The sequence below is a fragment of the Lonchura striata genome, chromosome 3 (assembly GCF_046129695.1).
Source record: "Lonchura striata isolate bLonStr1 chromosome 3, bLonStr1.mat, whole genome shotgun sequence".
NCBI lineage: Eukaryota > Metazoa > Chordata > Aves > Passeriformes > Estrildidae > Lonchura > Lonchura striata.
In genome coordinates this window covers 30,475,613-30,546,465 of record NC_134605.1, presented here as the reverse complement: position 1 = coordinate 30,546,465, position 70,853 = coordinate 30,475,613, and the positions used below count along the sequence as shown (strand labels likewise).

Below are 70,853 nucleotides of genomic sequence, written 5' to 3'. Positions count from 1 at the left end.
TCTGGTGAGCAGAGCACTGGGAAAGAGCTTAAAGCCTGTGTCAGCCCTGCCTTGATCTCCATGTGCGCTCCACATCTCTTGTGACTTTGTCGACACAGCCGGCCAGACACAGTCTCTGGCGACAGGACTGGCTCCTGGGCAGTTGAGCAGAACAGAGTGGAGGTGAGAAATTCCCTCCGGGAGAGATAAGCAGAACTCTCCTTCGTGTCCCTTTCTCTGCTTGACCCCTCCTGCAGCTGCTGATGCACGACAGGGAAGACCTCTAGGGAAAAGTTTGGGGATGCTGAGGCAGGCAGGCAGGAAGTTAGAGAGCAGATGAACATGCTTCTCTCACTGTGATGGAGGTTGCTTTTGACCTGAGGCAGTAGCTTGTGGCTAATGAGGGAATTTAGCACCTAACTATCCAGGGAGCTTTGACCCTAAGCACCAAAGCATGAAAGCACTTCAGCACCTCGTTTTAGGCATTCACCATGTGAGCTCCCTTTGTCCTGGTCCTATGGTGCCTGGTTTCTTTCTGCTGCAAAGCTTCTCATGTGGTCAAATCTGGATAGGGAATAAGATGGGGTCTCTGGAAACGCATTTCCACAGTAGATACATGCTTTTGTAATGGTGAGGCTGCATTTGAGGCCGTTCCTTGAGTCTTGCTCCTTTCCTGAAACAACTACTGCATACACTCCACTGTTCCTGTAAGTGATCCAAGTCCTCTTTGTGACAACACAATGCAAGGGCCAGTAGGGAAGTGTGGACATGAGCTCCAGCACTTTCAACATTTGCAGTACTGGTTTCAGTGCTTGGACATGATGGTCAAGAGAGCATGCAAGGACTTTTGACAGTATGGCTTTTTAACAGCCTGAGGTAAGGAAAATACTGGCAGCTGGGAGCAGGGGAGAAGCATTTCAAATAACTTCAAAAGGCAGCTCTCTGGGTAGGTCTAAATCTGCACTGTTCCACTTTGTCACCTGGCTTGGTGCGAGGTGTGTGACCCAGCAGCATCCCATGAGCACCAGCAATGAGATGAGTATGAGGTCTCCCTGGTTGGGGCAGGCAGGGTCCTGGAGCCCAGCGTGGGGAGAACATTCCTCCTTACACTGCTGATGTTACCTGCGTCACAAAGGACGTCAGCTCCAAAACTGCTGATAGGAGCAGGGATATTTCTGCATGCATGGAGGAGTGTGCAGGGGGCAGATCTGGAAGAATATACAGACTCAGCAGCCCTCCTACCCCCAGCTCTCCACCTGGACTCCTGGGCCTGTCCACAGAGATCAGGGAGCTGGTTTTACAGCACTCATTAAGTGGAGATGGTAGAAACACAGTGGAAAAAGACAAGAAGTGTTGGTGTGGGACTGTGGCCTTCCAGAACGGTGGAAGAGTGGGTGAGCTGCTTGGAGACAAGTCCACACAGAGGCAAAGCCCTTCTATGTAGCTGGGACTGCTGGTTTGACCCTTGAGGATCTCACCTATCTCTAAGATTTATTTGCAACTTCTGAAATGGTTGCACCTTTCCTAGAAGAGTGCAGGAGGAGGACAGTGTTGGTCAGTCTCAATGTGAGCGGTGCTAGTGACAATAATAAAACCATACTTAAGCATGGTCTCAATCCCATTTTATCTGCCTCCAAGGCTGCAGTTTATGTGAACTAGCCATGCAGTTAAAGACTTCTCTCCTGCCAGCTAATTGATCTTCACTGGACCCTTGGGCAATCTCTCACAGATGTTATAATAAATATACAAGCACAAGTGATCCCTATTGCATACTACCTGAGGTCACTGAAATCACAGCAAGGATGCCTTTGTGTGCTGTGTCCCCTCTGGGAAACTGGCCACACTGAGATTGCCTGCAATGAAAAGTGCCATCTTTTTAACTCCATCAAAGGGCAATGAGCCTCATGTTCAACGCTTTGGTTTAGATGTAGATGCCTCTATTTTGCAGGCAACCATGAAGGCTTCTGAGTGCTTTCTAATGAGGTCAGTTCCTTCAGGGGTGAAAGGAGACTGGGTGCCTTCCAAGCCAAGGTGCTAATGGGAGTAAGCATATGGCGTATGCGTGTAAATTATAACTCAGCTACGTGCTAACATGCCAGCACCTTCCTGGCCCTGTTTTCTGGAGTCTCCCTGCTGCCCCAGGGGTGAAGAGCTCCATTCATCCTGTAGGCCACCCAGCTCTCCAACTGAGAAATGCTGGATTTTTAAGTGATGGATTTAAAGCTATTGAAAGGAAGCAGGATTAACAGGGTGAGAGACCTTTAAACCACTTATCTGTGTCTGCCCTGGATGCTGTGAATCACTGGTGCTTCCCAGGCACTTCCCTCTGTGCACCACACAGGGAGCCCTGTTCTGATCCACAGGGACTATCACTGGTCTTACCTCCCCTCACCAGCCCTGGCTTCTGCTTCCCAGCCACCAACTATCTGGAACAGGATAGGAGTGAGCCACACCACACACAGTTATCCTCTCCACTCCATGCTGGTGCTGAAGAATGCCCTCCCTCAGACTGGATTTCCCCTTTCCCCTGCCTGAGAGCCCTACAGCTGGAGACTGTCATTTCTGCCCTGGAGGTCATTGTGCTGGGGGAGTAGAGGGTGCAGGAGCCCAGCACACAGAGGGCACGTTTCCCTCCCAAAGCCTCCTTCCTCTGGTCCCTTGGCCCCACCCCCAAGTTGCTCAGTCCTGCAAAGGACCTCTGTGTTTCCTGACCCTTCCCTGACTGAACTCTGCCCCTACACCACTTTGTCCTGCACCCCATGTTGATCCAAATACTTCGGCTTCTTACAAAGCCCAGCAAGGTGTCAGCTCTGCCGCATGATGGCACGTTTTTTGGAGCCTGAGCCAAGAATGAGGCCTGCAGCAAGAGAGATACTCAGCTGCACCTCCTCTCCCATCACAGCATTCCTGGAGGGTGCAGATTATGCTCATTTGGAATATGATGGCACTGCTTGGCACTGCTGAGGGACAAGGGTTTTGAAGACAGAATGGCCCCTAGCAAGACAGGTCCTCTGGGACTCAGTATGACTCCATGGCCAAGGCTGGGAATGGGTACCTTGGTACGGGTGCACAGTGTCAGCCTGTGGTTGTTTTGCTCCCCAAGTGTAAAGCTCCCAGCTTGTTTATTTTTCATTAAGTCTCTTCATTAAGGCTGTTTCTCATGTGACAAAGGGAAGAGGGGATGAAGGTGCAAGGAGGGGGCAGTGACAGCCCGCCCAGGTTAAGGCAGCAGCTCTGCTGAGGCACAGGCTGAGCTGGACACTCAGGCTGCAGCCCCCAGGGCTGTCAGGAGTGGGAAGGAGACCCCTGTGCCAGGCCTGCTACCCCAGAGGAGAGGGCTGGGCAATGCCAGCCAGCCCATGTGCCTGCAGGGTCTGGAGACTCCCAGTGGAGTAGGGTCTGCCCCAAAGGGGCCCTTATCTCTGCTCACAACCCTTCTGTAGCTCCCACCATGCCGAGTGGTGCTGATAAGGGTCTGGGGGAGGGTGGAGGCCAGGAGAGGTCTGATTTATGGCCCCTCAGCCCCCCCAGTGGCTCCAGTCACTGTGGCTCCTGCCAGCTCAGCCAGCCCCATGTCTGTGGGGACAGGCTTTCCTGGGAGAGGGTGTTTGCATTGCAGGGGGTGCCTGCACCCTTGACAAGGGTCACATTGCTTTTTAATTTCTTGCTGGAAGACCATCTGGAAAGTGTAGTCAATTACTGGATGGAAGACTCCCTCACAAGACCGTGGTATTTATGAGATCCCCAGCCTGTGGGGTGCTGACCGCAATTAGAGGAGATGAGGGAGTGAAAGTTGTCTATGGTGAACTCTGGGACAGTGGAGCTGGAGAACAACTTGCTGGCCACTGCTGTAGGGGCAGTAACTCCTGGGGTGATCTCGGAATGGGTAACAGACCTGAGGGCTGGAAGAGAAAAGGCAGCAGCAGAGAGTTTGCTATTGGGAGGAGATGAGGAAGATGGAGGAGGATGGGAACAGTATGTGGGGCTGGTGGGACAGTGATGGACTGGGGGTGATATGGAGAAATATAGTGCTTAGACCATGATGAAGATATGGAGTGCATGAGGAGGATTGTGCACATGCATCCTGACTCCTTTGTTGTCCCCAAGACCCCAGTGTATAATCTGATACAACAGATGTTAAGCCTGAAGATTTGTGCTCACATGTAACCCTCTTGGGCCCCACAGAGGGGCTTCTAAACATGCTTCAGTGTCATACACATCCTTTAAATGCTGTGTGCTGATGAGGCAGCATTAAGGGGTCATCAGCCTTGTCCATTCCCGACAAATTTTTGTCTGCATAACCCCATTAATTAAGGGAAGGAAAAGTCATCCTGTCCTTCCCATCAATACAGTAATGCTGGCAAGAGTCTTAAGATAATGTGCTGCTCTGCTGGCAGAAAATTCATCCAAAATAAACCACCCTGGCATGTGCAGACTTTATGTCAGTTGAAGCTGAGTCTCTGTTGGAAGTGTTTTCCTTGCTAGTAATGAGAACGAGGTGCCCTGTGTGGTGGCAGCTGAAGAAGCTTGTGTTCAGCAATCTGTGAGTCAAGTGGTAGAAGAGGACCAACAGAAGGCCCACTTCGTTTGTCCCCTTGTCCCCACAGGTCCTGTCTCCTCAGCAATCTTTTTCCTGAAGTGGCTCCTACCAAGCTTAGAGCTGGTTCTCACTGGCCTTGCCCCACGCCTCATGCGCTGCTTTAGCTGCCAGGGCAGTGGCAGTGCCTGAAGACACGCACTCATGTGTGGAGCCGGCAGGCCTGGCCTCAGTGGCTCTGCTGCCAGCCTGAGAGCAGGGACGTGCATACAGTAATTGAAAAGATCAAGGCTGAGTGCGCCCAACTCACTGACAAAGCCAATTACCCCTCAGGAATTTCTGCTCCTCAGGCTCGGATGGTGATTACAAAACCTTTGCCATTAAAAATTAGCCAAGAGAGAAACTTGTTGCCAGAGTCTGGCAGGAATTTCCCATGCCCATCTAATACACAGAGTGACCACAAAATCTGCAGCAGCCAAACCACGGATACCACCTTTTCACAGGCCTGACATTCCCCTCTACTTTAGGAGGTGTGTAGCATGACATACAAGTGCGTGGATATCCACAGGAGTAGTGTGTATGCCCACATTTGCTGGCACACAGAGCAAATAAACTGCAAAGCTGCAGTAATAGGAGGTTGTGAAACCAACAGCGATTGCACTGACAACTTCCATTTCTGGCTGTGTGCTCTGGGCCCAGCTGCAGGGTCTCAGGGTGGAGTGGAGGGGGATGAATGGCTGCAATACAGGCGGGGGGAAGGGGTCCTGCTGCTGAGATCTTGTGTCCTGGACGCTGGCAGGAAAACCATGTCCTGTCCTCACTTTGTGCAGTTGGCAGTGAGATCACTGGGTGTATGAGGTGAAGGGAAAGAGTGGGAAGGCTACAAATGGACCAGTACTACAAGCCTGACTGCCCTATTCCTCTTTTGGATTCATCCTGCCTGCTTGGCCTCTCTGCTTAGCATGGGTGTTCACTGCAGAGTTAATGAGATTATAACTCCAGTGTTGCTGGTAACATGTGTTTTATCCACACCCACATCCCTGTAAATTGAAGATGTGTTTTGAGCTGGCTGGCCATCCAAGGAGATAGGCTAGAGTGCAACCCCAAGGCTGCTGACATAACTGCTCTGCAATGCAGGTGCAGCTACCCCCTCTCCTGTACTGTCAAGTCCTCTAGGGGCTCTCTTCCCTCCTCTGGGTCAGACAGACATCTCCTTTCCCAGTCCTCTGGAAAAAAGTTTGTAGAGCCATGCCATTTCCTGCACAACACATGGGACTGTGGGATAACCCCCCGAAAGCATGGAGAGGAGCCAGTAAGACACAGCTGCTCTTCTGCAAAGTCAGCTAATGGAGAGGGAGGCTGGGCAGTAAACTACATGTGTTAACTCCATCATGTGGATGAACACTCACTGGCATAAACCCTGTTCATCCTAAAGATTGGATCTTGCAGTAGAAGAACTGGGGAAAATCTCACAATATGCTGCTAGTCCTACTGTTTTTCTTTCTTCTCCCCTCTAGGGTTTGGAAGCGGAGCTAGGAAATTTTCTATAACAGTCTATTTTTTGTTTGTGAGAATTCTCTCCTGTGCAAAGAAATGAACACCAGCCCCAAAGTACTCCACATGTATTCAAAGGGAGCTAAAATCTCAGGCTGGTGTTAGCCCTTTGCACTTACATGACTGTCACTCTAGTATATTTCTCCTCCTATTATTCCCTTTATACTACCTCAGTTTTGGTAGGATATTGTCCCTAAAAACCTCTTAGCAATGGCTTTGTGAAAGCTTCCTGGGAACTCACTACTCCTTGTAACTGGAACCACAGGTCACACTTACCACTCTGGCATGCTGCTGTTGCTGTTTCCTGATCTGTGAAGAAGGAAGGAGGAGGGATGTGATCAGGTCACTTGGCCTTTGATTTTCCTGTCTGGGGAAATTAGTGAGAATGATGAAGCTTTTTGGAAGTTTCACACCTCTTCTCTGCCAGATCTTTTAAGTCTCACTAAAAGTCACTTTCCAAAACTGAATTTGCTGGCAAAACTCTGGCCCTGGTCCTGTAAAGAGCAGTTTATGAGTACACAGCTGAGTTAACCCAACCACATCTGGAGGGGGAGGAGGGGATGGCACCTGTGAGAAACACATAGTAGATTCAGGACTTGTGTTTGTAACCCTACAGCAACTTGACAGCAGAATCTACAAGTAGAAATCCCTTTTTGTTGTTGTATTGTTTCCTCATATAGCCACTGAAGATGAATTTTGAATGATACAGCACCTTTACAAGATGGGAACTTCAGTTCAAGAAGAAATAATCCAGTTACTTGGTTTCCTAGGCTTTGCTTCTTGTTTTACATGTGCTCCATGTCTATGCCTTGCAGCCCTTTTGTCTTCTAATTCCTATCAGGAGTTTGCAGTGGTTTGTTATGTTTTTTATTTCTGCCTGCCAGTGAAGAGCCCACACACTCCACTTCCTCTGGGTTCCAGTCAGTCCTTGGTAAATTTCACTGCCTAAACTACCTAAAATCCTCCTGCACCTCATAGTGTAACTTTTAACACCTGCATTTGCAGTCTCCCCAGCATGCTGCTGTTACAAATATGCCACAGAGCAGTCTGGAAGTAGGAGGATCTTGTTGGATTTAACAGAACAATTATTTCATCTTACTTCTGTTAGACCATTTTTTGTTTCTGATATCTGAGCACTTTGAGAGACCTTGTCCTGGGAGTGCCTTATTTAATGGAATCTCTGCTTCATTCTGTCTTGATTTAGAGAAAGTCTGTGCATCTCTGTCACACAAGAGCAGCATCAGATCTTGGTCTATTCTTGTTTTTCTTCCCACCCCTGTAACACCCTGGGCTTTGGAGGCTGTGCTCCCATGTCCTGCTGTGCTGGAAAGGGTCTATCCTTTGAGCACCACCTCATAAAGCCATCTACTGCTGGCCACTACTCCTTTTTCTTGATGCAAAGAAAGCATGTAGAGTTGAAGTCCTCACTCAGCCTCATGAACTCAGTCCAGTGTGTGCTATACGAGCCCACCTGCTTCAAGCCTCACTGGTGCTGCACAGGATCACACAATTCAGGCTTCAGGAGCTGCTCTGTGGGTGTGCCTGCACTCTACACTGGAAGAAGCACAGCCAGTTCCTTGTAATATCCCTTGATTCAAGGCTCTGAGGAGATCTTAAGAGCCTGTCCCTTCCCTTTGTCAGCTGTAGCTTCCTTTGCACATCACTGGAACACACACGGTGTGTGGGAGAGGTAATGACAGTAGAAGGAGAAAGTACTCACAATGTAAACAGTAAACACATTTTCACCTTGCACAGATATCAGAAGAGAGTCCAACAAATGACCCTGCAAGGAAAAGGATCTCCTCCCAGCTTGGTGTGTCTGCTAGGGGAAGGTTGCAGACACAGCCTGAACAGACACTGTGTTTTCTGCAGGGCAGTCTGATGCTGAGAGGAGCACTGTCTCTGTGGCTGCACTTGTTTACTGCAGTGTGATGTGACTTTTGGAATTGCAGAGAGAAATGTCCAAAAAGTTTTATATTTGGCACACATCTCACAGAGCTGTGGCTTGTAAAACTCAGACTGGCCTATTTTTTCTTCTAGATATTCAATAAAAATACTTGGAAATGACATTTTGCAGAAAAAAATTGGCTTCTGACTTTTCTGATTAATTTAGAGAGAAAACAGAGGTTCTGGAATTTCCCTTAAAGCAGAATTTCTGTTTTTCTGCCAGCTTGACTCAGCAAGAGTATTTCCCACAGGAATTTGACCATGAGAATTCATACTAGCTAGACAGTTTGTTTGAATCTCTGAAGATGGTGAAAGCAAGGAAAAGAAATATGTCATAAATCTTCATGTAGTTTCTGCCTCATGCCTTTATGTGAGCAGAGAAGATAATTTCACCTCCCTCTCCTTTCTCCTCTTGAGGTTTTCTGGGAACACCCTTTGTAAATGGGTACCAAAACAAAGGTCTGTGGAAAGGGCCAAAGCTCATGGAGATGTGCTCTGTGAATTGTTCCTTGTAGACAGCTTCCCCCTTTGTTTCTCTTTAGAATGAGCTCAGTTTTTACAATACAGCCTCTTGGTTGCAATTAAATGAAAATTTCAGCCTTTTTTATTAGGACTGGATATCTGACCTTCAGAAATGTTTTTTCAGGTGTCATTTTTGTGGGTTCACTAGTGGGGAAGGATGGGATGAAACAGTGGAGACTTGAGGCAAATTAGGGATGGGAGGAAGTGTTCCATAAATGGCAGAATCACTGGCTTGAGAAGCCTCATCCCAAGCCCTGTATTGAGACCCAGAAGAGCAACTGGAAATGGTCTGGCCTCTCCTTACCCAGACAGGGGTATAAGGACTGGAGTGATGGAGATTTTGCCATAGTTCTCTCTTTGTGTGGCTTCTTCTTTCAAAGTTGCATTAGAAAAAAAAAAAAATCTAATAAATATCTTACCTTCTCTTTATAAAAATAAAATCTCAAAATCTTGGAGATCTTCCTGGTACTGCTAGCAGAGATTTGCTGAATGCAACTGTAGCTCTTGAACTGCTGAAGTCTGTGGCCTGGAGGCAGCCATGAGATGAGATAAGATGTTCTGGCAGGCCCTGTATGGCTGTAAGGGGCTGTGAACTACAGCTAAAACAATGTTACCCTGAATCAAGTTCAAAGTCTATGAATTGAGAATTCAAGCCTGAGCCTAGTTTGGGGGAAAGGAACAAATTCCTGGTATTTGATGACAGTGCAAGAAGTTACTAGGAAGTTTCCCTGTGTATGCATATCAAAAGCCAAATAACTGACTGTGTTCATGTCCAAAACATTTATTTTTTTTAATGGAGTGATAACAAAACCTGAAGTGCAATAAATAGCTTCTAAATCTGCCTTCATCTCAGTGCTAGTAGAGGAGGACTGGTAATTTTAAAAGCTAGTTGGAAACCTGAGCTTTGATTGGTGCTATCAGGGTTGCTGCTGCCTTTCCCATGGTTTCATAAGGGAAGTGTCCCCTAAATTTGTGTCTGGGCCTAAGCCTGCACTTAGAACCACTGGTCCACTTGGCTATCCTCACCATGGTGTGGCTTCAGTGATGGTGTGACCATGTGTCTGCTGACTTGCAGGTGCTCTGCACTTTAGTATGCCCAAAGAAAGACAATGAAGCTGGTGAAGGGTCAGGAAAACATGTCCTGTGAGGAAGGGTTGAAAGAACTGGGGTTGTTTTGTCTGGAGAAAAGGGGGCTCGGGAGGACCTCATTGCTTGCTACAACTACCTGAAAGAAGGCTGCAGTGAGGTGGAGTTGATCTCATCTACCATGTCTCCAGTGTAAGGATGAAAGGAAATGGCCTTATGTTGTGCCAAGAGAGGTTCAGATTAGATATTAGGGGAAAAAAAAAATCACTGAAACAGCAGTTCAGCATTGAAATAGGTTGCTGAGGGAGGTGGTATAGGCAGCATCCCTGGAAGTGTTCAAGAGGTGTCCGGATGTTGTGCCTGGGGATACGGTTTAGGGGTGATAGTGGCAGTGATGGGTTGATGATCGGACCAGATGATCTCAAGGGTATGCTCCAGCCTTAAAGATTCTGTGATTTAGAGATTCTGTGATATGAGTGGGGATGTCTGTATGAAGCATGACTTAGGGTGCTTGCTGGGGTTTAGACCACTTCCTAGCAGGTTCTCCCTTGAGCTGTGTGGGTGCAGAAGCACTTCATCTAGGTGACAACGAACAGGTACTTTAGGTGATGGGCGTGAGAAAGAGTAGTCCTCAACGGTGGCTCACACAATGAATTCTGTCAGCAGAGAGCTGATCATGGGAGTCTAATATCTTTTGTAGGCTAATTGCAAGTCAATGATTGTCAGGAGCTTCATAGATTTTTGGTAGAATTTGTTGTTTTGTAATGATGGAAGAACAAAATACCTGAAGATAGCATATAGTTGTCTGGCTTTTTACAAGCATTGAAATTGTACTTTATATTGCATTTTCAAATTTGAGGGCCAAAAGATGAGTTATTTCTTTTATTGCATGCAAGATGACAAAAAAGCCACTGTGACTTTTAAAAAAATTACTTCTGCATAGTAATGTCTCATTTATCTTTCAAAGTCTCAGGCAATACCAAGGTGACAGCAGTAGTTCTGCTGAATGGCACAGAGAACATCAAGATTGCTTTGCTGAACTGTTTAGAGCTGTTCAGTGACACATCCATTTCTACCTTGAAGCTGAACCCTTTCTTAGTGTTCTAAGATGGGAGTGAGGTTTTGCAAAGGACTCACTGGTTCTTTATAAAGTTGTTAGGTTTTTCCTGCTGCTCTGAAAGCGTATTTTTGTTTTAACCCATGCTTTGTGAAATTCTGCATGCTTTTGCTGCTCAAGTAGAAAGTTATAACTGTGAGTGGTTAGATTTGATTAAAATCTTCTCTATGCTCAGGTACAATTAACATGCCAAACTCAAGAAGCTGGCAAAAGGCCAGCATGCTCCTCAGTACTGCTAACATCTGTCACCCTGGCTTGTCAGAAATCAGAGTTTCTTCTGCCTCCAGAGGCAAAAGGGCTTTGCTTTTCTCAGGACTCTTCATGGTCCAGGAGGCAGAAACAAGTCTCCAAGACTGGTCATTACACTCAAAAAAATCATTTGGTGGGGTCTGCTTGACTTTCTACTCAGTCTCTGCTCTTCTTCTGCTGTCATAGTGGGCCAGAGCAGAAAGGGCAGAAATGTTTCTCTTGTGTCTGTACTCGCAGAACTTTTGAAACTTGGGTGACTGCCTGGATGGGATGGGCTCAGGATGATCCCATTCTTTATTATGATTCCAGGCAGGGCAGAGTATGTGGTCATACTGTATGCTCGAATATGTGCAGTCACTGCTTGGAGGGCTGCAATAATGTGGTACAGATTGCCTGGTCTGCTCATATCTTTTCTTCTTTGGTCCCCATCACCACAGTGTCTGAGCAATGTCTCTGGTAAAGCAAGGGAGTCGGTAACAAAGCGACTCCTGGTTATTAGAGTGGTGCTGACAGGTGGAGGCATTTGCATCCTTTATGCTCAACTGGGGCCCAGGCACACTTATCTTGAAACTCCAGAGGGCAAAACGTCCTTTGCCAGGCTTTGCATGTTCCCTACACTGCCTGGTCCCTGCTTCGGTTCCTTCAGAGAGCAATGGTGAACGAGAGGGATCTGCAGGCCCTGGAGCCTCCAAGGCTTCTCCAAGGTACATAGGGCTGTTTCCTAGTCTCACAAGACACCTCTGGGACCTCAGGCAAGTGTCCTGCTCCTCAGGAAGCTGAATATTGCTCTCTAGTACCCTCTAGGGTTCAAAAGGCACAGAACTTGGGAACTCATGGATGGGAGATGGAGTCCATAGGAGTAGAGCCGTGGGCTGGCAAGAGTGTGAAGGAGACACACTGGTCAGCTCACAAGTACTCAAATCCAAAGGGCTCTGAAACGCTGTTTTCTGGGGTGTAACTTGCTATTGTCTTGCAGGCCAGCCTGAGGCCCTCACATCACCTCTGTCCCACCTGCAGGACTGACCCAAGCAGCAGATGAAAGGGAGTGACTCACCACCTCACAGCCAAATCATTGAATCAGAACATTTAGAGGCAGAGGTGTGGTAAGGATACTTGGGTTAAATCCCGACACTAAAACAATGAGCCTGAGGGGTCTTTATTGTCCGTGACAGTGTAGACAATAATATTTTTGTTACCAGAGCAATTGCTAGGGGGATGTGGAGACAGCAAGCCCTCTACATACCACAAGGCACAAGAAAATATTGCTTAAAAGTTGTGTCATGTTTTGGATTATTGCTTCTCCCTGCCTCTGGGGATGCAGTGCTGAGGCAATCCAGGAGTAGGGATGCTGCATTTTTGGAGCACAGTCAGGGCTGGACCGTCAGCATTATTTGTAAACACAATTTAGGTCTCTCACCAGGAATAAAAGTAATTTATCCTACAAACCAAGCTTGTTCAACTGCAGGCCCCTAACACTGACTCTTCAGTTTCCCCCTATTTCCTAAGAATAAGATAAGCTTAATAATTTTCATATTTTAATGATAAGGTAGCTATCTTTTTAGTTCCTTTTTCACTTTTCTTGCATGTGGACTTGTAGCCATGAGTCCAACTCTAGGCTTCTCTACATTACTTGCTTCCTAGAAAAAGCAGGCTGCAGGTGTTCCCAGGAAAATTCAGTCTCAGCCCAGGGCAATACAAGAGATCTCTCTGAGATGTTTCTTTTCCTTTACAGAGTCTCCAAGAGGAATATCTGCCTCTAGACTTGGGGGAGGATATTCTGGGAAAGAGGCTTGAGCAGGGTGGAGGGGGGGAAGAATGAGGGAGTGCCGAGGGGATAGTGGCAGGATGATTTGCTGCAGGCCAGTAGGGAGACGGAGCACTGAATTGGGTTGATCTCAACTCCTGCCAGAAGGACATCCTATGTACCACCAGCAGGACCTACTTAGATGCAGCCTTTAAGGAAGTTAGAAAAAGTGTCCTTGAAAAAATGGGGTTTCTGGGGCATGCTTTCAATGAGGTTAAGAGAGGGAAATAACGGGACTTAATAAGCCTCCTGTCCTGGGGAAAGAAAGACAGAGGACGGCTATAGCTTATCCTAGAGGTATTCCCATGGTTCAGAGCACCCAAGCGAGACATCCAGTTAGATTTCAGTTGTGTGAGGGTCAGCTTGAAGAGAAGGAGAAAATTAAAGTGGGACACAGCAACCTGAAAACTCAGTGGAAGCTGGGGTGCAACACATGGTAGAACCTGCTCTGACAGGAGCAGGAGCAGACTGCTGGCTCGCCTTATGTCTCTCAGTGAACAACTTGCCAAGGTGTGAAAGACCCTGCCTTGCTGCAGGAGGCAGAGCTGTGCTGGAGCCTCGAAACTGGAGAAATTATCTGTGTAATGGCAGGGAAGCAACATCGAGAAAGAAAGAGCTTGAAACCATGGAAACGGGTCTCCCCCTCCTTCACTTCACTCCCATCTGTATTTCCTAGAATAGACATTGAACTCTGGTTTCTTTTAATGAGGCAGACTTTGGTCAGTGAAGTTGAGAGTGAAATGACCATTGCCAGGCTAAGTGAAGAAAAACCCCAAATGCTCTCTTCCTCACTTCTCCTGAAGTGGCTTCTCCATCTAGAGGCAAATCAACAGTCCCTCTGTCAGGACACAAAGTCAGAGGCCAGGATTAATATGAAGGGCTTCTAGGCAAACAGCCTAACTTTCCTCATCTCCTCCTTATCTTGTTTGGTGCCAGTGATTCATTTTCTCAACTGCAGATCTATTGGCCTTTTGAGCAAAATCCTGACATTTTAGCTTGGCTCCAGAATTTCCCTCAAGGTTTTGTTTTTAAGTGCATACAGACCACACTGCCCATATTGCAGATCCAGTAAGATTTCAGCAGCCACTCCACCCACTGCTGTTCGCACGCACGAGAAAAATCTGTGCCCTAAACTTTTAAGTCTGGTAGGGCTGGAGAATGTAAGGATGAATTGTGTGAGATGGCTGAAGAGTCTTTCAGGGTAAATTGAGATATGGAGAGTAACTGATGAGGGCAAGGGCAGCTGAAACCAAGAACAAGGGACAGAGTGAAATGGAGAAGGAGGAGGTAAGTCTGATTATGCATATGTGGAAGCAGACAATGCAGCTGGAGATTATTGAGGCCATCAAAACTTGTGTGTTCATTCATAACTGTTAAAAAGGACCAGTTACGCTCAGGTAATGTTTGAAGAAGAGGGTGGCACTGATGGGCATTTCACTTGAAACTGCAAAAGGGGAACATGGAACTCCTGGGAAGGGCCACCTGGAGGGGTTATGATGACTGTGCAGTGACAATACATCCTCCTTTATCTCTGCTTGGCCTACACTAGCCAACTACCAAGCACAAAAATTGTTCTACCACAGCTTCTCTTCCTCACTTTAAAAAAATAAACAATCTGTTCAGAACAGCCTCTTTGTACTGATCTACCAAGATAGGTATGCTACTAACAAGACAGACGTATAATCCATAAGAAAAGCTTTGTACTCATTCATCTCCATCTCCAAATATGAGATGTCAAGAATAGGAATCTCTTTCTGGGATGGTGAAAGGGTAAAATCAAAGGCAAATGAAATAACCTGAAGATTAAACTGAGGATGTAGTGAAAGATGTCTCCACAAGCAAAAACGAATATTCCTTCTAGAGATGATTGGCTAGACATATAGGGATATATGTTCTGGGATGTACCAGGTTGCAGACAAATGTCAAGAGGAGATAATTTCTAGCTAAAAGATGTTCCAAACTGAGGCAAGCAGTTTTCACTGTGAGAAAGGGAGGAGAAGGGTCTCTTGCTTACCTCAAGGACTCTGGCACTCAAAGAGAGGTAATGAGAACAGGGAGAGCTCCTGCATACGAAGACAAGCCATACTTCCTAAAACATCACTGAACACACTCTGTTCTTGGCAGTCCTAAAGCTTCAGCTGTGTTGAGATCAGGCTCAGCTGCACCAGTTTGCAACAATAGCTAGCACAGATATGAAGCATATTCAGCGCTGGGACTCCATGAGGAGCACAGCCGCTTAGATGGATGCTCACATTGCAGAACGCCACACTGAGCCCTCCCGTTGCCTCCAGGAAGTTCAGTGTACAAAGCATTTTCAAAAGCTTTCATCATGATAGACCCTACAGGGAGCTGAGGAAGAAGCCTGTGGTCACACTAACCTGTGCAAGCTGGGGATCTGTGGAAATTATTATTTCTGGTATATGGAAAGGAAGCCTTCCTTTTTGCAGTGGTATTTCTGGCATGGTTACAACCTCAGAAGCAGTGGAGAGCTCCTGGCTGGAATGTTGTGGGCATCTTGATACTGGAGAGAGCAATAAAACTGGCTAAAAAGTTCTGTTTTATGTAAGAGCAAGCGCAAGTTACAGGTACCCTGCCAAGTGAAAATAAAACTGGGTTTATGGTCTTGTTTGTTTGTTGACATTGTGTAATCAGGACAAGAAAGTAAAATGGGAAGAGGGTGTGGTAGATAGGGACAGGTGAACAGAAGATTTCAGGATGTGACGGAAAGCAAGACCCTTCTCCCTCATCCTGTAATATCTAATCCATTACCCCCAAGACATGTAACCCCACCAAACCCAGTAGTTTTCCACTCCTTACTAACCCTAGAAGACCCTACCTTCTTCCTTTGACATACCAAAGTCCCCCTTGACTATTTAACCTCACGAGATAAGGTAATAAACGCCATTTGACCATCCACCACATTGGTGTCTGTGTATGTCTGTGGCCCGAGTGGCCCGGGCGAGGCTGGGCTGCCGTGCTGTCCCTTGAAACCAGGTCGCCTTGCCTTCTCATCTGAAGGCAACAAGAGGGAAAGGTTTGCTCTTTCTCAGAAAGAAACAACAGTTTTTTTGCATTGGCATTTTCCTTGATTTTGATATATGTTTCAGAACCTACAGATGTCTCCTGTCTAAATTTACAGAGTGGCTGTTAACAAAGACACTATTCTTTTCCTATTTTTATTAGGTGTCAATACTAAGAAAGAAAAATTAGTCCTTCTACTTAAAAATCAACATGCTTTTCTATTTCTTATGATGTAGGAAGTGTCAATAGTTCTCACCCCATGTCTTGATGTTCAGATTATAAGAGTCTGAGTATGAAAATGAAAAGAAAACACTCCTTTTAAAATGTTATTAAAACATTGTTAAATATCTACCTCTTAAAGTCTATAAATTCAAACAGGTTTTCTTTGGAGTCAAAGGTTAAAACATTCTTAAAATATAATGCCATAATTCAGAAATTTAGCAGAAGAATCACATTTAGATGCAATCAGAGATTTTGAGCAGTTGTTTTTCTTTGGTTTCTACTCCCATTATATTTTCATTTTTTTCTTCATATCCTTTCTGGTCTGTTTTTTAATTCCTAGTGGAGGTCAGACATTTGAGGCATCCAGTTCTGACTGATTGCCGGGGAAATAGCAATGAGGCAAAAGTGACAGCAGTGACATCATGGGAGAAACAGATGGCGAGAGCTGATGAACTTCTAAGAAACAAAGACACTTCTGCCAATAAGTGTTCCTAGAGAACAAGAAAAACAGAACTGAGAAAAACAATCCTAGTTCATAACACAAAGAGAGAATGCAGGGAAATGACTCCTTACCAGTATATTGTCTGAAAGGCAGAAGAACTAGAAATATGGATAGTTTTTTGAACTCCACTAGGCCTTTGACACAATTAAATTAAAGCAATGTTGAATACTTGTGGAGCAGATCATTCAGGGTGCAAAATCTCCCTGACACTTCCACATTATTAGGAAGGTTGTTTGGAGCAAAACCTTCATCTTTGCTCAGACATTTTTGGAAAATTTGCTTTTGGGCAACAAGACTCCCCACAACAATCCAGGGCTTTGCAGTTATGAAGAGATATTGGTGTCTTTAAAAGTCTTGTTGAGATGCTGACATTGTGTGAATAGCTAAATTTAGAAAGGAGTATGGATATAGTGACCGTCAGCCCTGCTAATAAAAAAGGAAAAAACAGTAATGTGTACCAGTGCTTATCTGTTTTCTTGTATAAAAATCATGAGGAAATGGTTGATTTGAAGAGGAGGGCATCAAGGCTTTTGAGCTTCATTCTACCACCTATCATAATATTGGCATTACAATTACTCTGTTGTGTAAATATGAGAGTATTTTGTGATTACAAGGTTGATTAAAAGCCTGCTATCTGGGGTTTCTGGTCTGCATCATCAGTGCAGGTAGTAATTGCAATGGCTACTCTTGGAGGAGTCTGCGTGTGGCCTCCTTTCATGAGACGGACAAACTGAGATCTCACTGGCAATGAGGTGCATGTCATGCTAATGAAGGCAGCTGAGTTGATACACTTTTTTCATATAAATTTAGAGACAATGAAGTATTTTACCTCACATTACTCTGGGGACATATGAGCTGGCATTATGGAAGACTGCATCTGCTCAGTGATGTCAGACAAGCAGCTCTTCCCTTGAATGAAGTTTGCTGTAAAGTCATTCTTCCTCTTGCAATTTGGTTCCATTGATGGCAGAAGAAACACTCAAACTGAAGTTGCTGTGTTGGAGGCTGAGGCTGAAGCCTGTCTGTCTTTAGGCATGTGAGCAGATACCTCAAAAAAAGACTAAAGGGTTGTGATTCCTTCATAGAAAATATTCCTCCTTCTTTGCTGTTGTTATTTGATTACATAATGGAAAACACATAGATATTACTTCATGCAGTACAAAGACCCAAAGCCCAGTGACTACTGAAGTGCCTTTCTCTTAGGCACTTTGAGGATCATACACTTTCATCTCCCTTAACTTTTGATGTTTATGTTTGAGCTTCTGCTCCAGGCAATCTTTATAGCCAATGGAGAGAGATAGGCACTTCCAGGACTTGGTTCATCTGAGCGCTTTTCAACATCTACCTTAAAATGAGATTACCCATGTCACAGAATGCCTGTTTCTTTCTGCTGACTGTTAAAAGTGTGTCTAGACGTCTAGCTCTGATGTAAATGCCAACATCTGGACAGGTTTATCCCACAAACAAAATGTCCCCTGGTAAAATCCAGAGCAATTACTATGTTTTCTTGAAAGGACAAACACCCAAATGAGGGGTGAGTGCAGAGAAGAGTAAGTCTGAAGAGAAATCCCAGAAGAAAATTATAAAGTGATCAAATTTCCACACCATTTCAAGGCCAGTAAGGATCAAAATGGATGCAGAGGCCTGGCTCATCCCTTTATCTCTGGATTTGGTGGGAAGAATTTATAGATTTCACAGGGAGGATCAAGGAGGATCTGAATGTTTTGATATGGTTTGTAGGAATGAGCTAATAAGTACTGGCCCTGTATGTAAATGAAGTTACATAGTCCTATTAGCCTAAATTCTGTGATAGTGCTCTGGCTTTAAAACATGACCTGTTATATGCAAAGAGTCTAAACATTTTGCAGGGAAAGAACAAAGAGAGGAAAAAATTAAAATAAATATAATGCTTTGATATCCTCGAGGAACACAGACCCACTGTGGCTTAGATTATTCAGTGACAACTGTACTGTTTTTCCACAATAGGAGCAAAAAAGCAATCCTAGGTGGAGTTTCACCAAAGAAGACTGCTTTTTTTTTTATCAGATCCCCCAGAACAAAGGACCCTACAGATAGCTGTTTTTCTCACATACTTGAGAATACTTGACAATTTAAAAATTTCTTTCTTTTCTACCCCCACTCTTCCATCAAACCAATAGATACTGAATCAATAGATCTCTTTACATTTGGTCTCTTAGACACTGCAGCTTTTGAGTTGCTGAACTTGACCAAGACAGCACAATTCATTTTTTTGTGTTCACTCATATGCATAAGTGCGTTTTCCTTTTATTTCCTTAAAATTTCCTTCTTGGAAATTTAAGATACATCTGTTCCTGTTGCTGCTTGTAAAGGCAATTATTATTTTGTGTGAGCAATGCCCTCTGTGTGACCACAGTACATATTTATGACTGAGTTTTCTGCTGCAATAGGGTCAGTTAAAATTCATTTAGTGCAAGGAGTAAAATGCCAGTGTGCCTAGTGGAAAATAATCCGGCAACAAATGTCCTACATGGGTGTATTCATATATGACTTGTTATAAAATACAACATAAAATATGTGAGGAAGAATGTTGCTATAATTAAAAACAAAGGACTGGAAGCAAGAATATCTGGTTTCTGCTTTTGGCTGTGTCACAGACGCTCTGTGTGACTTTGGAAGGATCACTTCTTTCTCCTGTGGGTTTTTCCCCATCTGGAAAATGGTCTAATGATACCTTCCAAAAAGGTGCTTGAGAAGCATGACTCGTTAATATTTGTAAATATCCAGGGATCAAAGGGCCTGTAGATATATAATGTAACATGTTATTATGCCGCTGTTCTTAGCCAATTTCCCCTCTCTGTAAGGATGAGTTCTTTGAATTTATTGCTTTTAACCCAGGAAAATGGCCCCATGGGACTCTGTGTTTTTATTGACTCCAGATGAAGTGTTCTCATGTTTACAAATAAAGTCATAACTTACTGACCTCCAATGCCCATCACACAAGCCCTCCCTTGTATCAGGTTCCCAGTGCTCCCTGGTGCACAGCAATAAGCAAAATGCCACATTTCTGGTGAGCAGAACCAGTTTTGTCTCCCATAGCTGGATGGGTCCTGTGGGGATAGCACAGAAGGAAATGCCCTGGGTGGGAGTTTTTAGAGTACGAAGCACAAAGCAGGCACGGGCACCTCAGCTCTGACACAAGGAGTGGTCACAGCTACAGATATTTTGCAGACCATGGCACAATGCTGTTTTAATAATGATTCGTCCTGTTTTCCCTGCTCTGGGATGCAGAGAGTTTACAGGTCTTCTTAGGAGGAAAATTGCTTCTGCAGTTGCTCTGCTGAACCAGAAGAGTCAGAAAGCAGCTCTTGCAAATTATTTTCTCTAACTGAAGAGAATATTACCAAACCAAAAGAGTCTTGGAAACACTTGAAAATAACACCAAACTTCCAGCTATTGGAGTTTGAACGAGAGTCTGAAAGTGCTGGAGTCCACTGGATAACCTGTCCAGAGAGAGATTCTGCATATTTGCAGTCAAAGTGTTTCATCAGCCCTTAAAATTTACTTCAAAATTCATTTATTGCTATTTTGTTCTTCAGTGATATCTGAAAAAGTTTTCACTTTGGTGAAATGAATGGGTAACATTTACTTACTGAATACTTATGTCTTTTGGAGGTGGATAGAAACTATGTTTTGTTTAAAATAAAATGGGTGAGCACTTCAGATGTAGCTGTATTTCTTCAAATGCACTGTATGACCCACTAGAGAAGAAAAAAGTCTGATGGCCTAAAGCCAACATTGGCTAAATTAGGGACAGAAGTTTTACCCAGAGGAAAACTGCTTTAGTTTTGGGTAATTTTTCAAAAAATTATTATTCAAAAATGTTGGCTTCATGGGAATAAGAGGTTGCAGGAGAGGCCAGAGCTGGCCACTTTGAGCAGGAAATTATTAACAATGCTTATCTTCTGGAATTTGAGTAGATTTGGTTGGTGATCTTTATAGAACAATATTTATCTTTCCCTGGTGGACTTTCTCTTTGTCTCCACCAGCTATCAGAATTTTAACCTGACATTCTGCTTGAGTGGTTCTTGCAACTGTGAGCCAAGGGACCCAAGGAGCAAGGACAATAGAATTATGGTTAAGCTTGGCAAATTGTGAGGACTTTTTTTTAAAGGTTGGATAGTAATTACTGGAGATTGGGGTTTGTGATTACTCATGGACCTTCAGTCCCCTCTCCCTTGCCTGTACAGAGCTGCAAGTAATAGCATGGAGTGAGACATTTTTTTATATGCTGTAATGTGAGTTAAGATTTCAGCATGTTTTTTTCCCTTCTCCTGTTCTGTGTTTATGAAGGAGAGTAGAAATACTTTGGAGATCTTCTGATATTCAAAACTTTCTCATTCAAATTCATGTCTTCCTCAACCTCTCAACTGCCTTAGGCAAAATTTCTCATTTTCTTTTCTTCCTATACCACCTTATCTGTCCTTCCTCACTCATAAATACCCTAGAATCTATATGTTTATATGGCTATTTTTTCTTACACTATCTCAAGCTATTCCTGCTGCATATGCAATAGTAAGCAATAACACACACTGGTGGTATTTTTTACTCTTTGCATATAAATGTGCCTAGTCCCAGTTGTTGGGAAAAGTTGCTCTTCACTTTCCTGCTTGAAAACTGGTAGTGTTTTGTGGGTTAACGGTGTGGGAAATGTCCTACCACAGAGGAAATCGTCCTGGATTCCTTACCAGATAGGCCAGAGGTATGCTAAAAGTTTAACCTATTGCTGGTGGGGCTATTCTGTCCCTTTTACAGCAAGGTCTGTGCTCCCTTACTGTTTTATTCAGAGTGGTTTTGTGGTGCTGTGCAGTCCACAGACCAGGTCAGACAGTGGCCTGTTGTGTTGGTAGGCATATCAGGATCCTTTTGTGCCAAAGCCTGAGATGCATTTTTCCACATGAACCAAATTCTGAAAGAGAGAGTAGGCTGGGGTTAGAGGGGGAACTTCAGCAAGAGTTACAGTCTTATTTTTGCAAAAAGATATTGCCAGAGAGATGGGGTTATCCCATGGGTTTCTTAAGCCTCAACTTTCTCCAACTGGAGTAATAATCCTGTTTTTCATCTTTGGAGTTTAGCAGCTTTGCCACAAAGTTCTCCATACACAAAGAAAATGCTCAGAGTAGCTTCAGTGTGCCCAGGACTTCTAATGGCCTGATGGGATCTGGGGACTACAAGAAATATGAGGTGCAAGGCCAGTTGCATTTCACTCTGGAATTTTTCTATCTTCTCGCAGCTAGAATACATTCCCTGGAAAGCTCAACTAACATGCTCCTCCATTAAGCTGCATGTTAATTATTACCAGCTATCTCAGAAATGGAAATCTTGACTCATTTTTCTCCTTAATTCCTATCTTCAGCAGAAAAGTCCTTTCTTCAGAGGATGGCTGTCAGGAGGGGGCAGACCATTCCTTTGAGTCCTCTATTTTGCTTAGGAATAACAACAACAATGCTAATAAGTTAATTTTTATCATTCTCTTTCTGCTGGGGTTATGACCATCCTGTCAGGGGGCACAGGTAATGGGATTGCACTTCCAGCTATGAGTGATGCAAGGGGTGTTAATGATACTCCTGTTCACACACCTGCCCAATGGGCCTCCTTTGGTGCTGTCAAGTCTTTCCTATGGTGGCATTTGGGGGCAGAGACTTCTTTGGCTCAGGTGCCTGTATTTTCACGGGCATTTTTAATTTGCAGCATCAGCTGAAAAGAGGCACTCCTTATTGTTCCCCTCATCCAGGCTGAACCTCATGCCCTGTGGGTGAGGGATATTTAATCCCACATACCCCCTGTTGGAACTCAAAATGTCTCTCAGACATTTTTAGAGGTTCCAGGCCTTGGTCAGAAGCATTTTAGACCCTGGCATGCAGCTGGAAACAGCTGTGATTTTGAGTTTGAGCCATGGAATGAGTTACCAACTTTGAAGGTGGAACAAGCAGTCACAAAGGGTTAGATAGTATAGTAGAAGTAGTTACAAAGTAGAGGGGAAAATTTTTTAGTATTGTACAGGGGGGTTTTAGCACCTGTACAGGGGGGTTTGTACTTTGTACATGGGGGTCAGAAGTTCTAAGATGGAGGAAAGTGGGCTGATCCTGTTCTTCCTCCATCTTCTTCCTTGCCTCCATGTTCTTGGTGATGCTGGCTGGCACTTATGGATTGGTTTAGAGTAGAAAAGCACCTTTTAACATAGGTAGTAGGTATTGGGGAAAAACTGTAAACGTGTATCACATAATGTACCATATAAAAGATAGCAGCAGCCCTGGGCAGGGAGAGAAGAAGACAGCAGACAGAGAGGGTGTCAGAGGTGTGTGCGCCTCTGCCTGAGCTGCTGAGCAAACCGCAGTAGCCAGAGAAGACAATCTTCTAGATAGCTTGCAATAAACTGCCTTGAGACCAAACAACAAGAGGCTGTGGAGTTTTTCTTTGGAAGCACGGGTTGGAGGAGAGCCTTTACCACCGCACGGAACCCCTGAACCAGGCCGGGGGTTCCGGCAACCCCCAAGGCATTGGAGTCGGTGTCGGTGCGATCTTCACCCTCAGGATGCGGAGCAGAGGGCGATGGAGCCCGAGGTGGGGCGCCCGGCGACCGGCAGGGGGCAGTGTGGGCAGCACCAGCAGCCGGGCGCTGCCTCCTCGGGAAAGCTGCCGGCCCTCCAAAAACCCCGCGGGGCACGACACGGGAGCCCGTGCCCGGGGCCCTTCCCCGCTCTCCATAACGCTGGAGTATAACGTGGGCGAGTTGATAGTCCCGGGAGTTGCTTTCCCTGCTCAGAAGTTGCCTTTAGCCGCCCCCAAGCTGCCCGTGACTCAAGTCTGAGTTCACAGCTGCTCGCTGTAGCTGAAGAGAGACGCGGGCGTCTTCCCAGGTGTCTGGAGGGTCTTCTTCCACAGACATCTCTTGGGATTGAGCAGCAGGAGTAGGGTTGGAGGAATGTGAAGACTTGGGGACACCAGGACAGGAATGGAGTGATGGGGAGCCACGAGTGACCTGTGAGAGTCTGTACATTGTGGAAAGCAAGAGGGAAGGCGATGAAGCAGACTGCTGCTTCTGGAGACAACAGTGAAGAAGGAAAAGATGCTGTCAGGAAGGGAATTGCTACTGGGTGCGGAGAAACAGCACTGACTGTCCAGCAGGTAGGTGTGAATCCCTATTGCAATCAGAGCAAGCCACAAATACAGACACAGAATACAACTTCTATAATAAATCAAGAAGCATAGATCAGAAGGGACTGGGATGACCATCTCAGCTGATTTGTATAACACCTGACAAAAAAACTTACTGAGTTTGTTCCCATCATTTATGGAGAAACATGCTCTTTTCTAGAAAGCTGTCTAGAAAGATGTCCAGTTTTCAGAAAATTCACCAGAGCTTCTTGTAATTTTCTTCAGTTGTAATTTTTGCCTCATTTCTAATCTCCAAGATTTCCTCACATTGTCTCCTCCCATTGGCTCTTTCAATATTTGTAATGGCTAAACCAAGGACAGCCTTGTTGTACTCCTGTCTCCAGTAGAAAACCCTTATATGGCATTACCAAATCACCCATGACCTTCTCTTTCATCCAAAAACAGGCGACATCATGGCAACCCTTCTCCATGGCATCTTTTTCAGTGCTGCAGTCATCCTCTGGCTCTTCTCAACACCCTCCCAACTCCTCCCTGCCCATGCAGTGATTCCAGCAGCTGTTTTCTTGGTGCTAAAGGCTGGCAACCTCCCTTTTCCTGTTTGATAGTTCCTGTTTTGCAGCACAGGATCTTATTACTCTTGACACTGTATTTCACTCTGGCAGATACTTCCATGATTTCCAATTCCTCTTCAGATTTCTGGCTTGCTTGGGTAGGGGTAGAAATCCCTTTCTGGTAGGAGGACTCCTTTTTGCTACGGCTGAGTCGTACATTTCTGTGTTAAAATACATTATGTTTCCATGAGCCCATGCAATTTGTATTGTTCTGCACCAAAGACATCCTCTTCACCACTTAATAATTCCATCTTTGCACTATGTGCAGACTTGAATAGGAATAATTTTGTACACATTTTTGTGTTGGATTTGAATGAGCTGGGCCAAAAGCACCAACTATCAGTGATTCTTCTCTTACAGTAGCACTTCCCAAGACCTACTAGTTATCCAGTTTTTAATCCTTTTGATAAGATCCATGCATATTTTCTATCATTCTATGGCATGAACTAAAATGGCCTGAAGAAGTTAAATGAATTATATTGACACTTTTACCTCTATCAAACAAACTTGTAATCTCGCTGATAAAAGCTGTCATTATACCAAGTTGGTCAATTTTCTGTGTATCTAGACTCACTGATACAAAGTATACTATCCCCTTGAATTAGTTCTCCCTAACTGAAAAGCTAAGGAATGGAGGCTTCACCAGGTCTCTGGATATATGGCTGCGGTGCCACCCCCCATTCCTGTTTAATTCATGGTAATATTGGTACAGTGCCACCTTATTTCTAGGAATATGAAATCTGTTTTCCTAAACTTATCAAAGCCCCTCAGAACATTCTCCCAGCACACTTTTTAGTGCTTTATAAATTGTGATTTTTGTGTGTGTTCAATCTAAATCACTGCCTTCAGGTTCTTTTGCTTCTGTTATATTTGTAAAAAGCTCCACAGTCTCTTTTGGGAAGAAAATATATGTCATCACTGTCCAAACACTACAACAACCACATTTGTTGGCTACAGCTGTTCCCTGTATCACTATAAGATAATTATTTCACCAGTAGTACCCCTAAGTAACTGTCTAGAACTAGTTTTTATATCCTTTGGTTTTGCGCTGCTTAAAAAAAGCAGTCTTACTGCCTTAAAATCTCCTATTCACAGATTCCTTCTTGTGCTTTTGTTCCCCATGTCAATTTTGTACAGTTGCAATCAATTAAATGACATTAATTATTGCTACTAGTTTCTCTCTTCCCCCCATATCTACATATACACAAATCCATACAGAGACCAATATCTACATATTTATTTTGCTTTATTTTCCCTCCAAATCACCATTATTTTTCAATTATGATATTTCAGCACCAATAAAAATATTCAATTTCCTAACTATTCCACTTTTTTTCTGTTTGTGGTTCACTCCCATCTCATTTAGCTCAATGCTGAACTGTTTTCCACTTTGAAAACTGGCCTTTTTAAACCTTCAGGTTTGTATATGAGTAGTTTGGACTTTATTCTGTTTGCCTGTAACAAATCACATTGAGTCACACTTGTTTCAGTCTTGACTAATCAATAATTAATTTTCAGTTCTGTAGTTACTAGTCTTGCTCTAGAGCAGAATACTAATAAAGAATGAATGTCCTCCAGAGGAAAGTGTTTTGTAAGGTCCATCCTGATCCTTTCTACTCTACTCTGCCTCTGTTCTGCCAGCAGAGATGTGTGCAACTCTTGTGGGGTCACCTTCCATGTTCTCCTAGACATGAGCAGTGGTGGTCAGAGTAAAATATGTACCAGTCTTCTGGGATGTAGCTGACTTTTTTGGTCTTAATCCTGCAGTGCTTTGCAGCTGGACATGCTTTGGTGCCTTCAGGACAGAAGCAGCCAGCAATAAACCACCCTGGATAGTGTTTTCCTGTTTGCCAGCAGGCGTCTGTCCCTAAAGTGTCTACAATGACAGAGCACAGTACATCTTCTTAAAGGAGGCACAGAGGTGCTGTGCTTGGGTGCCTCCAACAGTGTGCAGGAACATCCATGTGGCCCACATCCTGATTCTCTTCTGGTTACTGCTTCCTAGGGAGGAGATCACTCCTGCACCATGAGCCTGCCTTACTGATGATCCATCCCATCAGAGGCCTTCATTCACCGAGATGTCCAGAGCTGGGATGCCAGGAGAGCAGTACCAGCATGATCCTCTCAGTCCTCCCCTTGCCGGAATGAGTCTTGGGCGTGGGAGAACAGACCCAATAGCTGCTCTCTGAAGCACATGTGCAGGTTGTTGGAGAAAAATGCAGTCAGCTCAGCAGCTGCTTAATGAATTTTGACTTGTACTAATTTGCCAAACTTTTGACTGGATGAAATTGGCACTGGCTGATGCGGTTTTTTCATTTACACTGCTCAGTCTGGAACAAAATGAAAGGCAACTGCTTTTGACTGAAACCTGGCATGAGCCCCCTGCCACCAGCCTCAGCTCTCTGTCATACAAGATGCTGTCCAGCAGTGTGACCAGTTTCCACGTGGTCTGCATCTGGGTCAAGAATGCATGTTATTAAAGAAGGCAACTCCCTTGGCAACCACTTCATTCTTCAAGGTGGTAGCCCTTGGGCTTCTCAGTGTCTCTTATTGCACCAAAGGTGCTGTTACATAGTGAACTGAAAGGTTGTCCTCTTTCCATGGAATTCTCTAGGCACCATCCCTTGGGTGAAGAACTACAAACCTTCTATCAGCACCTCCTTTAGCAAGCTCTGCATCATCCTCACATCATGCACTCTGCCCAGCCCAGTCTTGTGTGCTCAGACCTCTCTTCAGCCCCAGAAAGGGCAGGAACAAGGGTACATGCACAGCAGGTATGTCCAACAGTGAAAGAACTAAATACAGAAGAAGTAAGTTATTTCTCTTAAAGAATTCACCTCTTCCCCTCAAGGACTTTAAAGCCACCTTCCTCTCAAGCAGAAAAGGCCAGCTCAATCACAGGCCCAAACAGTACTTCAGCAGAGATTTGAAGCAGGAGCCATTCACCACTGCAGGGTCCTTCTGCTGAGAACCATGAAAGATCAAAGCAAACTCCCCAAGTGAAATGCAGTGAAATGCAAAGAGGAGAGTGAGCAGATGTGTCAGAGACAGGACTGCTGGTCTCCAAAGCCAGGCTACCTAGCTGGGCATGGTGCTTCATGAAATACACTTATTCTTGCATTGAGTTTCCTGCCTGGTTTCGTTTGCTTAACTATTTGTTCTCACAGATAGATAGCATTGGTTTGTGCAATCATTTTCTTTGAAAACAGAATTCAGCTCATGTTATTTCACCTAACTGGGCTGATGTTGAGTAAAGCAAAAGTTGTTTTGCTGACAGCCCTGGTCCCCAGCCAATGACTGTACATGGGATGTTGCTTCAGAGAACAGTTGTCTTGTCCCAGTGTCAGGTGTGTCCTGGGGCCCCAGAACAGCACTGTGCATGGCACTGGGAGGCATAAAAATGAACCTTACCAAAACTAATGGCACACAACTCCAGCTGTGGCATAAATATATTTTGAATGAGCAGGATGGGTTTTTGCCATCCAAACTTCAGGGTCGTGAGCATTAAAAAGTAAAGGGATTTAAATATTTATTTAGTTCAGGGTCGAGAAGGTGTTTTGGGGCTTTTGCAACTTTTTAGAGTATAAATGAGAAAAGGAGATGGAAAAAAATGGCATGCTGCTGTTTCTAAAGAGTGAGGGAAACTTTATTCTAACTGACCTGCTTCTCTTGTGTGGGCAAGCTGTTTGGCTCGCACATGGGCTCTCCACATATAAATGCATTCCTGTAAGATCTCTTTTATGAGTCATTTGCAGCGAAGACAAACTGTTAGGTGCTTCATAGCAAATGGTTTTGGAGCAAGGACTATGGATTTTCCTTTCCTAGGGAAGTGGCTAGTTCTTTCATGACTGCTGCTGCCTCACACTGCAATGACAAGAGAGCACTGCCCTGCGCAGGTTTGGAGCACTGGCCTGATGGTCCTGTTCTGTCCTGCAACACAAATACAGATGGATGCTTGTCCACCCACAACTCAACTCTTGTGAAATGTCCAGGAAGGGGAGAGGATAAACCTGCACTGTGTTTTCAGCTACCAGGATAGAGACAATATTTTAGATTCACTGGTGATTTACAAACTCATATCCCTTTGTCTGTCCATTGGCCCTTAAAAGCGTTAATATTGTATATTTGGGAATACAGATAATATTGAACTTCTCCATCAAACTATAGCTGTCAAAAGCTATGCTCTTTGACCTATAGTTTAGTTCCAGAAAAAACACTTCTTTTCAGATGAGCAGAAAATAAACTGGAAATGACAAAACTGATCATGTGTTTGAACTTAATTTTGTTGATGGATGGCATTTGTACAAGTAGCTGTCTAGTAGCTTGTTTTAAATCATTTGGGCTTTTAATATTGACCTTTCTGTGAATTAGTAACATTAGAAAACCTATTACCCAATTCAGATTTTGCCACTCTTCTTCAAAAGTAGTTTTATTTATGAATATCCTACTTGTAAGAAAGAAGGCCTTTCTGACATCTCAGGCATTCTAAGCCTTGGCCACATTTTGTCCTACTGGTGTAAGTGAAGTTTTCCCAGAACTGACAGAAGTGAACTGTTGTCTCAAGTTAAAGCTGTTTTGGACCAAAGTTCCTTCCTCCAAGATTTGGCTTCAGAACTCAGTTTTGAAATGCTAAGAGGAAAAAAGAATTTGGGAAATTATAATTAGCAAGGAGGAGGCCGATGAGTTTGCCCATGGACGAGGAAGGTTCTCTCTCAGCTTCTATTCTCAAGAAATGCTGTACATTTCAGTTCCAGAGCCGAGAAGAGCTCCCTCAGGAGACTGAGACCTGGAGAATTTAGGAGACTTGAACACACTATTTGCCCTTATTTTGATTTGCAATTAGTTGGGGTACTGCCCAACCTTTTTTGGGGTGTGAAGGTGTGTTTCTGGGCAGACAGCCACCAAGGTGTGTGGGCATCTGTGGAGTCTAAAGACAGAAGGAATTTAAGAAAACTCCCCTGCTTTGACCAACCCAACATGCTTTCATGAAATTGCTCATTGAACTGTATTCAATATGCTCTATTTAAGATCCTCACAAAACTGAAATACAATCTTGTGTAAACTGCAATTGAAAAGAGTTACAAAATTTCCATTTATCCAAAACAATTTGTATGGTCTGTTATTTTTAAAAAATTGGATGTGTTTTGAGTATGGAGCCAGACACTAATATACCTCTGAGATGGAAGCCTTGCAACTGTATATATGGTTTGTGGTTTACACATCAGATAATAATCTAGCATAAGTATGACAATTTAACTGTCATCCAGCTGCAGATTTTATTGGAGCATCCTTTGGTTGGGGTTTTTAGCCCACACAATTGAGTAGGCAGGATTTCCTGAAGAGATCAGGTCCCAAGTCCTTTGGGGAGGTGAAGCTGGGATGATCACAAGTTACTTGTGGGAAAGGGGGTGGGAGGAAGAAGTGGTGCAAGGAGGTCTACAGTCACCTCTGGAGAAGTGGCATTTGGGGAGGTTCCTTACCTCAGACCCTAATTACTGGGGAAGAGGTACAAGTATTCTTTTGGTACATATACATATACATTTCACATCCCTCTGCTACCCTGGGAAATCACAAATAGCCAGTAGCTGCTCTTGGGCTTTTCACTCCAGGGAAGTTATACCACCCATCCCCACATGCGCCCCATTTTTCATTGTAGAGAAGCTTTTGGGTCTCCTGGAGCAAATGAGAGGAGGTTGGGTCAGTACTTGTTGCCTGTGTGGCAGGCCTTCTGTGGCTTCTTCCTTCTAGGGGAACACTGGTGAGTGAGTGACCAGAGAAAAGACATGACTGGTGGCAAGGTGTGCACGTGATCCTGTCCCCATATCCCCAGAATTTATTCTGACTGTCTGATCTATGGGCAGGAGGGAGTTCTTTCTGGATCAGACAGACACCACTGGTTGGTGTTTGCTACCTTTCTCCTTGGTGCTAGTTGTGGTGATAGTTGTGTGGGGCACTGGTGCAAACCACAGCCTGTCACTGCCAGGACTTTGGAGAGAGCCTTGCCCTCTTCCCTTTCTGTGGTGTTATGTTTGTGGTATTTGGTGTTTGCTACATCTCTGAAGTGTGGTGAGAGGTGCTGGGGGGACTTCGAGGCCTATGGAATGCAGAAGAGGTGCTTTGTGAGTTCCCCTGGATTGAAGTCCTGTTTGATTGTCTTTGCAGAGGACTGCATGTGCAGAGGACTGTCCAACTTCTGTGTCTCTGTACTCATTTGGTGCCTCACAGAGGTTGTTCTGATTTGATTGTTGAATAGATTTATTTATTGTTCAAGTCAATATTGCTAAATGCCACTTGATTTGCAAGGGAGGGATAGGCATACTTTAGTTTTATTTTTGTTTGGTAGTTACCAAAATGTCGAAATCTGAGATCAAGCCATATCTCCTTCAGCAAGCAACATGTGTCTAGCACCTGGGACAAACATCAAGTGATCAACCTCAGACAATAGAACATTTTCCTGAAATTAGCATTTGGTTCTTAGACCCATAGCCATTAATAACACCCACTCCTTATGCTCAGAATGCAAAATATGAGCTCCAGGAGAAATGATAATAAATGAGTCCAAATGAATTCTCCCCTACAGAAAATGATTTAATAAGTAAGGCTGCCCCATCAGATACTTCTCCAGGGAATGTGATGTAAGTGTAAGGTGAAGTACTATCACAAAAACTGTGTGTGCATACTCCTACCACATCTATTAGCCAGGGAAATATAAGTCAGGGTCAAGATGATCATACCCTTAAGCTGACATTACATATCATTTTGGCAGGAAGAACTGTTTCGTGTTTCTTGATCTCTCTGTAGATGTTAAAACAATCCTGCTGATGGTTGAGGACCTGTCCTGATACCTCCACTCACCTGGAACTGCCTCTGCTGCTTACTGCAGAAGGATGATACAAAGATCCAGACAAAGAGTAAGGAAAGGGATGCAACTCCTTATAATATGATGTGATTATTGACTATGGGAAAGTGTCCGGGGAACGAAAACAACACAGAAGGACAAAATGAGTGATGGTGCTGTGCATTCATGAACATTTTTCTCTCTTTCCAGAAGCTCAAGATCTTTGGGAAACTCCTGAGTGACAGAGGTAAGTGAAACTGCCAGTGGGTGGTGCATGGGCATCTCTAATCCTTGCAGATCCGAGCTGAGCACTGCTCTTACCCATCGCATGTATTCTATTTACATCACAGCAGAGGGAGCGTTGGCAAAGCATCTCAGAGGAGCAACCTTTTGTAATACCTACAGCTGCAACCGACACAGAAATAATCACAATAATAAGACTCACATAGTTAATTGATTGACCATTTTGCGACCATTGTAGCCAGTTTGGCCATAGCTGGGTTACTGCATCTTGTGTCCCCATGATTTCTTACAGGGGAAGAAACACCTGAAATACCTCAGGATATTTAGGATCTGTTCCCCTGGCTGCTTCTCTCAACAGTTCACTCCATTCTGGACTTTTTTAATATCTGCTAGAAGGCCATACCAATACGTTGATTTTTCTTGTGCTGTCCTCCATGCTCTGTGCTAAGGGACTATATTTGAAATCAGTGAGTGAGCTCTGAGTTAAGAAATAGCTCTGGCACTAAAATGCTTAAAATTCCTCTTTGTTTCTCTGACTTCTCTCCTAATTTGGATTATCCCCCCCAGACTTGCCCACAAGATGGAATACTAAGAAAATATTGTTTTGTTTAATTTATTTTTTGATGTCCACATTTCTCACATTTCCTCTTCCAATTTCAAAGTGAGTCTGAGCTCCTCCACTAACATTGCTTCAGCTGTTATTTTGGGGATCTGAGAGAGGGGATTAAAAATAAACGAAGTGCGGGTAATGCGTTTCTTGTCACAGATTCTCTTAGGCAAGTCAGTAAGAAGTTATCGGCATTCGTTTCTTTTCGGGTTAAACAGAGGGATTAGATGAAGGGTATTACTTAACACAGGTCAAGGTATTAAAATATGGATGCCTAAATTTAGGCTCCTAATTTTGTATATTGAACCCCTAAATAAGGCTTGATCTTATGCTCTTTGAAGTCAATGCCAAAGCATTGACTGAGTTCAATCTGCAAGATGAAGTCCTAAATTATTCTTAAAAGTTCTCAGCATCTCACAGCTCCAAATAAGTCATTACCCTGCCTCTGCTAATCACATGTCTTTCCTTAAGTTCCTAAACATGGGGATCATGCTTTTAGGTATTCCGTATTTAAAGTCCTGCCTGTGGATGCTTTCTGTCTCAGGAGCCATAGACATGGGAACGTAAAAAGGCTAATAAAGAAGCATAGCTGGGACACAGATCTGCTTTTTTGGTGAGCAGTGCTTAGCTCAAACACTGAAGATTCTATAGCACTGTCAGTATTTATTATGGTGTAAAGTTAACATAGAAGGCACATGAATGTCCTTGCTGGTGCCAGAATTCAGCCAGTACATGACCATTTGCACAAACTTCGCATACACTGCTCTCCTGGTAACAGGATGTTGGCAGATCACAGATACAGATGAAATATAAAACGAGATAAGCAATCCTGTGGTGGTAATTTTAGAAGCTGGGTTCTGTACATTATTTACAGTACATTGTAGCTTTACAGGGATAAGGCTGCCCCTTCCCACTCATGGATTTAATGTCTTCTGTGAGGTTTCTGTGGGGGACTTCCCTCAAAGCAGCAGCTGGAGGGATCTTGTCCATCCAGAGGAGTGTTAGACTTGGAAGTTATTTGCAGTAGAGCTACTTTCATTCATAGAACATTCATCTAGCACAAGGAGAAAAGGCACCTAAGACCTTCCACCAAATAAAAGGATTGAGTGAGTTAATCTGCTTGCTGCTGGTCTGAAGTGCAGAGGCCTGGCATAAAGACGGAACTGTTCACAGTGAACTGGGACAGAGTCAAAGTGGTTCCTGCCTCTGGGAAATTTAAATTTGCTTTACCTTCGGTTAATGAAACATCCCCTCTTTTTCCTGGGGGAGGTTGAATTCTCCCTGTCTCTTGGAAGGCACTTTTGGCAATTTTATCCTGAATATGGGGAACTCTGGTTATTTTGGATGAGTATTTGTTTCTTCAGAAACCCTCTGCAACAATTTGTAAAAAAAATTACAGAAAAAGCAAAGGAAAAGGGATTATTTTGCAGTGTTTGAATAACACCCACCACTCCACTGTAGGAACATGATCCTTGAGGAAAAAGGGTTTATACTCTCCTTCAGGCTTTCAATTGGGCTGGATTTCTATCCTTGCCCAGATGGAAGGCTGTGGGTACAAGGGGTGTGGGGGTCTGACCTGTAGCTGGGGCAGTGGAGGGGCCAGATGGGAGCTGCTCCTTGCTCAGACAGACCTGTCACTCATCTCCCAGCCTTCCTCAGGATCAGTGTGACCAGGGCAACATCCCCACATACTGCACCAAGGGGTGGCACAAAATATTTGAAAATTAAACAAAGAGACAAACAGCTCCAAGATCTACTGAAAGCAAAGATTTTTTTTTTTTTTTTTTTTTTTGGGGGGGGGGGTGAGGGGGTGGGGGGGGTGGGGTTGCTTCATGTGTTTCTCTCAGCCAGCAGGTGCCTCTATAGAGCCAATGTTTTACCTGTATCACGATGAGTCCGTGGCACAGCATTGAAATACCTGCTTTTAAATGACAATATAGCCTTTTCTTTCTTCTGTGTCTTTTCCCCCTACCCTTTCCTCAAGCCCATAGTGAGCCCGGGGATCTGCCAGTCTGGACTTCCACTCCATCTGCCGCATGAGGTCCTCGGAGGATGAAAGCAGGAGAAAGATGTATGTTGACACACACATATTGTTACTATGTATGCCGTATGAAGAAATATTCTGTGTGACAGGAACCAAGTAGCTCAGATGGGGAATGCCTGCACCAAACACAGCGAGACAAGGCTGCTTCCTTGCCCTTCCAATACCTCCTCAGAAAGCACGGTGGGGTTTGTCTGGCAGAACCTCCACTCCGTTAGTATGACACCCGGGCAGCACTCAGCCAGCACAGGCAGGCCCCGGAGGCACAGGAGAATACCACTGGGTTAAAATAAATAAAACCCACCTGAGGATAACGCTCCTTCAGCCCTTTAACACATGGGTGCTAAGAAATCCCTGTATCTCAAAAGCCACGTCCTGGGGGGTGGTCAGATGATGGGTGTAATTACAGTTTGTCCCCCGCCACCCCTCTCCCCAAATGGCTCTGCTGGACTTTGGAACAATTCCCACGGGCAAAGTGAATTTTGACCCGAACACGTATCCATCGGCGTAACAGAAAGCGCGGCGAGAAAGCAGGGCAGGGAGCTGGGTTCGAAATGCACGAGCCGCGGGGCTACGGCTCTGGCGTACAGAACCGCGGGGCTACGGCTTGGAGGGCGGGGAGGAGGCCGGGCCATCACGGAGGAGGTGGGACTTGCCGGAGCCTCTCTCCCCGTGGCCGCTCCGATCAGTTGCAGAGTGCTGACGAGCGGCGGGCGGCGGGGCGGGCGCTGCGCGGAACCGCCGCTGGAGTGCGCGGAGCGGGGCTGCCGCCGCGCCGGGGGCGAGGAGCGCACGCCGCGCCGGCGGGAGACAGCGCGCCACGGGAGCAGCCTTCCCCGGGCAGCGGGACCTGCTGTTAGCTTGCCGCCTTGCTTTATCCTCTCGTTTAATTTATTTTTTCTCCACCTATACTTTGATCCGCTGGGATTTTTTTTTTCCTCCCTTCCCTACAGAGCCTTCCCACGCCCCAGTTCCCTCCCTCTCTATCCAGCTTGGATTTTTTTCTTTTTTTTTTTTTTTTTTTTCATATATTGCTATTCTGATTTTTTTAAAAGCGGTGGACAGAGAGAGGGAGAGACAGTAACGGATAGGACACGAGGAAAACGCTCTGTTCGTCCTTTCCGCCACCACCACCCCGATTTGCGGAGAGGGGTCGGGCCGAGCGGCGGCGGCATCAGCCCTTTTCTCCAAGGAGGCGACCCCGGCTCGGGGAGCCGCCGGAGGCAGCCGCCGCGAAGAGAGGGCGCAGGAAAAGAGATGCACTGAAAGTTTCCGCGCAAACTTTGCTGTGAGTGCGCGAAACCGAGCGAGCGTGGCGCGGGTGCCTGCCTGCCCCGACGCGGAGAGAGCGTCGCGGACGGGCGCCGCTGTGGAGCTCGGACTGCCCGGCGGAGGGGGCCGGGCGGCGGCAGGGCGGCCGCGGAGCCTGCGCTCGGCCCGGCGGAGCGCCCAGGGAAAGCAGGAGCAGGGGCCGGCGGAGAGCCGGGCTTATGGAGGGGTGAAACCGGAGACCCCGAAGAGGAACCCCCCTTACCCCGCAACCTTTCGCAGCGCCCGATCGGCGGCACTCCAGGAGGCGGCGGCGGGCACGGAGGAGACGCGGGCGAGACCGCGGCGGGGCGGCGGCGGCGGCGGCAGCGGGGCGGTGGCGAGGCGGAGCACGGCGGGCCCCGCTTCGCGGCGTGCGCCGGCAACCATGAACTTTCTGCTCACTTGGATCCGCTGGGGGCTGGCGGCGCTGCTCTATCTGCAGAGCGCGGAGGTAAGCGGCAGGACGGGGGCTTTTGTGCCCCGCGTAGCGGAGGGGAAGGGAAAACAGACGGCCGACAATACTTCCCCCCCCCCCCCCCCCTTTTTTTTTTCTTTTTTTTTTTTTTTTTTGTTTGTTTTGTTTTGGTTTTGTTTTGGTTTATTTGTTTTGTTTTGTTTTCTCGCGCTCCCCCTTTGCCTCCCACCTGCTCGGTGCGGTGCGGCCGCGCCGCTGGCGCCGAATATGGGTGGGTGCCCGCAGCACAGAGACGTGTGCGTGCGGTGCTGCAGCGGGGGGACAGCGCTGCCCGGAGCTCCGCGGGGCCCCGGGGCAGCGGCAGCACCTTGCGGAGTGCCTGCGCACATGAGCGTGCCCCGACGCGGGGCTCCCGGCGCGGCGCGGCCGTGAGGTCCCGCCGGGGCGCGGGGCAGGGAAGGCAGCACGCTGCCTTCTTGCATCAGCCTCGGGTCTCCTGACATTGCAAAAGGCTGCTTCGGCGATATTTGCCTTGGGTCCCAGCTCGGGTTCGTGCCGCCGTGTGGAGTTCAGAATGCCTAGCTGGAAAAACAAATAAGAGATCAAAGAGGACAAAATGGATCCAGAATTTCTTCCAGATTGGAAAAAAAAAAAATCAAAATATAGATCTCCTGCACCGAGATTACAAAACCAAGGATTTTTCTCTTCCTCTTCAGTCACTTTTACCTCATTGTCATTCTTGGGGAATTAGAAACCAACTCTTCCTCCTTTCCTTTTTTTAAAGAAAAAAGGACAGCTTTCTTTGCAAACCTGTGTTATAAATCTGTTTTCAAAAGAGTAAAGAGGGCTGTGTTGCCAAGAGATATTAAGGGGTTTAGACGGAGTGCCCACGTGAAAGTGGCTGTTCGCGAGGCAGGCATGGATTACGTTTTAAAGGTTTTAACAGGTTAGTTTGCTCCTGCCATTTTTGCTCGGCACTTGGAGAGCACGGGCCAGATCATCTCCCACAGTTGTGAAAATAAACGTTGCTTGCAAACTAATCAGTTATTCACATTGTTTGTTCAGCACCAATGCTGGAAGGCAACTCCCCAATTAGGAGCCATTTCAGCTGTAACTGAAGTCATGCAAGCACTGCACGCTTTGTTTCTAGCCTGTTATATCTCTACTTTATCCAGTGACAGCCGCACATTAGGCTGTGCTCGGCTGTGCTCTATGGGAACTGAGGCGCACTCTCACTTGAGTGTGGCACAGAGCAGCTCCCTGCTGTCTTCCTGCCAGGTTTGGCTGGTGGGACAATTGTTTCTGCTCTCCAGGAGTTTTTCCACTGTCACCCAGAGTAGGAGTTTCTTTGCCTCTCAGCTCCTCAGTAAAATTGTTCAATAGCGTCTGTTCCCCACCTATAGTATAGACAACTCTGTATTGGTGTCCAGTGATAACACCCTTTAACCCTCCCCTTGTTCCTTTTCCCCTCCCCTTCCTCTTCCCCAGAAGAGGAAACGGTGGATCAGGTAGAGCCGAGATCTGTCTCTCCTCGTAAAAGCCTCATGCTGCCTTTCTCCTAGGCTGGAGGGTGGTGCAGATGAGAAAACAATATAATGATGGAAAAATATGGTAGGGAAGAATTACAGGAGTTTGAGGGGAAATGTTGCAGGGACAGACACAAGAGATAGCTAGAGGTTCAGGTACCTGGGTGATGTGGGCTATATAAGTGCTCAGGCAGATAGACGGTGAGCTCTGCCCTTTGGTTCTGTCCTTATTTGTCCGTTGGTTGTTCGGGCACCACAGTGATGGGAGCGTTAGAAATGCCAGCAGATCTCACGTAGGCAGCTTGGTGATCACTCTGAGCATGGCAGAGGCATGACTTCACACAGGACTAGGGTTTGTGCTTTGATGATAATATTTATCTGGCTGTCAGGCTGATCTATCTAGCTAGGCAGGCACATTAGAGAGCATTAAATAAAAGCCCTGACAGAGTCTGAGTTGGGGAAGCAGGGTCCAGCATGTGTCAGGCAGCTTTCCTGGAAGTGAAGGAGAAGGGATGAAGGAATCATGGCGCTCCTCCACTGCGAGTAAAGAGTCATCCCTTCAGGGGGATGACTCCTTACAGAGGTAGGTGTTATGGTTGCTCTTGCAGCAAGACTTAGATGGTGGGAAGTTGTTTCATGGTCGTGTCTGGGCAGCACTAAAGCCACAAGTGTCTGCCTCCACTGGTGGTGATAGCTTTTCCATGCAGGTGAGGGCAGGAAAGGCACTTTTGCAGTGCCACCCTCCCAGCTGATTGTGCTGAGTGGTGTGCACAGTTCCTCACACACCACGGGATTGGAGAGGTTGCATTGTTGGTCCCCTTCCGGTTCTCTCTTTCCTAGAGAATGGGGGACAGGTGGTTATTCCCCATCTTCCTTCATCTGTGGGTCTTGCTGCCAGCCTGGTGACAGGTCACTCCTGATGATGGTCTGGGAGCTCTTCTCCTCCTGCCCAGAACAGAGAGACCTGGATATACCAGATGTATTGCCATAGGGAAGAGGCAGTGATCACACACTGAGGGAGGGAGAACAAGCCTGTGACTAGACTGTTAATGATCGCATACCCACCAGGCTGCCTGCCTTTGCTGTGCCTCTGCACCACACCACGATGGAGAGCCACCAGAACCTGCTTCCACAGCCTTTAGGCAGCTGGGACGCAGCAGGTCACCTTCCCCAGAGCCGTTCCTGTGCTCTGAGGATGGGCTGCAAAAAGGAGCACTCCTTTGGGAACAGGGGAGAAGGATGTCGGAGGGGCTCACTGATTCCTGAGCAACCCCAAATCCATTCTCCTGTCTCTTCTGTCAGAAGTCCCTTGGCTGTGCTGGCAGCTTGCAGGATTACTGACCTCTGTTAGCTTGTACAATGGAGAAGTAGTGCAGTGAGTCCCATTCCCCCCGCCCCCCCCCCCCCCCGCTTCCTAAGCAGAAAACGCTGAGAATTTCTAGTGCCTAAGACGAAAAGTGCCTTAACTCCTGTCCCAGAGTCCCTCTCAAAGTGGATGGATTGTTTGTTCCAGTCCTAAACAGTTACAAAGCTCTTTTAATGAGCCTGCACAGATTAGGGGGAGGGGAAGGGAGAGAAAGAGTGCTGGTGGTGGTGGTGGTGAGGGGGGTGATGGTTAGAGAGGAATGACTTCATTAACCTTTTCTCTCCCTTCAGAGAAGAGCTTCCTTTGGACAGGGACTGGGGGAGAAGGAAGGCAGGGAAGGTACAGACGTGGATGGTGGGAAGTGGGTTTATTTGTTAGAGAAGGTTTTACCCCACAGAGGGAGGGATGTGCATTTGCTACAACCTGCAAAGAGCGCAGAAAGGAGCTTCGTCTGTCAGTCCCATTCCTGGGCTCATTTATCCTACTCTCAAGGCCAGGCCATGGGTTGCTTCCACACTACTGTGAAATGTTGAAAATCTATTGAAAGGAAATTGTGTTACAGAACTGTTGGGTAATGCCAAAAGCCAGCAGAGGAGAGCATGACCTTCAGGCTCCTAATGAAGGGCACAGTTGGCCCGCTTGTCCTGAGGAATGTTTTTGGTTCCCCATGTCTGATACATAGCAGACTCTTTTGAAGTGAGGCACAAGACCCTGCCTCACCTGCTGTTCCAGTGGACATGCTTTGAGGGCTCTAGCCACAGGTGAAAGACACTGCTGAAAGGGCAGAAAAGTTTCTTGGAATAGTGAGCAGAGAGCCTGTTACTGATAGTTCTGGGAAACCTTTCTAGTTTCTGCTGAGAGCTCCCCTGGGAAAGCTCCAAAGCTCTTTGCCCAATTTGCACTGATCTCGTTTCCCATCTTTGGGGTCAGATCACATCCCAGGTTCAGGTGAGCACTGCGAGAGTATTCTGGCTCCTGCTCTGCTACATCAGGGGCAGGACAAGGTGCTGGCTTGGCGCAGGTGAGTAGCGAAAGCATGTGTGTGGCCTGCTTCTGCTTCTCATCACTTGTGCAGCCTGTGTGCTTGCACATGAGGAGGCAGTGGGCTTGGCAGCTGGCTGGGTAGCTTTGCATAGAGAATGGGTTAAAATGACCCTTAAGGTACCCCCAAGCTAATTTTGCTCAGTCTGTCGTGGTCATTTTGTGTATGAACCAGAAATTCGTCTGTGAAAAGTCTTGGGGGCATTGTGATTTGAATAAGCTGACTTGGCTCGTGATCCTCTTCCTGTGCCATAGCAGATTCAGACTTTTCTGTCCTTGATGCAGTTTTCTTTTTACCCATAGATTGTCAGGCACTGAGTGGCTTTGGAAGGCTGCTGCAGCCTCCGCTGCCTCCATTTTGTTTGTGCTGTTGCAGTGACCTTCACACTTCAGGAATGAAACTGTTTCTAGGAACCTGTTTTTTAAAGTGTTGTCACAGCACTGAGACTGGGACACAGCCCCCTTCCTCCCCAGAGAAGAAACAGATCCACACATGGGGCAGCTCAGGTCTGGGCTGCTAAGTTATGCCCAGGTATAGAAAGACTTTGATTGAAATGAGAAAAAAGTTCGGTCAGGGGGACCTTAGACAAAGGGAACTATGCACAGACACAAAAGAATGTCTGGTAGAGGGGCTTCTAGCTGGCTCTCTTGCCCCTTCCTTTTAAAAGCTGACATTTTCAGCTGCTTGGATGATGGTGCTGCCCTGTGTACAGGACTGCTTAGAAGACCATAGGTGGCAGATTCCTGTTCTGAGCTTGGGGTGGAGTTGGCCTTAATTCAGTTCTGTCTTCAGCTACTAGATCAGAGAGCCTTTTTCTAAGCCTGAACACAGCACATGCTGACGAAGCAGTATTTTGTATGGATCCCCATGCTTCTTATGGGCTTCTGCTGAAAGGCAGCAGGTTCTGGGGTGGATGGCATCACACAGGTGGCAACATAACTTGGAGAAGTGAAAAAAGTTTGGCTTTTTCCATTTTGGTTCAGAACAGAACAGCAGGGGGAAGCCTGACTTGGCTGGAAAGTTACGTCAGATCTAAAGCCCTCACGAAGAGCAGGAAGAGTGGCATTATTGTTTCACCTGGAATTAAAAAGACTTCCTTAGTAAAGTGGTGTAATATTTCTCCATACCATTTTGGGGGTGGGTTACCTGTCACCACTCCTATCTGCTTCAGTGCTTTGGAAACGTCCCTATTCCCAAAAGGCGGCAGGAGTGACTGCAGAGCTTGCAGCCTTTTCGGTTTTGGGCCAGGGGAATCTGTGGAGCGCAGGAATGGGATCTACGCAGGGGCTGGGGACTGAGACCACTAAGGTGAGGGCGTGCTCGCCCTCCCTTCCATCAGAGGAAGAAAACCCGGGCGGTTTGGCGGCGTCCGTCGGCAAAGTGGTGCTGTCACAGCTAATCGCCCTGACACCCGGCCAGATGCCGACACCTCCGTGGCCACCACTGCTGGGTGACAGACATCTGTGACACTGAGAGGGGAGCGATGCTCTTCCGTGCCTGGCCGCCCTTCTTCCCCCTCTGCCCTCCCGGGCCAGATTCGCCTTTACGGGGAGAAGCGGTGCCCGGGTCCGCCGGTCGTGTCGGCAGCGGCAGCAGCAGGTCTCCCCGTTACTTCTCTCGGCCGGGCTCGCGTTTGCTCCGGGTGTTTGCCCGCGGCCACTGGCAGCAGCTCCCCGGGGACGCGTCTCTCCCTTTGGGGCGTCTCTCGGGCCCGGCACACCGCCTTGCCAGCCCCGTCCCCAGGCCGGACCGTCCCGCCCGTGCCCCTCTCGGCTGCCCCGGGGACAGGGGAACAAAAGGCTCCTCTGTGCCCGCCGGGGAGGCCGGCGGGGAGCGGCTGGGCCGCGGGGCGCCCCCTCCCGCCGGGGCTCCCTCCGCCCCCTGCCCGGCGCAGCGACGGGACCGGGACCACCGGGGGTCCCTGCCCGGGACCCCCCGCGCCGCGGGACCGCCTCACGTTTCCGTGTTGTGACTGATTTTCTGTTGTCTTTGCAGTTGTCGAAGGCTGCGCCCGCCCTGGGGGATGGGGAGCGGAAACCCAATGAAGGTAAGCGCTGGGCGGCTTCCCGGTGGCTGGGGGGAAGGAGCCCCCGGAGTCGCCGGCGGTCAACACCGCCACCTCCCGGGGAGCGGGACCGGGGGCTGCCGCGGGAGGCGCCGCCGCCATCAGCCCTTTCGTGGCGGCCGCGGCGCCCCCGCCCCGCGCCGCGGGCCTGGGCCGGGCCGTGGGGCCGGGGGCGGCCGCGGGGCAGGGCTCGGGGCGGCCGCGGTGCCAGGGCGGCAGCAGGGCTGGCCCAGCCCGCCCCTGGCTTACCACAGCGCGAGTGAAACTGCGTGCGTGCGCTGCTGCACATACGCACGCTCGCTTATATTTACATACATATATATGTATATATATATGTATGTATGTATCTGAACACAGACGGGCGCACACAAAGAGCTGCGGAGCGCCGAGCAGTTTACTGGGGATTCGCCATAGTGCTGTAGGAAGGAATTTGTCAAATTTTGCTCCCCGCCTCTTTCCCAGCGGTGCTGGTGGTGCCCGGCTGGGGTCAGGGCTGATCCCTGAACAAAGGCCGGAGCAGCCCCCAGACGGCAGGTCTCTCAGGAAGAGAAGGAGAAAGGGGAAGTCCAGGATGATTTTCTGGGCTCATGCCTCTCAGCAGTCTCGGGTACCCCCACAGTCTGGAAATTTCTAAGCACTGTAAAGAGCCAGGCTTGAAAAATACACCTTTTTATTCTGGTTTGGGCTAGCAGACTTTGAGCATTCAGGGAATGGCACTCTAGGGTTCTGATAGGTTCTGATGTGTTCTACTAATTGGTTCCTGGTTGTCCAGTATGGAGAGGACCATTGCCTGTCAGGGAAATAAGGTGGTGTCTCTACAGCTGCTGTGATCTTGTGTCTTTCCTGTTGCCCAAAGGCCAGGGTGTGACAGTGTCCCCTGCCTCGTTGCTTCATGCAACTAAATGTAGACCAGAAGGGCAGTCAGCCCCTGGCTTAGTCAAAGATGTCTCCTGTGAGCTCCCTCTCTAGTGAAGGAAGCCCTGTGCATGTCAGGAGGTTGGCTTCTGTCTGCAGTCCTCAGTTCAGCAGTGGGGTAAAAGGGCTGTGAACTTTGAAACCTTCAGCCTGAGGTGATCATCGCCTGCTTTAAGACCATCCTGGCCATGTTTTCCCCTTACCTGCATAGCAGAGCAGATCACTTGTTGCATGGCAGAGTCTGGCAGAGTCTTGCAGGGTCCCCACGGACTGTGACCTTCAGCGTTATTCCAGCCAGAGGTCAGCAGAGGGCTCCAGCACTGTAGGCCCAGACTGGCTTTTTTTTTTTTTTTTCCGTATAAGTCAGTTTCAATTTCTGTAACTTTATTGGTGTGACAGACTCTATGTGTGTTGCCAGAGGTTTGTGGCAGGCTGTGTTTGGGATAGGTGTCCATTTTGTGCTGGCAAAATTTCTGATTTGCTGGTGGGCTGCCGCCAGTTGTGCTTGACCCTTGCTCCTGCTGAAGTCAACAGAAGAAGGTTCAGTGACTCCAGAGGGATCAAGATGGAGCCTGCTGTGAGGCTTATTTTGGTAACCAGTTCTCTGCTGTTGGTAGAATAGAGCTAGTGTCCTCACCTGTGCCATTTGTTGTGCCCAACAAATCCCTCCTGGGGAGGGAAAGAATGAAACAGAGTTAACTTCTGTCACAAGAAGGCTGATGGGATTGCAGAAGCTGGTCTGGCAATATAAGTGGTGAAACTTCAGTGTTATTGTCCTGGTACTATTACAGGTTCTGCGATGCAGATACAATTGTGAAGTAGAAGTCAGGACTCCTGGCTCTACTTCTGTCCTGTGGTTTGAACTTAGAGGCCCTCTCTCTATACCTCAGTTTCTCCTCTGTGAAGAGATGATGACAGGCCTCTGTTACCCAAGGACAGTCCTGTAGTTCCTTCCTCTGAACCTCTTAGGGGCTTGGGCTGAAAGGTGGGTTTGTGTCTTTGGCCATTTTATGCTTTCTCTGAGATGACAGGTTTCTATTTGGGATGAACTTACTCTGGTCAGAGATTGTTATTTTAGCTTCAGCCCCTACCCTTTTGAGCTCAGAGAGGCTTCCACATGTTTTGTGGCACGGGAAGTTGTAGAAGAGTCAGACAAACACTCTTTGTTTCACAGGAAAAGATTTTCTGGTATAAATAAAGGAAACCACCAACACTTGTGGCTGCACTTTTATTTTCAAAATAACCGTGTGTCTGTATTGCTGCTAAGCCATTCATAGGGAGGGAGACAAAATGATCAGAGGCTCTTCTAGTCCAGCATGTTCTTGCTCAGCTGCTCCAAATTTGAATTTAAGCTCTGCCTTGAAGAGTTAATGTGGGTCCTGTTTGCGTTTTAACCTTCCTTCCCCCTCCATTCACAGCGAAGAACCTCCGACTCAAATCTGGAGGTGTTTTGCAGGGTAGGAGTGTGATTTAATTGTGGGATTAACTTCTAATGTGGGCTGAAGCCCAGTTTTCAGGAAGGGAGCAGACCTAGTGGTGTTAGTCCTTCGGTGACCTTCTTGTGCTTCCCCATGAAAGAGATCTTCTTCCATTTGTGACACAACCAATGGAAAGGAAGCACAGGCAGAATCAACCCAGCAAAGTGTGCAATATAACTTCCAGTACATGGGAATAAATGTAGGTATGGTAGAAGGAGCAGGGCTTTGCTATGAGGTTGACTGTACCTCAGTCATGTGCTTCGGTTTGGTTTGTGTGGTAGCTGTGCAAATGAACTACAGAGTGTTGCACAGTCTCCATGTGAATTCTCTGTGTCCAGCAAAATAAGGCAATGTGCCTTTTGTGGCAGCTAGGGGAGGATTCCCTGGTTCCTTTTCAGAGGCCGATTCAGACTTTGGAAAACCTTCATGTGTTAAAGTAAAGGTAGAAACTCCCAAATTCTTCATGTGAAGGATTTAGTCCTGTCGTATCTCTCAGATCTCAAGTATAGTTGTCAGGGTGCAGCTGTGGAAGTAAAAGGCCTGCAAAAGAAGTTGAATGTGCTGTTCTGGGACCAGTCTGTAGTCTGGTTTCTCTGGTGTAATCCAAATGTCTGAATAGTGCAAATATTTAGGAAAGCATGACAGAACACCAGTCAGTTTCACTTCACTTTTCTACTCTTGTTTTCTGCCTCCTTTATGCCCCAGACTGATGTGGCATTTGATCTGCACAGGTAACTGGTTCTTTCCCTCCCTCTTACATTCTGTCCCTCCCCTTGACATATGTCTGTAAGCATTTTTATCCTGAACTATGCCTTTACTGCCAGAGTTCTCAGATCCTGTGTCTGGCACAGTGTGAATAATCAACAGTGCAGTTCAGTGACTGTCTTTGTGCCCGCAGAATTTCCCACGTATTAAATTGTTCAACTTGTTGGAACATAGGTGGTGACTAAGGTCACTCCAAAGGGGAACAGGAAGAAGGAGGTAGTCACAGACAAGATAGGAGAACAGACAGGAGACATACAGCAGTTAGGGGAGGAGGGAAGAGGAAGGGAAGAACAAGGAACAGAAATGTTGTCTTCTAGACAAGGAATACCAACAAGCAGTCCATGCCTGCCAGGCTACATTTCGCTTTCACAAGCCACTTTCTCTTTTAATAGCTGCTCACGCTCTCTGACACTTCAAGCTCCTTGGAGGGAAGCTCCTCCCCTCTTGTACCTGCTCTCAGGACTTCAGCACTATGACACTGTCAGCCCCGCATGACCTAGAATTAACTTTCAACAATTAACTGCGGGCTGTGAGCTCCAAGCCCTGCAGCTTTTGCATTTTTGTGGCAAAGTAACCTTTATGCCAGTTTGTCACAAGATCAGGGCACTTCAGAAGCACTTACTGGAGACCATTATTTTCCATGATGCAAGCAGTTTCCTCTTATCAGTCTGAGTTATCAACCTGGTGCTGGAGGACTCTGCATACTGTACAGGTGGATCATTATGGTGCATAACAGCATGGGACAGGTACTGTCTCCTTGGGCATACTCTTACCCTGCGCTCCATGTGAGACATCCTTTGTTGCCAGTGTGGTGCTAGAGCTAGGAGGCCTGGAGGGCTCCAGGTACTCACTGCCACACTATGCTAAGCATCTGGGGTTTGTGTGTGTGTACTTACCTATACTATCTCTCATCTCTTTAAATCTCTCCAACCCTTGACCAAGCAGCAAAATGAAGCTTTGGCAAGAGAGTGGGAAACATTGAGAAACACTTGTGAAATCAGTGCAGATCGCAAGCAGTTAGTGTTTGCTCCATTCGTAGGGAAGGCTTGGGATAATGGCAGATCCACCCTGTTCCCCCTCCCACACTGTCTCATTGTAGTTCAGTAGCCAAATATATAGTCTGGCTAGTCCTGGGGGTGCTGTGAGCCTACTTTGAATCTTCCAGTGGGTGGCTTGGTTCCTGGGTCTGAGAAGGTGGTCAGTGTGGGGACATGGAGGCCGTGACTTGTAGTGGATACTGTCATGGTTCCATGGTGACCTGCTGAGGAAGATGTTCTGCATGGCCAAAAGCGGTAGATGACAGGGAGGGTGAAGATGCATGGCTCCATAGTTCAGAGCCTCTGCTTGCTCTTAGAAGTGTCTGTGTGCTGAGGTCTGTACAAAGGATGCTTCTGGCTTTAAAACTGCTGGGGCATCCACTGACTGTTTTGAAAGGGAGTAAAGGGCAAACCAGTGAAGGGCCTTAGTCCAGAATGCAGATTATCTGCTGCAGCTTCAGGTTTTTTCTGGCTGAGCTGATATTCTTAGTGGCAGCATACCAGGAGTATGGGGAAAAACAGAGAAGATATATGGGGAAGAGTCACCTGCGGCATACATCATGGTACCAGGAAGGCAAACAGTGAGGCTCTCTTGTCCATTTTGCCTTTGCCCTGAAGCAGCTGTAGGAGGAGATTGTCTTTCTCCCTTCTCACTTGATGTGTGTGTATGTAGAGCACAGACAATGGATTTAGGCCTGCAAGACTATTAGTGAAGAGCATAGGGTAGTTGTGTTGCAACTGTCTGGCTCACTTTAAGGGGTGAAGCACTAGACATTCTTGTGCTAAGTTTGCATTAACTTATTCCCTCCATTCCTCTTTTAGTTATCAAATTCCTGGAAGTCTATGAGCGCAGCTTCTGCAGGACTATTGAGACCCTGGTGGACATTTTCCAGGAGTACCCCGATGAAGTGGAGTACATATTCAAGCCATCCTGTGTGCCTCTGATGAGATGTGCGGGTTGCTGCGGCGATGAAGGCCTAGAATGTGTCCCTGTGGATGTGTACAACGTCACAATGGAGGTGAGGGTCCAGCTTGCAATCTGCCACGCTTTGCTGGAAGGAAGCAAAACAGCCATCACAGCCGCTCCAAGTCCCAGATCCCAGCTAATTGGAAGTGCACCTACCCCAGGGAACCTCTTTTCTGACTCTGGTGCTCTGTGTTACACCACGCAGGGTTAAAAAATGAATTGCCTATGTCTATTTAAGGCTACAAGGAGAGTCTGTTTTTTGGCTCCTGCCCAAATACAGTAGGTAGGAGCATGCAAAGGAGCACTTTATGTTTAGAGAATGCAAAGGAACATTTCTGATGGTACTGTCTCCCAGTTCCCAAAGAAGATATTCCTTGGGCCCTTGCAGCACCTGAACTCTACACACAGCTGTTGTTCTGAAGGCAGCTGAGTAGGGCAAAAGGGGAGAACCTGTCAGTGCTCTCTCCTGAAGGTCATGTGGCATCAGCTTGTACCAACAGAGCAGGGAATTTGGGTCTTTAGCTACCCTGGCATAGCAGGGGTTAAAGGGGATCTAAGAAACAGACTGTGCTATGTTAGCTGAAAAAGCCTGTCTGCCTCTGGGCTCTTCCTCCTTTGTTTGGAGGCTGCTGAAGGTGGCCATGATAGCAAAGGCTGGGCCTGTGGGCAAAGATGCAAATTGCTTTAGAGACCTTAGTAACTGCCCTTGTCTGTCAGACTGGATTCCAGCTCTTGTCCAAAATTGTGCTGGTGCCATTACCCAACCCATAGCTCCCTCACCTAATTTTGTCCCTTAGCCTCTTGATGGCCACTGTAAATATTTGTGTCAATTTTTAGTATCGGTGAGAAATGTGCAGTGCTAAGTGATTAGCCAGCAGGTCCTTTTACTTGAAATTTAGGCTGTGTTTGAACTCTGTTGGAGACCCTGCCTGTGCCCTTTCATGGTTCCCCATACTGCTTTTCCACTTTCAGGCTCCCCTAGGGATGTTTTTTTTCCCACCATTCCTTGCTGAATTACACTTCTTGACTGGTATGCCTGCATACCTGTAAGGGGTCAGAGGCATTAAAGCATATCTGTAGAGCTAATTTTCCAGCCATGTTCTGGTTAAGAGAATATGACAGTATTCCATAGCTTCTAAATAGCTTCCTTGAATATATCTGGGGGCTGGGGGCTGGGTGATGTCTGGCTTTGCAGGACTCCTTTAAACACAAATCTCCAGATTTATTTTCTGGGTCAAGGTACTGAGAAAGTGAAATGTCAGGGAAGGAATGGTGGCTTAAGGAAAAGGAGTTGGATTTGGAATTTTCATTGGGGACCTTTGTGTGAGACTGAAGCATGACTTCTGCTTGAGCAGGCTGGATCTTCAACTACTGTCTGTCCAGCATCAGCCAGGGAGGGCTCATTGAGAACCTTGCTGTGGTGGTACACTCTCTCCCATGCCTGTCTCCAAGGCTATCCACCAGTGCTGGCACTGAGCATGGACAAGAAAACAGAGCTTTGGCACAAGTCTGGCGTTGCTGCTCGCTTGTGATCAAAGGCCTTCTCTGACTGGGAGAACGGGGCCTCAGAGCTAGCTCAAACTCTGCCCTGCTCTTCCCAGGAGCACCTGGGGTGTGAGTGCTTTGCTGCACAGCAGCCTGATTTGGGGCTGTGAACATGAAGAGTGATCAGGCAGTGACCCTTTCTGTTTCTTTTATTCCAGATCATGAGAATTAAACCCCATCAGAGTCAGCACATATCACACATGAGCTTCTTACAGCACAGTAAATGTGACTGCAGGTGAGAATGGAGCAGCACTGGTTCCTCTTGCAATAAAATTACTCGGAGCCTTTCTTTTTTTCTGCCATTGGGTTGGGACTCTTGTTCAGACGCTTCTGCAGCCTTCTTGGTTGGTTTGCAGTGGGATGGCTGAGACTGGGAAAATAAGCCTTCTGCTGTCAGGGCTCTTCCATCTCTAAGTATCACAGGTGGACAATGCTAGCCTGCATCCTGGGATCTTTATGGCACTAGCTACCAGCAAGGGTCAACAGGGGAGCAAAACCACTTGGAGATGGACCACTTAAACTGTGCCATGGGCATCCTGCAATTCTGCCTGTACATGTCCTTCCCTGGACTTGGTGGGAGCTGGGGACAATACCAGAAGTATATGTGATAAGCTCTCTTCTAATGAGGCCTTTATTCTGCCTTTCTCCACAGACCAAAGAAAGATGTCAAAAACAAACAAGAAAAGTAAGTGACGAGCCTTTCCTCCTTTCTCTTTTGGTGGTTGGTTGGCATTTCCTCTCCCCACTTCCCCTTGCCTTTTTCTTTGGTTGGATATACTCACTTTAAGGTGTTTTTGGAAATGGCATTGTTGTACTGCATGGGGCAATGCTCTGAATCCATTCCAGGTGGTCACAGAAACCCAGATCTGATGGTCCTTCCTTCATACCCCAGACACGGACCTTGCATGACCCATGGCCATGGTAGTCATTCCTAATGCTTTTTCCTAAGATAGGGAAGTCCCATTGTGTCTGTCCTGCTGGAATGGATTCAAGGTGCAGCCCCATTCTCCCCTTCCTTCTTCCTGGGGTGTTTCTGGTTACTGCAAATTGCTGCCTTTCTTTATTATTAATTTTTTTCTTGCTGCTTGAGTGAGTACTTGCTGGCTTCTTTCACAGCAGCTTTGGTAGGAACTCTGCTGGCTACAGGGAGAGGTGGAAGTAGAGGCCTGGTGGAGGCAGGACTGATGCCATGCAAGATGTGACACTGGTTTGATTGGGTGGGGACCTGGGAGAGTGTAAAGGGAGGTGGACATCCTAGTTGGGTCTTGGTGAAGGCTTTCTTGAGGGGTTTTTTGAATCTTATGTATTTGCTTTAGTGGCCTGAAGGAGGTTAAGTCACAACCTTCCCTTTACAAAGGTTGTGGAAAGTAGAAAAATAAGCTCTAATCCTGCAGTAGTTGCAGGGATGAGCATGAAATACAAAACAACTTTGAAAAGAAAGAATGATCTCTCTGAGCGAGAGGATCAGCTGGACTGCACATGACTGGAAAAGCACCTCTGCCATTTAGAGGTGTGGAGTTGGAGAGGAAGAAGTGAATACTTGGAGATGAGGCTGAATCTGAGACGAGGGAGCAAACAGGAGAGATAGAGCTTCTTTCACCCCTCTCCTGATGCTTGTATGTTTCTAGCTGCCTTCCAGCCTCTCCTCCTCCCCCTGGAAATCTGCTCCTGGCTGCATCAGACTGTGTGCAGCCAACAGTCCTGTCTGCACAGGGCCATGTCAGGGACGGTCGGTCTGTGTGGCTCTGTAGTTTGAAGGTGTGCAAGAGTTTGGTCTGTGTGAGCTCTGGTGAGGATGGGGTGTGGGTGTAGCAGCCAGCTCGGACTGTGTTGCATTCACTTTTCCTCTTCTAACAGCACCTTTTGCCTGCTCTTTGCTGGTTTTGCACTCCCCAGGGAAGGATGGGAAGGGATGGGAGAGACTGGTGTGCTTTGATTTGTGCCAGATTGAAAGTCTTGTTATATTGGTACCCCTCTCCTCCCTTCAGGTTGATTTTCTTCCCCTCACCGTCTCCCTGTCACTGACATGTAGGGCAGAACTGGGTTTGAGCTGGTGCTCTGACACTCGTTCCAGTGAGGTGACTTGAACAGGGCCTAGGAGACACCTACGGTGCTTTCTCTTCTGTTCCTCCAATTCCCTTTGACAGCTCTCTCCTGAAGTGGGCTGCACCAGGGAATGAAGGAGCCTTTGCTGAACTGCCTCAGAGCTGGGACTCATTTGCCTGACAAGCCCTGGTGCTTTGCCTAGGGCCTTCTCCTTGCATGTCTCTCCCTTGCTCCTGTGCTAATGTGGCTCAAGGAGCAGTACAGGTTCCAGCCTCCCTTGCGCCCTATGCTCTCAATGGACCATAGGGATCCATGGTTAGTGTCCAGGACTGTACTTCCGAGCCCCTGCCTGCTGAGCTCCTGCCCAAGAATCAGAGGCAACTGGTGAATTTTTCAGAATGGAGTCAGTACCTTGGCTCCATCTGGTTGTCTGTCTGGCAGATCCATGTGGACAGTGACAGAAGGGAAGAACTGAAAGCTGCTTGCTGATTATCTCCTGGGTAAAATAACTAGGTCAGGACATCCTCTTCCCCCTCTTTACTCTTCAGTACTCAGAATAGAGGATGCCAGAGGAACTGTTACAGACATCCAAGTAAGGTCTCCTGGAGTCCTCTGAACCACAGGCAGGAGGTGAGGTGGATGAGCAAAGCCTTCAGGTTGGATAGCCCTCTCCGAGATCAGATCTTTTCCCTTGTCTCTGGAGTGCTCCCATCCCAAGGCAGGATTGCCACCTGTCCTGCAGCAGAGCTATTGGAGCTCACCTGCCCCCTCCTAGGCCCAGTGCTGGGCAGTGTATCAGGTCAGAGTGGTTTCCTCTTCTCTGAAGAGAGCCCTTTCACTCAGGTTGCCTTTTGTCAGTTGTTGTGCACCTGTGCTTGTCACCTGGAATGATTGTCTGCACTCACCACGGTGGCATGATGCTTTCACAAAGCTTTCTGTTCCTCCTCCCTCTCACCCCCTGCCCCTTTCCCACTGCCCCTCTCTGGAGGGGGCAGGTGCCCCTCTGAGGTTCCAGCAGGTCCGCCTCTGCTCGCAGCAGCCTTGCAGGAGGTCTCTGCTGAGTTCCCTGGTGTTGGCTTGGCTGTGGGCAGGCTGGTTGCAGAGCTGACAGGAGCGCCGGAGCTGGTGAATGTACGTGCAAAGTGGAGATCTGTGCTTCAGCCCTGGGATTTACCCTCCAGTCCTGCCTCATGTGCTTCTCCCCTCCCAGCAAGGCACATGGCTGTATTTTTTTTTCTCTTCTTCCTTGCATTTTCTTCCGTTTTCTCTGTATCTCTCCCTTTCTTTCCCCCTCTCTCTCTTTCTCTTTTTTTTTTTTTGTTTTTCTTCCAGAAAATCAAAGCGAGGAAGGGGGAAGGGTCAAAAGAGAAAGCGCAAGAAAGGCCGGTACAAACCACTCAGCTTGTACGTTTGTGTCCTCTGCTTGTAGACTCTCTTCCCTCCCTCTCCCCAAACCAATCTGCCTGCTTGCTGCTTGCTCAAATCTCACCCTCCCCTCCCAAGTCACTGGTGGGCTGCAGATCCTGCAGGGACAGCGCTGCTGGTGGCACTGCTCTGGCACTAAGGCTATCTTAGGGAAGGTGGCTTTAGCTTGCTTGGCTCTCTAATCATCAGTGGTGACCATTGTCCCAAGGCACAAGAGTGTGGTGGATGGATGAGTACCCTGCACCTCTTCACACTTTCCGGTTGCAGCTCTGTCATCTGCTTTCCACCACTTGTCTCGTGTCCTCACTGCTTTGATGACTGGTGACCAGCAGGCTGACATCTGCCATGCATGTGTGTGTGTGAGTGTGCGTGTGCACATGTGCGTGTGTGTCTGGTAGAGTCACAGGTGGAGAGGAGAGCTGGGACAGCGGGAGGCCAGAGAGGGGGTGCTGGGGAGCCGCAGGGGCCTCTCTGTCTGTTTTTTTTTCTCTCTTTCTGCTGGATTTGGTGGCTTGTCTCTCCCTGTCTCTTTTGCTCTGCCTCTCTCATGATGGTTCACAAAATTCTGCATTGTAAATTCATGGCCCCTCAATAGGAGACTCCTAGATGGCGAGGTTGGGATGAGGCTTACAGAAAGGAGGGCAGTGCCGACTGCAGGGGTCAGTATGTGGTACTGGAGCCCAGCTGCTTTCCAGGGGAGGAGAGACCCTGTATATTTAACTCGTTTAGCCGCTGGCCTCTTTCTACTCAAATAGTCCACTTCAGAGAACTCCTTTCACTGATGTGTCAATAGCTGGCTGGGACCTCTCACCTTCCCATCCTTGCTTTCCCCTTCTTCCTCCCTCTGGCCTGAGCCAATGGATCCAATGCAGCATTTGTGAATACTGTGCAGAAGGCCTGTTTTCTTTCTCTGCGCTAATGCAAAGGGTTGCTGTCCTGGGGGCTGTTGAGGTGCTGCTGGAAAATCCATCAGCCCATGGCAGTCCAGTTGGCAGCATGGGGGCTGTGGGAGGGGGCAAGGGGATTGCTTTGATGTTTAGGGTGTTGCATGTGTATTTTCTTTCTGCTGAAGCGCTGTAGCTTAGACATCTTTCCTTTTGCCTTTTTGCAGTCACTGTGAGCCTTGCTCAGAGAGGAGAAAGCACTTGTTTGTACAAGATCCCCAGACCTGTAAATGTTCCTGCAAGTTCACAGACTCACGTTGCAAGTCGAGGCAGCTTGAGTTAAACGAGCGCACTTGCAGGTTTGTGTCCTGAAGGATGAAACACACAAAGAGAAAGAGAGAGAAAGAGAAAGAGGGGGGGAGCTTGCTTCCTGCTGATTTCTGGCACCAGTGCTATTTGATTACTTCTTTTCTCTGTCCTACGTGGGCCAGAGAGTAGAGGGGCTGACTGGGGCGAGGACGGTTTCCCTGTGTCAAACGGCAGCTGTTTGTTTCAGGTGTGCTCTCAGGACTTGGATGGGGATGGCTCCCAGGGACAGGCCCTTTGTGTCTCAGGTATTCTTTACTATAGAATAGGATAGTGGAGTTCATGTTGCTGAGGTAGGCAGGGGGGGTCTGTATCCCTCTGTACCTTATCTGTACACAACTCTGAGCATACTGTTGGACAAAGACAAGTCCTTAACTGACTAGGATTTGGCCACCCCTGTCTTCAAGCCCTTTTTCTGTGGCTTGTAGATGCTCTGCTGTGTGCAGAATGAGGAAAGCCATTACGAGCCTCCCTCAAGGCTGAGCCTACGTTGTCCTTTGCCTCTGTTCTTCTAAAGGCCAGGGAGGGCACCCAGTGTTTTTGTACTGTTGTCACAGTTCCCTGTCCATGATCTGTTCAGAGTAGTGGTTTGAGAGGCTGCACTCAGGACTGTGAATGGAATATAGCAGGTTTAAGTCTGACCCTGGGTGAAGGCCAGGGTGGCTATTTCAGATGTGCCGTGGGAGACATAAAGGCACTGTGGGGTTAGTGTTAGTTCAGAGATCCATGCTGTGCATGTGTCGTCTGAGTGCTGTCACATACCATCTGTGGCACGGATATGTAAAGAAACTGATTCCTGGTTCTCACCTGAGCGCTTTGGTGAGCTCAGAGGGGTGTCTTGACTTGCAGAAGCTACATTTGCACCTCTGGTGTAGGATCATCCTACCTGTGTAGAGGGAGACATAGAAATAGGGTTGCTAATGAGCACTTGGCTGTGACTCTGAACTCAGATCCCTTTCACCGAGATCTAGGATTGTTCCTGTTTCTGTAGTATTGCAGTGGCAGTGGCTCAAGAGGAGAATACAAGGGAGAGAGATCCAGGGTCCTCTGTGGCTCTATCTTGAAAAGAGGAGACATCCATTGGCTAGGTGGCTACGGGTGTTACAAGTAGCAAGTGCTTCCTTTGGGTGTGAAAGTGCTTTGTGTCCAAGCCAGAGAGGCATTGGCACTACCAGCATGGTGGAAACTGCTCTGTATACAAAGAATTTTTCTGGGGTGCTGTAATCTCAGTGGGAAAGTAATTGATGGAGAGGCCAGAATAGAGTGACTTCCAGGGTTACATTTCCCCCAGCAAGCAAAGCCCCTGAAGTCTGAGACCATTCTTAATGTTGGCCTTTTCCCCCCTGCTCCTTTTCCCAAAGTCCAGAGTAACCAATAATTACCCCGCAGAGTTTGAAGGGCGAGAAATAGTAATAAATACAATGAAAAACAAAACAAATACCACAAAGAAGTCACGGTGGCAGAAGAGGTTTGCTAGTTTCTCTTACTAGTCCCTCTCTGTGGTGGAGTAATGGACACTAAGGGAGGTTTCCAGAGGCGATGTGTTGGCCAGAAAAATGGGAAAGAGTCATAGGAGTGGTTATCTTATCAATTTCCAGATAAAAAGCTGGTTAAGCTGAAGTTTCTCTTGCTCTTTCTTGTAGAATTAGTATTGGGACCTACAGGGGAGGGTAAATTCTCATTTCTCCTGCTGCTTCTTCAGGCCACTGCTGTTCTCTGGTGCTAACCCCCACTCACAGCAGCTAATGGAATGAAAAGCACTTATTTTCACCTTCTTGCATGAGGCTTTGTTGTCTGCACTGCTTCCAACCCAAACAAGAGGCTAGGTGGAGAGCCAAGGGTGTGTCTCTGCATGCATTGCTTAGCCTTGTTTTTCTGTGTTTGTGTGTATTTGTGTGTATGGTGTGCAAAGATGCAAACAAGACACTCAGCTTATCTGTGAGGAAGCTACTGATTCTGCTCCAAAATTTTGTTTGAGTATTCCCCCTGACCTGTCTAGGTGAGCCTGGGGGAATAGAATTAATTGACTCGTTTGTGGAGTCGAGATTCTCAGCTGATTTGCCCTATCTGCACAGCACTTCACCCCACCAGTGACGTCATGCCATGTCTTAACACCATGTGCTCTTAAACACATTAGCCACCACCCTTCCTTCCCTTCCCTGCCCTAACTGTACCCCCATCACAAACATTAACCCCTGCTCTCTTTTTTTCCTTCCTTCTCCTCTTTGATAGATGTGAAAAACCGAGACGGTGAGCAGCGGAAGAGAAGGGGAAACAGCCCTGTTTCTGGAGCCTGATTTCTCGCCTGGACAGAATAAAACAAAACAAAACACTAATCCAAATGAACCCTAAAAATGAAGGATCGGTAGAGCACAGCACTTTCAGTACGGACGATGGACTCCGGAAGGAACATTCCCCAAGGCACCCGCCGCACAGAATTCACCTTTGGGTTTTGAACTTTTTATTTTATTTTTCTTTTTATGCTGCTAAATAACAGAGCCAGGAAGACTTATAGGGGTGTATTTGATGGGTTTTCCCATGCATACATATATATGTGTGTATACATGCATATACATATATATATATGTATATATATTTTAACCACATCTATATATACATATATGTATATCTTAACCACACACACATATATATTATATATATATATATATACTGATTATTTTTTTTAACATTGCTAATGTTATTGGTGTCTTCACTGGATAATACTCAACTGCTGTGGACACAAGCGGGCTACTTGGGGCATAAGAAACAAGCTAAGACTGGACTTGAGTAGAAGCGCTGGGTGTAAACTTCTTAACTCTAATTGACTTGTGCGGCCTCCGCTGTTTCTCTGTAGAGTGTGCTGTACCACAAACCACCTTCTCCTTGCTTGGGACAGGGAGGAGAGGTGATGGAGAGGATGGGCAGGGAGTTCCAAAGAGCGGCATCCTAGGGTGCAATGGGTCAAAGGCCAAGGATATGGCCATCTCTGTGATCAAGGATTCCTCCTCCCCTCTCTTCCCCCAACCTTCGCCCTTACTCGTCTCATAACCTGCCTGCCTTGCTGGGACATGGGATGTCAGTGTACATTTTGCGTTGACTTTATTAGCTGTAGAACCTTTGCCAGAGAGACATGCTGGCTTCTTTTAAGGATGTTGGGCAGCTGATGCACACTGACTTTCTGTTCAAGGAGTTATCACAGGAGTCTAGATTTCCTGCCCTTGGTGGCTGCAGAGGACACAAGGTCTACAGTGTGCTGAAGCAAGAATGGGGACCGGTGCATAGCCACACAGTTGTTCAGCACTGTCTGCTTTCTTCATGCACAGAGCTGCCACTCAAGAGCATCCGAGATGCTTATGGAACATTTCTGGAAAGGGATATTAATCAGAAGTATATACACAGTAGTGGGGGTGTGTGTGTATGTATGTGAATGTATGCATTTGTGTGTATGTATGTATGTATGTATTTTTCTCTCTTTTTTATATATATATATTTATTTTTATACATATATATATATAAAAAATAATATATATGTATGCCAAGATTGAAGGGGGGAAATAAGAAAGAAACTTTTGCTGCCTTCAGTTTGCATGCCAAGTGTGAATGACCCTTAAGAACATCAAGGTTTTTTTTTTTTTTTAAATGACATACTGTAAATATCAGGCCCCTTTTCCATGTCATGGGATGGGGAATCAAATGTGAAGACAGCTGGAGTCCCTTAGCTGTTTTGTGAGGGAGGTTCTTGGCTATGTGTGTATCTGCAGTGTAGGCTGTGGTGTATGTGAAACCCACCTTACACACGTGCCCACACACACACACCCCTGAAAGTGTGTTTGTACATCTATGTGGATATATATAATCTAGTTCTGTGATTAAAATTATTATTATTAATAATAATAATCAAAAAGGTACTCGGTCTGTGTCAGAATGCTGCCAAACATCATCTGCAATTGAATTTTCAACGCCTGATAATGTACAACACGGAAAACTTCCAAAAAGACAAGACAGTCTAAAAACAGACTCACAACAAGCGACTACTAACCACTAGGATCTCCCCATCCGACTGATGGCTTTCAGAAGGAGAGAAAACACACGGATGGGTGCTTGCATCAGCAATGTAGAGTACTCATGTTGCATTGTGTGCAAGACAGAGGCTTCCGATCGGGGGAGGGAAGAGAAAGTGTTTTATATACTTATTTAATATCCCTTTTTAAATTAGAAATTAAACAGATAATTTAATTAGAGTAGGGATTTTTCAGTATTCTTTGTTAATATTTAATTTCAACTATTTATAAGCCGTACCTCCTTTATTTTTCTTTTTTTTTTTTTTCTTTTTTTTTTTTTTTTTTTTTGTACTGGTTGTGTATAAATTTAACCTTCCTGTTGTCCCATCCCGTCTCTCCCCAATTGTTGGCAGAGTCAGTAGCATGTTATGGGCAGTTATTTAATTAATTTCTCTAACACCTACCCCTACACATTCCTATTGAGACAACGGTTAGATATACATCTACATACTATATATATATTTGGCTATGTGTTTGTATATATATATATATATGTTTATGTATATGTGTGATTCGGATTAAATAGACACTACAATTTTTTTATATATGTAAAAAGAAGAAACAGGAAAAAATAGAAAATTCTACATCTTGAATCTCTCCTTTTTAATTTTAATATTTGTTATCATTTTATTTATTGGTGCTACTGTTTATCTGTAATAATTGCGGGGAAAAAAGATATTAACACTACATATTGTGTCTAGTGAATTTTTTCAAGATATTCCTTAGTACATATTTATTTTTAAACTAAGAAATTACAGATATATCTTAAAACAACGACGACGACGACAAACAAACTTTTTTTTGTATTAAAGAATTTAATTCTGACCTTGATTTCCTTTGCTTTCTCCTTCTGCCTTGCATCCTGGTTTTCTTCCACTGTGTAACAGTTTCTCCAGCATTGCCTCTGGAGGCTACAGGGCATCAGCAACCTACCAGTTGGACTCTTGGATTTGGGCCCAGAGCTTCCAAAAGCATCTAGGTACCTAAAACCCATTGAAATGAATGGGAAGTAGGCACCAGAACCCTTGTGTGGAGCTCAGCCCGAGTTCCCAGCTTGGTGAGAAGAGGGTGGTGTGATGGGCAGGACCAGGGGGGAAGGACTCCTGGGTTCCTTCCCAGCCTGATGCTGAGCAGTGTGGTGATGGTCCCAGCCCTGCTTCTCTTTTGTCAGGAGCCAAGTCCCATGAGCTGGGTACTGTACAGGCATGAGTAGATGCAATCCTGGTGGAATTTATAATCCAAGGTGAAAGTAATGCTGTGAGCCTACCCTTTCTGGTAATGGACTTAGTGTTTGCAGTTGGTAAAGAATCTAGCTGCTATTTAGGATGGACTCAAGTAGCTCAACAGGTGGACCTGCAGTCACTGCCTCAGCAGAGGGCGGAGCGGAGGAAAGAAGATGAGTACCTGAGGACATTTTGGTTCACTGTATTCAGTAACATCTTGCAGACTGCAGGAGTGAAGTGAGAATGTGATCCATCTGGATGTTTCTGCATGAGGAACCCAAAGGAGTTTCTTCCCTTGTATGTTCACCCCTGGCTTTTGTTCTGTGTGGATCTATGGGCTCGTGGCTGTTCAAGGTGATGAAGACAGCAAGCCTATTTTCAGGAGGCCTGCTCTGCTTGTTTGTGACCTGGAAAATGTTTGCAAGTCATCAAATTGGAAAAATTGAAACCCTCAGGTAAGTGCTTCTCCCCTGGGCTGAGCTGGATGTGAAATCTCAGCATGAAGGGACCCGGGTCTCCTGTATGGATGAGATAGCATGTTCCTGTCAGTCGCAACACATCAAACCCTCATCAGCACATCAAACCCAACACATCAAATTCTGTCTGAGCAATGGCAAACTGGGTTGGCTACTCCTGGTGCCCCTCTCCCTTCCTCTAAGGGCTCAGAAGAAGTAGGATATCTGCAGAGCGAGGTGACCTGGTAGCCACCTACTTCATGAGACAGTAGCTGAATGGCATATTTCAGATGGGACAGCTCATAGAATTCGTGTGAATGTGGCAGAGCCAAGGTATCTGCCTCAACTGCAGCAAGACCTTGCCCAAGCCAGCTCTGACAGGGGTTACCTAGGGCGCTGGAAGCAGTCCAGCTCTTTATTCTCCACGGTGGGTGTAACTGGGCTGTCATCTCTTGTGAGGAACAGGGTCATAGTTTGGTGTTGGAAGTGAGCTCAGGCTGGTTGGAGAGGCTCTGCATGATCGAGAACCCTGCCTTTGGAGAGGCTGGAAGATAGGAGAGCAGTTGCCCCTCACCCTCCCCAGAGTTTGCACCTAGCTCTCCTGTGCCATGGCCCAAGGTGAGGCAGGGACACATGGAGAGAGGCCAGGTTTTCAGGCTGACACTCTGATCTCCTCATACAGCCTTTCACCGTGTGCATGAGAACTTTCCCTGAAGGGCTTCTGGTCACGTCCGCGTTTGATTGCTGGCTAATTAAAATGCTATCTTCAGGCAGCCAGCTGATGCATTCCTTGTGCCTGCTGCATTTATTCTGTGTGATTCAGAGAGCGGAGGCACCGTGAAAGGCAGAAAAGGGTGCCCTGGGCAGACACAACAGAAAATCCCACTGGCAATGGAATAAAGAGTGCTTTTGATTGGAAGGCCTGTCTCTCTCTTTTGGCACCTGCTAGCTGGTTTAACCCCTTTGTTGCTGATGTCTTGCACTGCTTATCAGGTCTGTAAGTCAGCCAGACTCTGCCTGGGCTCCACCACCACCTACAGTGTCTGTGTTAGAAATGCCTATAAATCTGTCAGTCAGCATGGTCCCACAAAGACCTTTGGAAGCCCAAAGGAAATTAATTTCATAGGACATGTCCTCCACTGTCAGCCCATGGGACCTTTGGTAGTGAGAGATGGGTATTTTTATAGTAGTTCATGTGGTAAGGGAGCAGGCAGTGTCTCTGGCTTGATATGGCTGAAATTCAAGGCTAATCCAGATCATCCAGCACAAGGTCTGCCCAGTGCTTGCTCCCAGCTCCCCATCTGGGGCCAGGCCAGTGTGGCCCCAGTGGCACTGTGCCACCCCACAAGCAGCTGCTGGCCCTTGCTGTGCCCCACAGCACCTGACACCCTGCACGATGGGGTAGGCAAGCTGCTGGCCATCCCAGAGCAACCAGGCACTTATGCCTGGACCTTCAGCCAAGTATCCCATATCTTGTAAGAGGTGGCGAGTTGTGGATAAGAGCAGGGAGGTGATATCCCCTGCACAGCAGTGAAGGAGAGTGCAAAAGGAATGCATAGAGTGCCTGACCACAGCTTTAGGGAAGACTTGCCCTTTTGTGTGGGGAGGTGGATGGACCTCAGGGGCTTTGCATCATGAAGGGAAGAAGGGTCAGGTTCTCCTTCAAATGTCAGTTTTCCTGGCTGCATACCTCAGGATACTATCTCCAGAGGTGCAACTCGCTGTCTGTGTGAGGTGATTACAGATATATAAAGGGAAGCAGGCTTGTTGGGCAAGTGCCACCTGTTTATCTGCCCAAGGCTGGCTTCCCAAGGCCAAAAAAGCCTTTCTGTAAGGATTTCTTTAAACTTGCTGCCTTCATATATCCAGGGGAGCAATGCTGCCCATCCACAACTGAGAGACATCAGGAAATATCTGCAATTCTGGACTATACCTGTACATTGTAACATGGTGCTAATCTTGATGGTTTGTGCTCTATATTTTTACCTCACTTTTTCAGACGCCCCGAACACTTCTTTGGGAATGAAAATAAAGCCTCATCTATCCCTAGCCTGTGTGTTCTCAAGCATCTCTTTAGGCATCGGGGCTACCCTCTGCAGCCAGCTGCCATAGGATTCTCTGTGTGTTTAGCACCCACATGCCTTTGCTGCCTAGCCCATCACATTGCCCATCTCTTGGCCAAGCCTGGTGCATGCAGCAGGGGGAAAGCATCCTGCAAGCTGTATGCCAGCACAGGAGGGCTTTACTTGGGGGCTTGCTTTGACACCTCCTTTGTCAGCTATTCTGAGAGTTGTTGGTGCACTCCATGCTTGGAGAGTGTTGCATGGTGGAACCCAGGCTAGGGAGGGTATCTGGCTCTACTCAGCCTTCTGCCAGGACTGGTGATGAGTGTCAATTCCTGTTGAACATTCCCCAGGGAGGCTCATGTAATCCAAAAACAATCTGGGATGCAGGTCAGGATGCCTTGCTCCCAACCTGTGTGGTAGCTTTGAGGTGGAAAGCTTTGGCCTCAGATGACATTATCTCTGAATCTTGGTCATAGGTCTGTGGTGAAGGAAAGGTATGATTGATGGAAGCCCTTGAGCCCTTGCAACCCTTTTCAGTGGGTGTATTATCTAAGGACAGATAAAAAGGGGGAGAGGCAGCACAAGATGAGCAAAATTATCAGCTTATGCAAGTAATTCAGTTCTATCACCTCTTCAGAGATTTTAAGGCCAGAGCCCTTCTCCTTCATTTGCCCATAACTCCTTCCTGAGCCATGGTGTACACTTTGGAAAGGTGTTCAAACTGCCATCTCACTGCCTGGCCTTCCTGTCCTTCTCACCTACAAAGAACCTGCTGGTACTGGATCCACCCTGTGCCACAAACATATGGATACCAGGGACTATATTCTTCTATCATTTGCCTCTTCTCCAGAAGCAAGACTCCCACCAGCATCTCTCCCTGCCCTTCCTTCTGTCCTCAGTTCTGACACCATGAGAGCAGAAGCAAAAGCCCCAACAGAAATTTATTCATTCCTCTCAAAGAAACCCCTCACCTGGTTACTCAGACACCTGTGCAGATACTAACTCCTGTAAATGCAACTTCCTGTTGATCATCTCTACTTTTTTTCTTCACTGCTCCAATTTGTCCATTCCCCCTCCAAGTCCCTTTCCTTATGTTGGGAAGCTTGCTGGAAGGTTCAAGTCTTCCTTTTTTGCACTGCAAGGACCTCACATCTGGGAGAAGCAACCTGAAGACTCCTGAGCAGATTATGTTTGTTCCAAGGTGTTGTTGCTCCTGGGGATAAGAAGCTAACTCCTACTTTGATTTATCTCAGTAAGGGTAGGGTGGTGAATGGGGGTCAACGGCACAGGATATGATTGTTTCCATCTTCATAGGCATAATAAATTATGAGTCATTGGATCATCCTGAGTTATTCAGTGACTAATCTGACGCTGGTCTTGAGGCTGAGGGCCAATTTTTTGTTGCAGTATTGTCTACCCAGATCTCTGTGTTGTAGACGTGCAGTGTAAACCTAGTCAATACACAGCACCTGGGAGAACTGGCTGAACTGCCGGAGGAGGTGCTGATGAGTCGGAGAGTGGCACTGCCCTCTGCACCAGTACCTCACTGGGGTGGCTGGATGTACAGTGCAAGTGGTTGTGACTTTTGTGAGTCACTTTGTGGGACTGAGTGTGATCCACACTTGCTGAATTGTTGGGACCAGTCACAGACTCAGAGGCATCCCAAGAGGAACCATTTGAGTGTTTAGATTGTCTTGTGGTGAACCAAGTGCTACTGTCCTGAATAACCTAACCTGTTGCACTGCCTGGACTCTGTCCTTATATTTACCTTCTCTTTTCTCCAACTTAATTTCACCCTTAAGTTCACAAATGTGTCAGAAGGTGTGTTCCCTTTCTCTCTAATGTAGACCCTAATATGCTTGTGGTGTCTGATTATGTCTCCTCTGGAATAATTTCTTGGCCAGTGGCATAAAATGGATTTTTAAATCCCATGGTGTCAGCTCATTGAGCTCTGCCCTCTATCATTCCTCTTTCTTATATCCCAACACCTTTCATATACAAAAATAATACTCCTTTCCCCTCAAAAGTTGTCTACTGCTGAACATGCTCAAAGGTGAGTCTACTCCAAAAACATAGAAGAGGCAGCTGGCTCTGAACATATCCCCTTATGTCTCTCTCTAGATGCATGTCTCCATGGTTGCTCTTTCTCAACCTCTTCTGGCAGTTCTGCTTTCCAGGGTGACCCCTCCCACTGTAAAGCAGCTTTGCCTCAGATACATTAGCTTATCTTTTCCCAAGTTCAATCTCATTTTGTTTCCTGCTCATTTCTAATCTCTCTAAATCCTTTTGGAGGATTTCTCAGTTTGCTCTGGAATTTGCCAGCTTGAGGAGTTCATGGGAGAACCTTCTATTTGGTGCTGCTGAGTCAGGAGGGTGCTGTGGCTGTCAGTGCTGGGGTGGTGGTGCCCATGGAGTGGCTGCAGTGCGGTCCTGCACATAGCTATGCTCAATCATCTGGTGAGCTGTGTTTCTGCCTCACCATCAGATAGGGATTGCCTAGCACAGCTGAAGGAACCGTGGGAGTCAGTGAGTCCTGGTCTGTAGAACAGAGCAGAGGTGTGGGAAGAGAGGGAGCTGAGTTCAGTTCCCGACTGGATCACTAATACCTCACTTTCCCTCCCTTGCCTTGATTCCTTCATGCATAAGTCAAATTCCATCCTCCTTTTTTGGATCCTTGACAGACACCAAGTGACATTTACTAATTCTTATTTTATTTCCAGTTAGTAAAAGGCTTCCCATCTTGCTGACATGGTTAGGGTTCTCTGCATATCTTCTCCCAAAGCAAGTAAGTCATTGGCCCCTCAACACACAGTCCCAGTGGCAGTCACATCTCCCTGCTCCTCTCCATCATTAGAGAGAGAACCTCAACAGGTATTTGGGTACCAACAGCATCTCCTTCTATCTGGTATAAATACTGGGAAGGAGACGGGAGCAAACAGGATAGGGGCATGGGGGGAGGGGGAACAACAAGGCATAGCTCAGGAGGGACTTTGTTGGCTGGGAGAGGTAGGACATAGTGCAAAGGCAATGAGAATGGGAGGTGAGGGATGCTCTGTAAGCTGAGGTGGGAGGATGAGGAGGAGTAGGCTGGCTGTGTCTCAGGAGTCGGGTGGGGCAGGTCTGAGATTATCTAGCAGCTCCAGGTGCAGGGAACCCTCCCAGTTATGAAACCTCCTGCACTCCCATTTCTCACTGGTTTGAATTGGTTTGAGTGCAGGAAAACTCATGGTGAGGGTTTGCAGAAGGGCCTGAGCTTCCATCCTCCCCAGCACCTTCCCTGGGCAGCCCCTTGGCATCCCCCTGCTACAGAGAGCCCTGCTCCAGACGGGGGCCGTGAGATCCTGAGGCTATTGACTCTGTAGATGAAGAGACACCTGCTAGAGCCCAAGATGGCCAATGCTGAGAATCTTGTGCTACTTATACCAGCACAAAACCAGTGTGGTGTGAAAAACTACCTCCTTTTAGCCAAACCAAAAAGATTTTGGTCTTTCATTCTGAAGATATAAAATCCAATATGACCTAAGTATACAGAAAAGCTCAGAAGGCAAACGTGCCCAGATTGCATTAGTTTTCAAAGTGCTGTAGGGTTAAGCTACGCAAGTGGTTTGGCAGCAATGACTTTCCTTCCTAGCCTTGAATCTTGCCAGTGAGTCCCTCAGGCATGCTTCAGACTCTACTCTTCAGGCTCTTGCCATATTCCTTTACATCCAGGTTCCGCCCTATTTTTAATCCACTCCCCATCTTCTGGTGTTGTCAATCTCAGACCTTTCCTAAACCTGCAAGAAAACTGTATATACATCCTTGTCTTGCTGTGGATACTTTACAGCTTGTCACTCAATTTTAAGTCACTTGAGCTCTATTTGCCTCTTGGGCTGTAAATACAAACCCCAGACATCCAATCATGGGTATCCACAGCAACTGCTAAATATATTTTTCTAGAGGAGACCTTCAAGAAACATTGGTGAAGAGGTGAAGTTCTAGCTGTTCTGTGCCAGGGTATTCACCTTCTGCCTATCTGGGGGCCATTTCAGAGGGCTTTTACATTGCCTCACACCAAAGTATCATTATATCCCCTTCAGGCACCCGAGACATCCCAGCACCATGAACCAAACCCATTAGCTCCTCATCCCCAATGTCCTGGGATCACTCAGAACCAACCAGACTGCTGGCACCCTGTAGCTTCCTCCCTGGAAGCTCTGCTCCAAGCAGCGAATTTTCACTTTTTCTTTAATCACATCACCAAGTTTTAATGCCCAGCAAGAACTTTGACCCTTATCCAGGGATTAGTTGTTATCCTTAAGAGCTTTCTGTGGCAAGCCTTATAAAAGAACTCCAGCTTTGGAGAATGTAGGCAAATCATGTCCATTGGGTTAATTTTCTTTATTAGCTGACTACCTCGTTTTTCTATCCACAGCTCTCAGATATGGTCTCCTTGCTCCAGGAGAAGGGCTGTTCCCATCTGCTCACAGGAAGTTCACTGCTGGGATTCTTGCTAGCACCAAGCCACTCTTAACAAAAAGGGGAGATCTTGGCTTTGGTGAAATTAAGGGGAAAATGCTATGTTCTCTTATCAGTCTGTTTCGCACCCCACCCCAGCACAGTTAGGCAGTGATGGAGGGCTGCCAGACAGATCCTGTAAAGAGGCAAAATGTTTTAAATGGGGGCTGTAGAGGCAGCTGAGGTTAAGCAGAAGTAGCAAAATCCATTTGGCTGATTAGCAAGTTTCTTCATGAAAAGAAATGTGGGCATCTGTGTCTTTCCTTGTATCTCTACCACAGCCTATTTAAAGTATAATCCTGTTTACTGAACAGGACTGCAGTAAGGCATAAAGGGGAAATTCTGTTTGGGTTATTGGCTGTTATTTTTCATGTGTGTGCAAGGTACACAGATGCAGGAAAACCGGGAGCACAGTGTGTTTTGCTCTAAATAATTAGAGGCAGGATTCACAGGTATATTCTGGCTGCTTTCAGCCTTTCCCGTGACAGAAAGCAGCTGCACACTCAGCATTAGCCAATCTGCTAATAGGCTGTGTCACAAGACACAGCATCACCATGTCTCACAAAGCAACTGCATTGTCCACCCTAAGCTTATTGTGTGAAATATCACGGGAACAGCACCAAATCGTGTTCCACAGACCGTTCCAGACTAAACATCCATGGCCCAGCTCCCTGATCCAGACTAAGGGTCCTTGAGGGAGAAGAGAAGGCACCTTGCTTTTGCTGAGCTGAGAGTACAAGAGGTCTGTGCACTCAATCAGTGTCCCCATACAGACCTGCCTGTGTGAACAGATGCTAATGCATCCAGAGACTCCTTATTTTCTCGTTCAGATGATGTGTGTGAACATGCTAGCAACAAAAACCTTTTCTGTGGATACCTGTGAACTAGAGCATTGGCTCTTTCAGTCCAAGCAGCCTGGAGGACACCAGGAAACAGTGGATCTTTTGAGTCTGGGGTGCTGGCTAGCACTGGTTTACTGGTCTCTAACTCACTGAGGGTGAGAGGGTGTGAGTAAAGATGGAAGGCAGTGTAAGAATGGGAAACCTGCTTGGAGCATACTGCAGAGAATGAAAGGAGTTTTGGATAGGATCTTGTAGCCAGGACAAACCAAAGCTGTAGCATCTATGCAAGATTCTTTTTGCTAAACCCTTTGTGAAAAAGAAACTCACTAAAATTTTGGTGTTCTGCATTACAGGTGATTCTGTACCTTGATATTCTGCCAGAGATGGGAGCCTTGGGTTGTCTTCCCAGCTCTATCCCTTGTTTCCTAATTAGTGCGGTGTCAATCACTTCCCTGGTCTGTGCCTCAGTTTCCTCAGCTATTAGTGGTGATAACAGTACAGCGATGATAACAGTATTGATCTGCCCTGGGGCCTGCTCTGTAAGTGAATTAAGAGTGAGGAGTTGAAGAAGAATTAATTGGTGGACTCTGTTGAGTGCTCAGAGATTCCTCAATAGTGGGCAGGGAGTGGCAAGCAGAAGCTCTGTGTGCTGTGCAATGCTTACATCACAGCCTGTCCCTGGGCCTTTGCTCCTCTCTGCCTGACTCCAAAGGAAAGTCACACTTTGATTAGAACAAGGGCTCATCAGTCACATAATGTTAATTCCAGGTGTGCAGCAGGCTGTGTGGGCAGGGTGGATCAGTTTCCCAGCTGCAACTTGTCTTCCATTGAAGCAATATGTAATGAGATATTCCAGGGCTAATGTTCCTGGGAGACCCCTGCATTTTGTCTGTGATGACAAAGAGAAAGGAAAAAATTAAGAGAAACAGAGTGAAGTGGGATATTGCTTGTAGCACACTCGTGCTGTAGTGTTTTGACCATAAACTGGTAAAAACTAGAAAGCACAGCTCTTCAGGAGAGAAGCCTGGAGAGTGGGAAGCATCAATAAAGTCTGCTGGGACGGTAAGATCAAAAACTGAAAAGAAATGTCAGCTAAAAAGTGAATTTGGCCTCCAGCTCCAGAGTATGACTTGCGAGTCTGGGGAATGACAACAGCTTATTAGGTTTCAAGCTTTTTCAGTCTCTGAACTCTTGCCCCTCTTTCAGGACTGTTTCAGAGCTTTTCAGCAAAGTTGGGCATGTAGATCTTTGTGGAACATCTGGCAAAGTGTCCTACTCCACTGATTCTTCTGGATCACTGAGATGTAGTCATGAAATCTGTGGAGGTCTCTGGAACACAAGCAGTAGATCACACTTGGTGGATCATTTCTTGTCTCTACACCTCAGTTTCCTTTCCTGTGAAACAAGGATGTTAAAAACCAGTGTCCTCCTAAACAGCAGCTTGGTGCTTAGAGCTTGGCAGGGACTGTGGGGCAGGAGCCAGGGGCAGGGACAGAGCAGGGGGTGCACATGTAAGTCTGAGAGAGGCCCCAGGAGACCAAGGCTCTTCACGGGTAGGGAATGGTGCCTGAAGCACAGCTGAACGCAGGTGTTGGAAGAAGGCCGGTGCTCAGCCTGGCATCTGCTCTGCCCCCATTTGCACAAACTGCACTGTGTGTTACTGACCCTGAAGTGGTCCTGCCGGGGCTCTGGGGTGGTCCAGCCCATGGGGGCTGTCCTGTGTGTCTGGCCAGGATGCTGTGCCTGTAACCCACTCCTCTGCACTCACAGCAGGTCCTTGAGGCAGCCAGGCCGCCTCTCCCCATGTGTTCTGCCTGCAGAGATGGAGCCTCTCTCCCTTGAGAACGGAGCAATGTGGCAATGCTCTCAGACCTTGGCTTGTAACAGCAGTAACCTCCGAGCTGCTGACTGTTGCTCAGCAATAAACACCACTCGTGCTATTAATAAACACTGTCTGTCAGCCTTGGTATTTTTAATGCCAGGACACTGTGCCCTGGCATGCGGAGCCACTCGGAAACTGAAGGCCGGATTCAAAGATGAACTCAAACTGCTGTGAGGTTCTCCACTCTGCAGCCCTGCAACCCATGCCTCTGCTCTCCTTGGTGTGTTAGACAGGCTCCAAGTTCTGCCCCACACGGGAATTCCCCTCCTGCCCTTTGCAATCCCAGAGCACTGGCATTCGCAGAAGGCTCTATCCACTGTCATAGGCTGGGATAGATCTAACAGGATCTCTGGACCCATGTGAGTCAGTGAAAATACTTGAGCTTTTTTCCCGTGATGATGTGTCAGTACTTTCAGCTGAATCAGCAAGGGAATACTGTCTAGTCACACCATGTCTTTGGACTCACAGTCCTGTATAGGAGGTTTCAGGCACCAGACCTTGAGAAGTGCTCCCCAGTGCATAGAGGTTGTCAAGAGATTGACTGATGGGATTGATGCCTCTGAATGATGCACATGGATAATGCCTGCCACATGAGACCTCTCCACCAGTAGCCTGGAAGAAAAATAGGAAGGAAAAGGAAAATGAAGTGTTTACAGGGGCTGATCATGTTGTACTGAATCTCCTGGCTACTTCCAGACGGCTGCAGTGTGAGCCATCCCTGCACCCAGCTGGCGTGCTCTCTGCTGGGTTAGCCGGTGCCCAGGCTGTGCTGAAGGGCATTGCTGTGAGGCTGCAGGGGAGCTGCATGGCTGGCAGTCCGGTGTGGCAGGAAAGAGCTGCTCCCACCTGCAGCTTCAGTGTCTGGCCCTGGCAGCAGAGCTGGGATGGTGGGTGTGTGCAGAGATCAGGGGCAGGGAGGGCTGCAGGTGACACCGGAGGGGAGCAGCGCGGCCCCGGCGCTGCTGCTGCTGCGGACCGCGGGCTCTGGGGCTGCGCCCAGGGCTGCTTCGCCCTCTGCCACCGCCAGAGCAGCCGTGGAGGGCTTTGGAGGGGCGGCGGGAGAGGAACAGCCGAACAAACAGTGAGCTGGCCAAGCAAACAGCGGCCAACGTAAAACAATCGGGTCCCGTTTTGCTAAGGCTCAGCAAATACTGCGTAAGACCTGCTGCTGGAAATGGTGCTTGCCCTAGTCATCAGGTAGAGTATCAGAGGGCAGATACAGACAACCTGGGGAGGCAGGGAGAAGTTGTGCAAGAGAAAGATCTGGCCAGCATGATTCAACACTCATTAGCAGCGGCACACCTACGAGAAGCCCATTAAACCTGAAAGGAAGAAGCTCAAGTACCTTATTTCTTCCCTTTGTTGTAAATAATCTCTTTTATCACACGCACATCTCGGTGTCTGCAGAGACAGCAGCAGGGAGAGCAGCACTGTGTATCATAACTCCCTCCCAGTTCTGCCTGGACCCATCTCTCCTGCCCCACAGCCCTTACCAGCCCCAGACTGATGGGCTTTTGGTGTGATCTAAAATCCAGAGTCCATTGCCGTGGACTCTGCATTCTTTAGAGCCATCCATACCGATGTCTGCAACATCTTACAAAGGCTGAAGTAGCCGAAGGATGGCACTGCCCCTGCACTGTGAACCATCCTGCACTGGGCTGACAGTGCCCATAGCATTTAGAGATGCCTCCAGCTTTTAGGTACAAGCTGGGCTCTCTGAACACCATCCACCTGCACCTTGCCCTTGTCTGCTGGCTGGTTTCTTGGACATGCAGCTGAAGATAGCACTGAACGAGGGAGGGGGGAGACTTTTGTATGTCTAGGTATAAATATCCTGACCTGGGGGATGTGTGCAGAATGGTGACATGAGCAGAAACTATGTCTGCAGTACACCTGCAGTACACCTGCCTTGCTGGTACAGCACTGGCAAAATGGCTTTGTTTTTCTGCTCCTATTAAAGGCAACAAAATGTGGGTTTACACTGAAGTGCTTAGTATACAGCTGTAGGACTGGCCGTGGAGTAAAACTCCTTTAAGTCACTTCTCCGTTAGTATTTTACAGGGAGACAGCTAAGCCCAGCCATCCCTTGCCTATGTCTGCATTGCATTCCAGCAGGGGAATTGCATTTTTGTAAACACACCCTGATGAGCTTGGGTTTTAATCTGAGTTTTAACCCAACTTTTTGTCTCACGGCATAGATCCCAGTAGCAGCATGCCACTGAGATGTCTGGACTGCACACCCCTCTTAGACTAAGCTTGGCTGTTGTCTGCTGCTGCCCATACTCTCTCATTAGTCTCCATCTAGTTTAAAGATAAAGGGATGTCTTCTCAAGCCATTCCCATGATTTTGGACTGCTCTTTTGTCACTTAATGTCACTGTCAAACTCTCATTGCATCCTCTAATCCAAATACACCCCAAGTGTTCCCCTTCTGCCCCGCTGCTCCTAAAATGTCTGAGCTTTTGGGCTGGCTGGTCTGGACTAAGTTGGGCAGTCCTCTTGCAATTTCAAAGAAGGGACTTCACTGCAAAGGCAGAGGCTCTAGAAGGTGTGATGTGTGCTGCAGTGGGGACAAGCCATCCCAGCCCTCTGAGCCAAGAGTGCCTTTGCTGTTCTAGACTGTAATCTGCTGCAAAG

The 70,853-nt window shown here is 47.1% G+C and overlaps 1 protein-coding gene across 4 annotated transcripts; it reads left to right on the top strand.

The window, feature by feature from the left end:
• The first annotated feature begins 35,681 nt into the window (after positions 1-35,681).
• Positions 35,682-58,083, top strand: VEGFA (vascular endothelial growth factor A). 4 transcript variants are annotated; one of them, XM_021550406.2, is made up of 8 exons: positions 35,682-35,800; positions 41,694-41,745; positions 46,781-46,977; positions 48,629-48,705; positions 49,123-49,155; positions 51,849-51,920; positions 53,053-53,184; positions 55,424-58,083. In XM_021550406.2, the coding sequence occupies exons 1-8, from the start codon at positions 35,735-35,737 to the stop codon at positions 55,443-55,445; spliced, it is 651 nt and encodes a 216-aa protein (XP_021406081.1). In that variant the 5' UTR covers positions 35,682-35,734; the 3' UTR covers positions 55,446-58,083. The 4 variants fall into 4 exon arrangements, with proteins under 4 accessions (XP_021406081.1, XP_021406082.1, XP_021406083.1 ...); XM_021550407.3 differs by lacking the exon at positions 51,849-51,920; XM_021550408.3 differs by lacking the exon at positions 53,053-53,184.
• Positions 58,084-70,853: the final 12,770 nt, after the last annotated feature.

Excerpts from the sequence above, each read along its gene's own strand:
- VEGFA (XM_021550406.2), top strand. The coding sequence starts at position 35,735 with ATGAACTTTCTGCTCACTTGGATCCGCTGGGGGCTGGCGGCGCTGCTC. Across the intron at positions 48,706-49,122 it reads CACAGTAAATGTGACTGCAG|ACCAAAGAAAGATGTCAAAA; the intron begins GTGAGAATGGAG and ends CTTTCTCCACAG. Across the intron at positions 51,921-53,052 it reads CGGTACAAACCACTCAGCTT|TCACTGTGAGCCTTGCTCAG; the intron begins GTACGTTTGTGT and ends GCCTTTTTGCAG.